Consider the following 71,518-nt stretch of genomic DNA (forward strand, 5'->3'; position numbering starts at 1 on the left):
AATCATAAAAGATAATAGAACCAAGCTATGAACAGCTTCTGGTACTCTCAGGCTTTAAGTTCGAATGCTCATTTTGATCAAAATAAAGCTTAACACGATCCTTGTTCCATTCATGTTGCTGTCAGTTGCTTTGCGCACCCAATAAAGATGAGATATGAAAGTACAGAGGAACCTATTCCATTTTCAGGAGGAACGGAGGGGAGACCATCACACGTGAGGTGAAAGCTAAATAATTGAAATGCCAAACATATAATAGTGAATTATATATTTAGTGCTCTTGTAAATGCAAATGCTTCTCTATATATACCTTAGATGAATCAAAAGAGAAGCTGCATTCAAGTTTCCTTCTAAACTTCCCTTCATCTGTTCTTTCTCTGTTTAAGAGAAGGCCTCTGTTTTCATTAAAGAAGGGAGAACAGAAATAATGAAGGTGAGGTCTTAATGACATTAGAAGCAATAAGTAGAACTGTCGTTTTGTGTTTTATTACTTTATAGACTTGTCATTTTCTGCTATAGAACTCACCATTTCATGTTTGGTATTCAAAAAGGGTGGGGAGATGGGTTTCTTATTTAGACACTATGGGAGGCGAGATGGGTTTATTATCAAGACACTGTGGGAGCTAGAGAGAGAGAGATCTTTTTGCTTGATTGGTGAATGAAAAAGGTTAAAGGGAGTAGGTCATTGACAACTCTGTTTTGGGTCTTTGGAACACGAGCCTCTGAATTTCTCTGGAGTCTCGTGTGCTATATAAACCCCAGTAGCTCTCCATAAGACACCATTCAATTCAGTTGCTTGCCTCTAAGTCTGAAAAGCTCTGTCTCTCTTACTCTCCCAGCAGCTTTTTCTTTTTCTTCATTTTCTCTTCTGTTGGAACCTTCCTTTGCTATTGTTAGCACTTTCTGAGACAGTTGCCCAAGTCCGAGAATTGTCTTGGGTTTTTATGATCCTTGGGTGTTGTATCAGTGAGATAGAGAAACAAATAGTTAACTGCAGAATTCATCCATTTAATGCTCTTAACTTATCAGTTAAGAAAATAAGAACAGTAATTGCAAACCCGTTTTTCGATAAACTTTAAATTGAAGAAACCAAGCTCATTTTTCCTTTATTGCTATATCTCACGAAAGGTTACTCTGTGTTGGTCTATTTGAAAGATGGGGGAAAACGCTGCCACCAAGAACCATCACCAACAACACCACGAAGTTCTTGATCTCTCCATGGATGTTCTTCCCAAATCTGGCTCCAAGTGTTTTGACGACGATGGGCGTCTGAAGCGAACAGGTAGTTTCGAAGAACTTCAAATTCTTTACTAAAATTTGATGTTTGCATCTACTTAACTAGTTACTGAGATATTGTTTTCCTCTGAAACAGGAAATGTGTGGACTGCTAGTGCCCATATCATAACGGCTGTTATAGGCTCCGGAGTGCTTTCCTTGGCATGGGCCATAGCTCAACTTGGATGGATTGCTGGTCCTACTGTGATGTTCCTCTTTTCCTTTGTGATTTACTATACTTCATCTCTTCTAGCCGACTGTTACAGGTCAGGCGATCCAGATTCTGGAAAGAGAAACTACACTTATATGGAAGCTGTTCAAGCCAATCTTGGTATATAAGCTTGCATCTTTCATGTTCTCAGTATATGGATTTTTTTTTATCTTCTAAAGTCCATCCTTTAATGTTCTTTTTAATTCTTCCTCAGGTGGGTTTAAGGTCAAGATTTGTGGACTAATTCAGTACCTGAACCTTTTCGGTGTCGCTATCGGATATACTATTGCAGCATCTATAAGCATGAAGTGAGTTGAACTGAGACCAAGATTATGTAAATTCTTATTTCTAAAGGCTGTAAAAGAATCTCTGGTTTAATGGTTTTCTGCTTTGTTGGGTTGCTTGTAACAGTGCTATTATGCGGTCAAATTGTTTCCATGAAACCAAAAGAAAGAGCCCATGTCATATGTCAAGCAATCCATACATGATCATGTTCGGAGTTGTAGAGGTTCTCTTCTCCCAAATCCCAGATTTTGATCAGATATGGTGGCTCTCCATTGTCGCAGCTGTTATGTCCTTCACTTACTCCACGATTGGTCTTGGGCTAGGAATCGCCACAGTTGCAGGTTTGAATTTTAAAATCCTTTTTGTTTCTCTCTCTCTTTAAATAATTAAGATTAAAATCGGTCAATCCAAACTGAACCTCTTAGCCAACGCAGAGCTGTTCTAGTGGTTGAAACCAACCCCTCTTAGTGAAGAGGTCGTGGGTTCGACTAGCTGAGGCATATTAATATTCCAATCTCCGGGGTTAATAAAACTCCTTTGTAAAAAAGAAAAAACTAAACTGAAGCTCTTATCTTCCTCTGCAACCAGAGAACGGGAAATTCAAGGGAAGTCTCACCGGAATAAGCGTTGGCACCGTCACAGAGACCCAGAAGATATGGAGAAGCTTCCAAGCACTGGGAGACATCGCCTTCGCTTACTCGTACTCAATCATTCTCATCGAAATACAAGACACAATCAAATCCCCACCTTCCGAAGCCAAGACGATGAAGAAAGCAACCCTTTTAAGCGTTGCAGTAACGACTCTGTTCTACATGCTCTGTGGTTGCATGGGCTATGCAGCATTTGGCGATGCGGCACCTGGAAACCTTCTTACTGGTTTCGGATTCTACAACCCATACTGGCTTCTTGACATTGCTAATGCCGCCATTGTAATCCACCTAATTGGAGCTTACCAGGTTTATTGCCAACCCTTATTCGCATTCATCGAGAAATGGGCAACAGAGAAGTGGCCCAAGAGTAAATTCATCACAAAAGATATCAAAGTACCAATCCCAGGTTTCAAGCCTTACAATTTGAACCTCTTCAGATTGATTTGGAGGACCCTGTTTGTTTTTGCTACCACAATCATTTCAATGCTTCTGCCCTTCTTCAACGACGTAGTTGGAATCCTCGGAGCTTTTGGATTTTGGCCACTCACTGTTTACTTCCCAGTTGAGATGTATATAGCACAAAAACAAATACCAAAATGGAGTCCTAGGTGGGTTTGCCTTCAAGTCCTCAGCTTTGCTTGTCTCGTCATCTCTGTCGCCGCTGCTGCTGGTTCCATTGCAGGTGTTGCTCTTGATCTCAAATTGTATCGACCATTCAAGAATACAGAATAATCTCAAATGGTAACAGTTGTCGCCAGTTCCTCACGTTGAAGAAGCCATCAGAAGTTTGGGAAAACTAAATCCTGTTCGAATCCATCACTACTGTTAATGTTCATAACAGCCTAAACGCGGTGTTGGTGGGGTTGCTTGTAATTTTTAGCTTTTAGTTGCTTTACTTTGTAAGATTCAAACAATGAGAAGAGCAAGAAATCTGTGTTTCATCTGTCCTGCTTTGTTAATTGGGAAATTTTCCGCTCCACACGTGCCATTAAGAAAACATAATTAAGTGCTGATGTAAGTAAGTTAAACCTTTTAAAAGGACAAGAACAAACTTGGGAATAATTAACATTAGGAAGGGTCAAATAATGATTACAAAGTTTATATAACTAATCAAATCATATCATACTCTTATATAAAGAAAATTAAAACTTCAATTCAATTATGGTATGTTTTTTCAATGGACTAAAATATCTCTATGCTACCATCGCCACAACTGCACGAGTTTTGTGTCCGCCTTTGAGGTATGTTGTATGTCTCCTATGAGGCGTGTTGTATGCCCGCCCTATGAGGCGTATTGTATGTCCGCCTATGAGGCGTGTTGTATGTCCGCCCTATGAGGCGTGTTGTATGTATGCCCTTGGGGCGTGTTGTATTTCTTTGCTGTTGTAGTTCTTACCGTCTTTGTTCTAAGGGTTCTTTTGGGCTTGGCCCAACCCTTAGCCTGAATGACCTTATCTATTATATGTACGCCAGTTTGATCACTTTCCGCTCCTTCATTCGGTTCGAACCTTGTGTGTTCATACAGTTGTGTCTGTATCTAAATAAAGTACTGTTTACCAATATATATATATATATATGCTTTTTCAGTGGACTAAAATATCTCTCCTCAAAATAACATACTTTTGCTCATTGAATGTACCTTTTCAAACCATCCCCTTGAAATATCCATTGAATCATAACATAAACGACCCACACCCTAGTCTCCTCCCTTGCTTGAAAACCAATTGTCGCCGCCGTAAAACTCCAAATCCTTTCATAATATGTATAAATAAATCTCTAATGCCGAGTTCAAAATGAATGAAACCCGAAACACAAACAATGAAATGGGAAACAACTAAAGAATGACATTGAAGTTTGTCTATTTCTATGCAACCTACAATTCAGTTTGCATTATTTATTATTATTATTATTTTGAGAAATTGGGGATGGAGATATTTTTGACAAAGGGCTTTTATATAGGGGAGGGGTGGGATATACGCCGCGGTGGACGACAATCCCCCCCGAGAGGTGAGTCTCCCCTCCTCCATTGGCTGGATGGAGATATTATATATGCCTCTAGTAATGATCGAACCCACAACATCTCTACTAAGAAGTGAGATTCTCAACTACTCCACTAATTCTTAATTGTCACTTTACATTACTTGATTACAGGCCAGATATCCTATTATGTGGTTCAATTGTTTATCCGCTTTTTAATTTGTTTACGGTTGTTAACGTCTTTACAATACAATGTTTTTTTCAGAAACGACCAAGGTTGTCTTGTATCTTTAGGTTTCCTTTGTCTTAAATTCAAATATTCAGATTTTTTTTTTGGGTAGCACAAATATTCAGAATTAAATTCATAAACTCATTTTAATAAAAGTATCTGAAAAACAAAAACACGAAATGGATAAGATTAGGAGGAGAGGAAGAGTATTTCCTCCGTTTCAGGTGTACTCTGTTTCTTCTTCCTTTAAACTGAAAAAAATTTCTCCCCTTTTTTAGCTCTTTATTCCCAAGCCCCTTCTCTAACTAGCCCGCCACTCTCTTTCTCTGAGAGTTTGATTCCTAAGCCGGAAGCAATGGAAAATCAGAAAACTGTTGTAACATGAATTTAGATGACTAGCAGTCCGCCGGAATTTGCCAGTTTTATGGAATTTTGGTTAATCTTTGGAATTGTAATCTGCAAATTTGAATTTACTGCCTCTCAGGCAGGGCCGTTAAGTGAACGCTGGTCCAGATTTGATTTGGACGAGAGAGATCCCGTCGGCGGTGAAGCTGGTGGTGAAGATTCTCAAGCAATTGTTGTTTTCAGGGCTGGTGATCGAGAAGGTTTCGTTTGTTGGAACAGGTGATTATGTAGTAGGAAGGGTGTCGAGGTGACGAAACCCAGAAGAGATAGGTTAGTGTTGAGATGGTTGCATGTTGAGGACGCACAGAGATTGTAATAGAAAGATTATCAATTTCTTTTGTTTCTTATTTCTTAAGCTAGAATTTTTTAAGATTGCTGAGCACAATCCTGAGACCAAAATCAAAGGTATGAAAACCACCGAACAAATTCCCTTTTCTGGGATAGAAACCACCACCAATCAGATTTGCAACACAGCAGTACGTTAGACAGAGCATCACATTTTAAGAGCCTAAGACTTCAGTTCTTCAATTTTGACCCAATTCTAGTTCCCAGTTCCAGTTATAGTATGCTGTTACACTTTGAGTTTGAGCATGGTCTTCACCAGTTAATTAAATTTTCAGCTTTAGAGAGAAGTATTTCACCTCCCATGTTCCATCTTTGGTTGGTTGTTGGGAAGGGACCAATTCAACAGTGTGATCAGTGACAGATAAGAGAGCCAATCAATTTCTTTGCTCCATCTTATTTTCCTATTCCAGCCGTTGTTCACCAAAGACAGAAGCTGTATAGATTAGGAACCTCAAGAAATTTCACAAGCCATTAAATTTGCTGATAAAAGTTACCATATACCCAATTCATTTTCAGAAAACATGTACCTTGAAATTAGGAACCTTATTTGTGAACCTTGATTTCAGTTTAATTTAGCATGACCCATGTAAACCTTCGTTATAACAAGTCTGGATTTCTTATGTATTCTTGAGTTCAACTATTGAAGATTTCATCACGTAACAGCAGGTGGAGCCGTGGAGGCCATTCTTTGTTGCTGAAGTAGTTAACCGAGCACAAATACTTGTGCAAGTACATCTATTGCTGCATCACTGACGACGCCAATGGCCTTTCTTGGTCAGAATGACCAACAGTGAAATTACACAGACGAAATGTGTGGCTGTCATTGTTGGTGCATACAAGTGAAGAAATGTCATTACAATTTATGAAGATGATACTTATGAAAGCAATTCAGGAATGGTAATGCTTGTCTTTAAAGGTCTTCAAGATGTTAGCTCTTGGATTGAGCTGAGCACGAATGATTTTCCCACCGTATGATGGTTTCTCATCATTATACGGCATTTTTCATATTACAAAGGAATGGGTTCTTTCGTATCGAAATTATACTGTGTTTAAACAGTTTTCTTGCACCAATTTTCTTAGTAAAACAATATTGTACCATATGAATTAAATACGGTTTCGATTTTTGGTATTCAAATTTGGTACGATATCAAATTATCGATACCGTACCAATTGACACCCTTACTTGCATCAAGGGCAAGTAGGCAAAGTGGGGGATAATCAATTCGGATTCCGACAAGAGTACTAATGTTTTTTTCACCACACATTTTGTTTGGGCCTACCTGGGATGCATTATGAGTTTTACTTTTAACTTATTTTACCATACTAAAAGGTGGAAGTCTATATTAAAATATAGGCAAATTAATAAGAAGACAAAAATATAGATAACACAATTATAGGTAAATTATTCAAAATATACTAAAATAAAACATGGGAAAATTGTAAGATTACATTTGTTGCTATTTAAAACTTCAAAAAATCTTGAAAAAAAGAATGCAGGGAATAAATTATAAATGTGAAGTCTATTAGTCAAATATAGAGAAAACATTCAATTTTCATAAATTAAGTAGAAAAAAAAATTCGATAGTTATAATTAGATTGATGAAGTCAGTGGTTGAAATTCTAAATGCCCAACTAAATGATCCTCTTGAGATTCCACTAAACATAATGTCTATGACTTTTTCCAAGCACATTTGAGCCTTGGAAAAGCCATATATTCTACCAGAAGTTGAAAAACTTGCTAAATCAGAGGGAAAAGAACCCGAGCAAGAGCCATACTAAATAGTAAATGAGAAGGACAAGTCAAGCACACTCTGATTCCAAGATGATCACCCTGACGACTGAATGCCACCAGTCATCGGCCATGATCGACAATGGCGAATTTGTGGGAAGAACGGATTGAGCACTGCAGAATATTTAAACCAGGGACCGGCAACATAAGCATGAATGGTTTAAGCATGAATGGTTGAGATACATTGTCAAACACATGTTGCTCCGTGGTAGCGGCTATTGGATGGCTGCCACATTAGGCGCTGCAGAAGGTTAAAACCAAATGAGGCCAAATAGTGTATTTCACAAAAAAAATATATATTTATAATAAATAAATAAATAAAATTCAAGGGAAAAATAAAAAAATATATTAAAAAAATCTTCTATAAAAATCGAGGGACTCCTTCATTCAAAGGGGTCCAAAGAGACTATATTTCCATCCACAAGATTCCAAATTACCAGATCAATCAATAAGTACCCATGTAGTTCACTGAATTTTTTTTTTTCTTCAAAATTATGTCTTGAAATTTAATTTATAATAATTTTCACATTAAGCTGAATCCTGTGGTGGTAACATGAGTTTGCAAAAGACAAGCTATGGTTAGAGAAAAGCAAGCAAATTACGTTAAAGCAGAAATTTAAAGTGCCCATGTTCTTATGAGCATGGAATAAAGAACGCTTGAGAAAGTAATGGAGGGCACAAGAGCAAGGAATCAAAAAAGAAATGACAGCAGATATCGTGAAAAGCAATATTTGTTTTCTGGGTAGAACGGGAAAAGCAATATAGCATCTATGAATATGATCGAGGAATGAGGAACAGAAATGGGGAGCTCAATAAGAAAGGTACGAAGGGCACAAGGACAGGGAACCAAAAAGAAAAAAAGATCGACCAGATTTGGGGAAAGTAACAGAGCTCCTTTGATTTAGACCAGGTAATGAAGAAAAGAAAAGAAACAGAGAACTCAAAGAGAAAGCAATGGAGGGTTCCAATGTTCGATGGGAAGGAATATAGGAAAAGAATTAATGGTAAACTCCCTAAGAAAGCAATGGAGGGTGCAATGTAATGAAAAAAGTAAAAGGAATTAATGGTGAACTCGATGAGAAAGCAATGGAGGATTCCATGGCAAGGAACAGAGCAAAGAAATTAATGGTGGGTCCATCATGTCTCATGAATCATGATGCATGATGAAAGTTTGTAAGACCGAAAGAAAAACAGAGCCTTGGAGAAGATCGAGAAGGAATTTCCTATCCAAATGCTGTTGCTTGATATCAAAATGAAAGAGAACCTATAACTATATGGATTCTCAAGACATACTATCCCAAAGTACCATTTGCATTTGAGTGAGCGAAACAATGGCTGTGAACATCCTTTCTATTGCGGCAAAATTAGCCTTGGATGAGGCTGATTTCCTCTGGGGAGTGCAGGATCAGGTCAAATTGGTAAGCAACAAGATCAATTTGATGAGATCCGCACTTCTAGATGCCAGTGAGAAGCGCCGAAATACAAGAGAGGTGGAAGAATGGTTGAATCAGGTTAGAGATGTTGTTATGGATGTTGAGGACGTGATCGACTTATTCATCTACGGAGAAAAGCGACGACGGCAGAGAAACATCAGAACCAGGTACATCTGCTACCCCATTTCATTATTTAATCTTCACAGACTGGGGAAAAAGATTGAAAATTTCAACAAAGAGATTGAGCAGCTTTCAGCTGCAAGATCAACATTGGGCCTTGCAACTTTAGAGGTAGGGCAAAGTTCAAATGAAGCAGCCGGACTGCTGTCGCCTTTTCGTCGGAGAGATGAACAAGACCTCCCATTTCGCGAGAGGGATTCTGTCGAAGAGTTCTCTGTCATCGGGTTGGAAAAGGAAGAGAAAGAAGTGGTAAACAAATTGCTGACACCCAAAGAGTCTGCACGGCCATCTCCTACTGTCGTTTCGATAGTGGGAATGGGTGGTAGCGGTAAAACCACCCTCGCTAGAAAAGTCTACAAAAATAAGGATGTTTCCCAACATTTTCAGACTCGTGCCTGGGTTTCTGTCTCTCAGCAGTGCATTGTGAAAGATATTCTCCACATCATTCTAGAGCAGATCAAGCCCCTTACAGCAGAGGAGAAGCAGCAGAAGCTAAATGAAGGTTTGTTGATCGAGAGGCTTTCTGGTGTTTTGAGAGAAACAACTTACCTTATTGTATTCGATGACTTGTGGAGTACCCGACACTGGAACAAGTTGAAACAAGCACTTCCAGTTCAAGAAGGCGGCTACCAAAGCAGCAGCAGGGTGTTGGTTACCACTCGAAATGAAGACGTAGCTATGCATGCAGACCCCTCCACAGATATCCATCGACAGCACCTATTGACAGAGGAGGAGAGTTGGAAGCTTTTCCTATCAAAGGTGATGATGGAACCTCATGATTATCTAGCAGGGCTGGAGGATCTGGGACGGAAAATTGTGAAAAAGTGTGGTGGGTTACCACTGGCAATCGTAGTATTAGGTGGTCTTTTATCCACAAAACCAAAATCACACGCGGCCTGGTCCAAGGTTCTTGCCAGTGTAAATTGGGAGCTAGATCACAATGAAACAGCTGGGATGAGTTGCAAACAAGTGTTGGGTCTTAGTTACTCCGATTTACCCTATCAGTTGAAGCCTTGTTTCCTCTATGTAGGTCTTTTCCCAGAAGACCATGAGATGGAGTGTTCTAGGTTATTACGGTTATGGGTTGCAGAAGGTTTCATACAACCCAGAGATCAATTGACGATGGAAGATGTAGCCGAGGACTACATGGAGGAGCTCATTAGAAGAAGCATGATTCAAGCGACGGTTCCAAGTTACGATGGGCGTGCTACATTCTGCCATGTCCATGATCTTGTCCGAGATCTAGCAATTTCGGAAGGTAAACAAGACAGATTTCTTGATCTTTTTATTGGCAGAGAGCATTACGAGGGTTTCATCCCCAAATAAATCTCGTCGGCTTTCCATCATCAATGAAGCTAACCGTCATGAAGCAGCAGGTACGCATGGTCATGGTGGCTCAATTACTAGTAATAACAGTAATAGTGATGCGCAAGACCAAGTTGCTACACAAATTAATCATCTCCGTTCCTTATTGTGGTTCTCCAATCCCGACGCAAATCTCGAGAGAAATATATGGACGAAATTGAGACTTCTTAGAGTCTTAGATCTAGAGGGTATAGACAAAGCACCTGCCGGTATGTTGCTGATGCACATAGTTGGAAAACTCGTCCTCCTCAAGTACTTGAGCCTACGCAAAACTCTGATAGGACGACTTCCATCTTCCATGGTAGACCTACAAAATCTTCAAACGCTTGATTTACGTGGCACTAATCTTAGACATTTGCCTAGGAAGATAATGGAACTGCAACAGCTAAGAAATCTTTGCATCGTTACTTCATTAGTTTTGGTCATGCCTTTGGGAGCTTGGATATTTATCCTATCATAACCTTATGGACATTATGGACCTGCAGATACTAATGCTACATCAGGGCAATTGGATTGGTAAGCTCCATAGATTGACTAATCTGAGAGAACTATCCATTGTGTTGGCTCCTTTTGAAGGTTTATTATCTATGTACACCGAGTCATTGTTAAATACCATCCCCAAATTGAACCGCCTTCGTAGCCTCAGATTTGTGCGTTTGTGGTCCACTGAAACGGACAATGAAGTTTTCATCCCACAATCCTCCCTGTTTCATTTACAAGCCACACGGAGCTCTATCATATGGCTTTAACGAGTGTAATTGGAATCCGAGATTTCCCCCCAAATCTCACCTCCTTGCTACTGAGATTCCAAAGCGGACAAGAGATGATAACCGAACTGATGGCAAAGCTAGCGAAGCTACGCAGTCTGAGGTGCCTCATCTTGCATCAAGCAGCTTTGGGATCCAAAATTATTTTCTCCCCAACAAATGATGGGTTTCATCAACTTGAGGAATTGATGTTGATTGGATTACATGACTTAGAGGAATTCACAGTGCAGGAAGGAGCACTCCCCAACCTCAGGGTCTTAAAGATCGTACAATGTTACCAACTAAAGAGGCTCCCACCAGGGTTGAAACAATTGATTACTCTCCAGGAATTAATCTTGTCAGGTATCTCAGAAGAGCTTGAATGCCGACTCCAAAGAGACATAGGAGAAGATTGGGATATCATCAAAACATATTCCCTTCCTTGACACAAAATCAGGCATCGGTGTCCCTCATCTACTGGGGCTTTGGTCTGGATCTGTACGATTAGCAAATGGAATTAATGTGAAAGGGTTGGCCATGCTGCTTTTGCTTTTTGTCAATTGGATTTTTGGTGTGTTCTTAAAGGTATATTTAAGCTGACTGCTCTTTGTGATTGTGAACCATACAGCTCCATTGGCCACCCTTCTTTGGTTGAATCCTGTATTCGCTTATAGGACACAGAGAACATGAGTAGCTAGCCAACCCTTGTAGCTATCTTTTGTCTTCTTATTCTTTTTCTTTCTCCTCAGATCCCTCGGACTTTGCCTGTGCAGAATTTCAAGTGTTTGATACCAACCGGCAATGAAATAAGAAAAAAATATACTTTTTTTTTTTTGGTAAAGATTTTTAAGGCCCGACATAGACAAAAATCCCACTCCGTTCTTTAAAAAGCCATTAGCAAATCCACATACGAAGATATGCAACGGGAACTATAAAATGGATTCCAAAATCCCAAAGGAATTTTTTATATTTAATTATACCATGATAATTCATCAAAAATGGTGGAACTTGGAAGGTTATACAGATCTAAATTCATCTTTGTCGAGTTGATTTTGATGTTACATGTATAACACTAAACTTGTTGATATTCATTCAATTAATCAGGTACTCACCCAAACAGGGAGGGGAAACAAAAAAGAAAGAAGAAAGAAATAAAGAAAGAATTAACACTGGGACTCTTAGGGCGTTTGATAACGTTCTTAAAAAACGTTTCTGGCGTTCTTCTGTTTTTTGGGAACGGAAGAACGGGTTAGAGGCGTTTGATAAAACAGTTCGTTCTTTTGTTCTTTAAGAACGGACCAGTCAGAAAAGTGTTCTAAAGAACGCTTTTTGCAGAACATAAAAAATATGTTTTTACCAAAGAACATAAACGGAAGTGATAAAATTGGTTTAAATTGAAGCCTTAGAACAAGTTTATCAAACACCAACTTATTTTTCAACCCAAAAAAAAAACACTAACATATTATATTTAGTGTTTTAAAAATATTTTCAGAACGGATTTATCAAACGCCCATTTTCAAGTAAAGAACAGTCTTTTAGCATAGAAACATTAAAAAACGGTTTTGCATAAGAACTGGTTTCTCAGAACGGAAACGTTACCAAACGCATACTTACTCAATGACAGCCGATGCAATATTCCAAGGACATCAAAACGTTCCACTTACCAGCCAATACAACTAGGAGATTCAAGCCCGTAAATTTTGCATGAGAACATCGTCTATTTACAGTAAAAAAAAACAATTGACTATTTTCGGGCGACTAGGTTGTTTAAGGAAGGAAACCTGTTACCCAATGATATAAAGAAATACCAAGAAAATGCATGATCGTCGTCGAAAGAAGCAGCAACTCCACTATATCTCTCATGCATTATTACTCCAAAGGAAAAAAGAACAAGCAGAGAAGTTAGGATGGAGTAGGATTGACCCTATCATGTTTCATTCTTCTAGTGCTTGACATGACCTCACACATAAAGGAAAATGCCCTTTAAAGTTCAAGTCTGAATGGCTGACAAATATAGCCAATTTTTGAATTTAGACATGGTCATTATCAATCACATTATATGCTTTTCCTTACACCTAATTAAGTTACACCAAATTATGAATGGTCAACTTAACAAATCAACAATGGCACTACAAAAATATATTCAGCGGTGAAATACTGATTTAATTAATTATATAAACTACAGAGGTTTCAAATAAAAAGAACCTTAAGAAGGTCAAATACTTTCTCTATCTGCAATATTGTATTTCAAATTTGAATTTCCTGCCTCTCAGGAAATAGCAATTACTAAGGGAGGTACTGATAATTGACACATGAGAAGAGGGCTAGAGAGATCTCTTTTGAAAATTTCAAAAAAATAGGAGAAGGGAGGGGGAACCCCTATTGAGCTCTGTCATTGACTTCTTCCTCACTTAATTGTATATCCTCATAAAGTTTTGGAGATGATAGGACTTAGGAATACAAGTTTGGCCCCTTTTTTTTTTTGTAGGAAGGGACTTTATTAAGCCAGGGGATTGGTATATTAATATGCTCTCAGCGAGAGTTGAAATCACGACCTCTTCACTAAGAGGTGTTGGTTTCAACCACTAAAACAACTTTGCCTTGGTAGTTATTTTTAGTTCCCTAAAAAATTTGATATCTTCCATTTGCTTTTAATGTGGTATTTCAAAAAACTTAATGAGTGACAAATAGTTATGTTTGTAATTAAAATATCATTTTATTTTTTCTTTAATTATTACCATTGATTTAGTTGTTAACAAGGTTTTGAATAAGAATTTTTTTTGTTGAATAAGGATATTAATTTATCGAACAATTGTGAATGAAAACAGACATTGTCATTCATAGAACCAAGGATAGGACCAATCAGAGCTAGAGACATGGCCGATGAAAGCCAATTAAGGCCCATTAGGGACAATCAGGGACAATGCCAGAGACGAGACCAATCAAGGCTAGGGACAAGTTGTCAACTTGTCCCGACTTGGCCCAATTAAGGATAATTAGGGCGGGAATGGGTTTGGCTTGACTTTATAAGGCTGAGGATCAAAAACAATAATCATTGGCTCTGAATTAGAGCCAAGCCAGAAATTGACTTAGATTAAATATATAAGGTTGGGCTTGTAATTGCAAAAATCCCGCCCAACCCAGCCCAATTGCAACCTTATGCGGTGGGGGTTTAGCTGATAAATTGAATAACTCAGGGTAACATTAACGTTAAAGGATAATTGAGCAGGATTGAAAACTGAGTGGGAAGACCGAATAGTAAAAGTCGGAACGGAGACTGCGCTGCAGCTGAAAAGATTGTTGTATTGGACCAAAGAAAAAATAAAATTTGTTGTAGCCAACGAAGAAGGAGAGAGAGATCCTCTCGGCGGTGAGTTGGTGGTGAAGATTGTTTAGGAGTTGTTGTTTTCAAGGCTAGTGATCCAGAAGGTTTCATTTGCTGGAACAGGTGAGTATGTAGTAGGAAGGGTGTCAAGGTTGACAAAACCCAGAAGAGATAGGTTGAATATTGGGGGTGGGGCCCAATAATGAATTAGGATAATAACTACATATATTATATGGGACTCACTATAGTCTCATCTTTTACTTACATACAACTTACATTAAAAATATAAGTATATTAATAAGAAGACTAAAATATAGATAAATTATTATGATAAATTATTAAAAATCTATAAAAATAAAGCATATGAGCTAAAATTGTACGATTTGTTACTATTTAAAACTTTAAATAGTCATGAAAGAAAGAAGGCACGGAAAAAATTGTAAGAGCAAAATAGATGTGTAGCCTATTAATTAAATATGAGGAAACAATCGATTTCCATAAATTAAGTAGGTAAAAAAAAATTCAATGATTATAATTAGATCTGATAAAATCAATTATTATAAGTAGATCTGATAAAAGTAAACCTAGTAGATGGCCTCATATTATGCTGAATCTAACCATGGATTGGCCAATCTAGTGACTGGGCTTGGCCCTTTAAGGCCATCACGACTTTGACACAATCTAAAAACAAGGTTACATGAGTTATACAGAGTTCCAAAGTGGTGAAATAGCATCCCTAATAATTTCAAGTTCAAATGTTAGAGCTGAAAAACCAAAAGCATAGGTGGCCTTTGCAAGTACAAAACCACTAGTAGAACTCCAAAAAATTCAGTTTCTCCCTCCTTGTTTAGATGTTGCATCCCACACTGCATCGGTGTATACTTTGAAGCTAAGAATAAAAAGAAGTCTCATCCTCCATCGGTGCATAATTCAGACCGAAAACAGATGTAGAAACCCTGGCTTTGGTGCAAAAGATTATATCATTAAGAAACTGTCCAAAAAAAAAATAAAAATAGAGGAAGTAGAGAGGGAATCGTGCCATTAAAAATAAGACGAATACATGCACACCAAATGACCCAACATAATACACTATTCATAGTATATACAAGTTCATTTTCGTGCGAATATGCAAACCTGCTATCAAGAAAATCCAACCAATCATGTTAGGAGCAAAAATTCACAAGAGTCAATCTTCAGTGGGGATGCCCTCCGACGACTTTTTGCATGGTTACAATGAAGAAGAGCATGGAGTACATCCTCCTCCTGTGAAGAATAATGCTTTCTGAGTTAGGATATTGTCCAGTGCAGCTCTCCACATGATTTTTTTTAATCTTTAGGAGAGTACTCATGTTCCAAATTCTATTCCAATTAGGTCTTGTGGATGAGGAAACTCTATTGAGAACAGATTTTTGAGAATTAAAATAAGTGTGATAAGCTGATTTTACTGAAACTTCACATTACTAGTTTCCTTCCACATCTAAGGATAGAATTGGAATGGTCATGATTGATTCTTTTCTTCTTGAGTATTGAGAGAGTCGAACAAATTTAACTTCCAACACCTACTATTCCAATCAATTAGGTCATGCACAACAATGGGACCTAAGTCAGGTGAGGGTCTAAAGAGTAACATGGAGATAGGTCCTGGAATCTAAGGATCATAAAAAATTCTAGTAGAAAGACCATTCCCGATATTCCTAATTATGGTTTTTTTAAGAACTTCTCTACTAGCCAGGACACTTTTGCAACCCCAGATTGCTCTTCTTGCGACACTAGCATCAAGGAAATTCACATTTTTAAGGCATTTTAATTTTATGGTTCGAGTCCAAAGAGACGTCAGATGTGACAGAAATCTCCATACTTGTTTGGCCAGCAAGGCTTTGTTGAAAGCATGAAGATCCCTGAAGCCCATACCTCCTTGATTCTTGAGCCTACATACTATATCATTATGACTAATGTATTTTAATGCAATTCAATAGAAAGAAATATCGAGATGTATCGTATCGGTTGTGTCAAATATAGAAACGTATCGGCTAGTATTGTTTGATACTTTAAACCTTGCTGGCAGCTTCTTGGCTGACTTGGAGAGAAGGGGAACAGAATTCTGCCCAATGTTTGAAGCACAAGTTAGTAATATGTATAGCCAAGGCTCCCTTTAGGTCGACTGCCCAGTTCTATTCATTTTCCTTCATATTTATATCAGAATTGCAAGAATCATGGGGTTTAGAAGAGGAGCCCAGCAGCATTTTCCTTTTAGCTTGGGCTTCAAAAACAGATTTTAAAACATCTTCGTTGCAACTTGCAAGGAGTAAGATCATTCCTATCCACCATGGTAGTTGGGCCATCATCCAATTTAGAGGTTGGCCCAGTAGGAGAATGGGCTGGGCTCATCTGAGGGCGCATAGCATCCAAATCCTCAGCATTAGAAGAAAAAAAAACAAATTGTGGCACCCTAAAATGAAGGCTTTAAAGCACTAACACCCTACTGTCTAAATGCTGCAGATGCCGGCACTAACATTTTAGACTCAATTAAAATGGCTTTTGCCAGCAAAATTCGAAGTTGCCCTCTTATAGGCTTGCTTATATTACTTCTATACCACATCCAATCACCAAAATCAGCATTGCATATTTGTGTTGCAACTCTTTCAAGAAGCTGTGAAAAATTTGGAAATCCTTTTTTCTTGATGAGATCATTCACTAAATATTGACGAGCTTCGTGTTCAATAATCCCACAATAATAACAGAAAAAGAGAAATCTTTACAAACAGAAAAGAACTTTTATTTTCACCGCTTAACGACACGTATCATTCAGATCTATCTTCTTTAAAGGAAAAGATATCAAACATCTTTAAATTCAAAAGGCAAAAGATGAATTCTACTTTAAAGTGGAATCATATGAAAATAATCAGCTTTCAAAATTTTCTTTTTCCTTTTCTATTTGTTAATCTCTCTCCGTCGGCTGCAGTCGACACAACAAAGCAAAACAGGAAAACTAAAACCTTTAAGCACCGTCGCAGTCACATACTATTTTTTTATATTATGATTTCTTTTTTCCTTTTTTTTTTTTTTTTTTTTTTTTTCCTGGTGAATGTGAAACTGGAGAAGTGAATTGGGCCCCACTAATATTTTATGTTAAGAAAGAAAATCAAAAGGAATTAACGGTGAACTCGATGGAAAAGGAATGGAGGATTCAAAGGGAGGAACAGAGCAAAGGAATTAATGGTGGGTCTGATCTCATGATGTGTGACGAAAGTCTATAAAACCGAAAAGCAGAGCCTCGGAGAAGATAGACAAGGAATCTACTTTCTAAAAAGCTAGCGCACGATGTCAAGATGAACGAGAACTTGTAACTATACTATATGGATTCTCAAGACATACCATCCAAGAGTACCATTGGCATTTGAGTCAGCGAAACAATGGCTCAGAGCATCCTTTCAATTGCGGCAAAATTAGCTTTGGATGAGGCTGATTTCCTCTGGGGAGTGCAGGATCAGGTCAAATTGCTAGGCAACAAGATCAATTTGATGAGATCTGCACTTCTAGATGCCAGTGAGAAGCGCGAAAAGATAAACGAGGTGGAAGAATGGTTGAATCAGGTTAGAGATGCTGTTATGGATGTTGAGGATGTGATCGACTTATTCATCTATGGGAGAAAGCGACGGCAGAGAAACATCAGAACCAGGTACATCTGCTACCCCATTTCATTGTTCAATCTTCACAAACTGGGGAAAAAGATTGAAAATTTCAACAAAAAGATCGAGCGGCTTTCAGCTGAGAGATCAACACTGGGCCTTGCAACTTCAGACGCAGGGCAAAGCTCAACTGAAGCAGCTGGCCTGGTATTGCCTTTTCGTCGGAGAGATGAACAAGACCTCCCTTTTCGGGGGAGAGATTCTGTCGAAGAGTTCTGTGTCATCGGGTTGGAGAAGGAAGAGAATGAAGTGGTAAACAAGTTGCTGACACACAAAGAGTCTGCACGGCCATTTCCGACTGTTGTTTCGATACTGGGAATGGGTGGTAGCGGTAAAACCACCCTCGCTAGAAAAGTCTACAAAAATAAGGATGTCACCCAACATTTTCAGACTCGTGCCTGGGTTTCTGTCTCTCAACAATGCATTTTGAAAAATATTCTTCACATCATTCTGGAGCAGATCCAGCCCCTGACGGCAACGGCAGAGGAAAAGAAGGAGCCAGACGAAGGAAGGTTGATCCATAGGCTTTCTAACGTCTTGAAAGAAACAACTTACCTAATTGTATTCGATGACTTGTGGAGTCCTCGACACTGGGACAAGTTGAGACAAGCACTTCCAGTTCAACAAGGCCGCTACCGAAGCAGCAGAGTGTTGGTTACCACTCGAAATGAAGACGTAGCTAGACATGCAGACCCCTCCACAGATATCTATCGACAGCACCTCTTGACAGAGGAGGAGAGTTGGAAGCTTTTCCTATCAAAGGTGATCATGATGGGGGGGAGTAGGGACGTCGACGCAGGGTCTTCTCAATCTCAAGATGATCTGGTAGGGCTGGAGGATCTGGGACGGAAAATTGTGAGCAAGTGTCGTGGGTTACCACTGGCCATCGTAGTGCTGGGTGGCCTCTTATCCACAAAAACAAAGTCACACAAGGCCTGGTCCAAGGTTCTCGATAGTGTAAATTGGGTGCTAGATCACAATGAAACAGATGGGATGAGTTGCAAACAAGTGTTGGGTCTTAGTTATTCCGATTTACCCTATCAGTTGAAGCCTTGTTTCCTCTACGTAGGTCTTTTCCCAGAAGACCATGAGATGGAGTGTTCTAGGTTATTACGGTTATGGGTTGCAGAAGGTCTCATACAACCCAGAGATAAATTGACGATGGAAGATGTAGCCGAGGACTACATGGAGGAGCTCATTAGAAGAAGCATGATTCAAGCGACGTTTCGAAGTTACGATGGGCGTGCGACATACTGCCGTGTCCATGATCTTGTCCGAGATCTAGCAATTTCAGAAGGTAAGCAAGACAGATTTCTCGAACTTTTTCTCGGCGGGAGTAGTATGAGGGTTTCATCCCTAAATAAATCTCATCGTCTTTCCATCATTAATGAAGCTAACAGTGATCAAGGAGGTATTCATGGTGACTTAACTACTAGCAATGACAACGACGATGACGATGACGAGAGAAATATATGGATGAAATTGAGACTTCTTAGAGTCTTAGATCTAGAGGGTTTAGACAAAGCACCTGTCAGTAGCTTGCTGATGCACACAGTTGGAAAACTCTTCCTCCTCAAGTACTTGAGCCTACGCAATACCCTGATAGAGAGACTTCCATCTTCCGTGGGAGACCTACATAATCTTCAAACGCTCGATTTACGTGGCACTCTGCTTGACCATCTGCCTAGGAAGATAATGGAACTCCAGCAGCTAAGAAATCTTTGCGTCTTTAGTGGATTTGGTCATCTCTTTAGGAGCTTGGATATTTATCCTCGTCACAGTATGAACCTGCAAACATTAATGCTACATCCAGGCAAATGGATTGGTAAGCTCCATAGGTTGACTAATCTAAGAGACCTATCCATAATGTTGGATCCAGACAAAGATTTATCTTTGTACAGCAAGTCATTGTTAAATGCCATTCCCAAATTGAATCGCCTTCGTTGTCTCAGAATCATAGGAATGTCCCAGGGGGAAGCTGGTGCCACAATCCTCCCTATTTCACTTACCAGCCACAAGGAGCTCTATCATATGGTTTTAATGAGAGTAATTGGAATCCGAGATTTCCCCCTAAATCTCACCTCCTTGCTATTGAGTTTCCAAAGTGTACAAGAGATTAGCGAACTAATGGCAAAGCTAGAGAAGCTACAAAACTTGAAGTCCCTCGTCTTGTATAGAGCAGCTTTGGGATCCAAAATTATTTTCTCCCTGACAAGTGATGGGTTTCCAAGACTTGAGGAATTGATGTTGATTGAATTAGATGACTTAGAGGAGTTCACAGTGCAGGAAGGAGCATTGCCCAACCTCAGGGTCTTACAAATTGAAAGATGTGAAGGATTAAAGAGGCTTCCACCAGGATTGAAAAAATTGAGTAGTCTTCGGGAATTTATCTTGTCAGGTATCTCAAGAAAGCTTAAACGCCGACTCGAAAGAGACGTAGGAGAAGATTGGGATATCATCAAACATATTCCCTCCTTTGGCACAAAATCAGATTTCAATACCCCTCATTTACTGAAGCTTTGGTGTGATCCGTGATTTTAGCAAATGGATTGTGAAAAGGTTAGCCATGCAGCTTTTGCTCTTTGTCAATTGGACACTTTTGGTATTGTTCTCAAAGTTAATATTTAAGTTGACTGCTCTTTGTGATTGTGAACTATGCTGCTCCGTTGGTCACCCTTCTCTGGTTGACTACATGTTCTTGCTGCTAGGTTAGGTGCCCTATTGTCTGTCAGAAGATAATCTCGTTTATTATCTTTTTCTTGTTATTTTTTTCTTCTTCTGCCAATCTCCGTCTGTGCAAAATCTCAAGTGTTTGATACCAACTAGCAGTGAAATAAGAAAAAACCTTTCTTTTAGTTGTAAAGATTTTCAAGACCCAACATAGAAACAAATCCCACTATGTTCTTTAAAAAGCCATTAGCAAATCCACATAAGCGGATATGCAACCGTAACTATAAAATGGATTCTAAAATCCCAAAGGATTTTTTTACAATTTAATTAATACCATGATAATTCTTGTATGTTTGGACAAGGACTCGTCTCTTTCAACATGTAGCACTATCAACTGCAGAGACTGAAGATATTGTTGCCTTCAAAGCTTTGCTAAAGAGATGTTATGGTTGAAACTTCATTATAGAGGTGCAGTTTGGATAGACGGTACATGTTTAGGTTTGGCAACTAAATTTTCCTTAGATCTTGCTCACCACCTCCCAGTTCAAGGAGAAAACTATTAAAGCAGAAGCAAAAGCAGCAACAGCAGCCGCAAGAGGAGTAGGGGTTATTGGTTAATTACTACTTGCAAGCTACATTACACTAAGATAGATGAACTTCCATTTTCAATAAGAGAGAATTGCAAAATCTACAAACGCTGGATTTATGTGCTACCTAGCTCAAAATCTACCTGTAAAGATAATGAAATTGCAAAAGCTAAGAAATCTTGTTTCCTCAAAAGCGTAGGAGGTCTTGTGTCAAAGAGTTTCGATATTTAACCTCATCATCTCCATCATCACCTTAGGCTATATTAATGCTACATCCAGGCAAACAAAGAGGTAAGCTCCACAAATTGACTAATTTGAGAGAGCTATCTACACTATCAGATCGGGATATAAGTTTGTCACCATGTAGAGTCATTCTTAGATGCCATCCCCAAATTGAACTACCTTTGAAGCCAGAGACTTGTAGATCAAGAAGTGTGTGTTAACAGTGATCCAAAAGTCCTTATTCCTACAACATTTCATTGCCACTCAGAGCTCTATCATATGGTTTTAATGAGTAATCAAAACTCGAGATTTTTACCCCCAAATCTCATCACCTTTTTCCAATGAGGCCAGCAAATAAGCAAAATCATTTTCTCTCCAGTGAGTGACGGGTTTCATCAACTTGATCGTTGATTGAAGTAGGTGATCTGGGGGAGTTCCCAGTGCAAGGAGTGTTACTCTATCTTAAGATTTTAAAGGTTGTAGAATGTAAAGGGTTGAAACGGCTTCCACAAAGGTTTAAACAACTTTTATTAGTGTAAGAACTTATACTGTGATTCATCTCAAAGAACTCGGATGCCGAGTGGTGGGAGAAGATTGAAAGATCATCCAACACACCCTTTATTGGCACAGAATCTTTTGTTTTTTTTCACTACCCATCATCTATTCGACTTCTAGCGCAACAATTTGCAAATTGCACATTGACATGCTTCAGGAGTCTAGATTATCTCTTTGTACGAGAACATCCAAGACTCTCTAGGAAGCAATGATATGAGCAATGGGCTTACAGATATATGGTCTAGACTAGGGGTGTCAATTCCATTCCCGAGTTGACAAGTGGGTCCAAAACTGTGGAGAAGTTTCAAGAGTTTCAAATGAGGAGTAGGAATTAGCTCAATCCACCTTGCAATGTAGAAGAAGAATCGAATCATGGCAACCCTAGATCCAAGCAGCTGAGCTGAAATAATCCAAACGCATGCAACTGATTCGTTCGAGTAGCAGTTTGAATTAAACACTGCGAGTTCCTCCGTAATGCAACATGTTTTCCTAGAACGCACCATGATCTGGAAACACCAGAATGTATACTAAAACCAGCCATGGATCTGAATTGCACATTCTATTTCTCATCTCAAAAAACATCTTTGTCGAGTTGATTTTGATGTTACATATATATAACACTAAACTTGTTGATATAATCAAGTACTGATATCAATCACTTAATCAAGTACTCACCCAAACAGGGAGGAAAAAAGAAGAAGAAAGAAATAAAGAAAGAATTAACACTGGACTCTTAATGACAGCCCATGCAATATTCCAAGGACTTCAATACTTTCCACTAACCAGCCAATACAACTAGCATTCAAGCCCGTAAATTTGCATGAGTACATCGTCTATTTACAGCAAAAAAAACAATTGACTATTTTCGGGCGACTAGGTTGTTTAGGAAGGAAACCTGTTACCCAATGATATAAAGAAATGCCAAGAAAATGCATGATCGTCGAAAGAAGCAGCAACTCCACTATAGCTCTCATGCATTATTACTCCAAAGGAAAAAAAGAACAAGCAGAGAAGTTAGGATGGAGTAGGATTGACATTCTTTTTGGGATCCTTATTGAATATGGTCCATGCTTCCTGTTCCAATGGACAAGGCATTCTCAATAGGACAAAAATATTAAACCAATAACAGTAGTATTTAACAGGATATCATAATACTTAATCCAGCTATTATGATATCATAATACTTAATCCAGCTATTATGATATCATAATACTTAATCCAGCTATTACCAAAAAAAAAAAAAACAATAGCAACAATGATCTAACACAGAAGCAAATGTACATTAAAATTAGAAGGAAGTACAAACTATAAGTACAAGGATTAAATCAGTAATCCAGTGTAATAGCCGCTATCTCAAAAGTGATTACTGGCACACAAATTAAAATTAAATAAAAAAAATAAAGAGAGCATCAACACAAAAAGGCTCCTGCTACTGTGGGGTATGGGATGAGCAAATGTATGCAGCCTTACCATGGTTTGCTCTTTCAAGTTTTGAACCCATAATCTACGTATTCCTCTTAGACTTTCCATGACCAAATATCTGACATCCTATACCGAATCTATCAAACCAACACTAGGATAACAAATGTAAGCATTAATCATTTGAAAGATCATGTTTCATTCTTCTAGTGCTTGACATGACCTCACACATAAAGGAAAATGCCCTTTAAAGTTCAAGTCTGAATGGCTGACAAATACAGCCAATTTGTGAATTTAGACATGGTCATTATCAATCACATGATATGCTTTTCCTTACACCTAGGTTACACCAAATTTCGAATGGTCAACTTAACAAATCAACAATAGTACTACAAAAATATATTCAGCGGTGAAATACTGATTTAATTATATAAACTACAGAGGTTTCAAATAAAAAGTACCTGAAGAAGGTCAAATACTTTCTCTGCAATGTATTTCTGTTGAAGATTAGCACCTTTCTGTTGCACCTTGTCAGGATGAATACACAAATTTGCTTTTCGGTAAACCTTTTTAACCGAGGCGGGAGTCATCAAATCCGCCAAAGAAACAGGTTGCCAGCCGCATTCAGGCCAAAGCACCTGCTCATGATTAGATGTATATTAGAAATAACTTGGCATGCAGAATGGTAAGCCGTACATTATTATTAAGTGACGGCAGAAAAAAAATTTCAGACATGTTGAGAACAGCATGCCTTCCCCATATCATTCGACCCCCTCTGACAACTAAAGAAGTGTGTTCCTGAGGAAACAGTTTGGTGCAGACAACTCACCTAAAGGGTTATTTTATTGAATACAAGATTTTTGTACGGTTATGAGTTTGACCTTTTATTACATGTGTTTTCACTGGTTTTAGGCCACCTTAACAAGTCTAAACCATGGGTGAAAAAAGACCAAAAAATAAAAAAAACAGATTTTCTTTGTTAGTTTGGTTAGAGTCGTGTTTTGGAATAGTTTCTTTCATTATTTCAGTTTCGATTTATATTACCTTATTAGTCGAGGACTGGGTTACACTCTTCCTTTTTAAAGTTTTTAATTGGTTTGAGTCTTCTATTTAAACTTGTATAATGCTTAAGCCTTTCCATTAATTGCATGTGACTCAGATGGCTGTGAGATGGGGAGTTGTGTGGTAGGATACCACTGCTGGCTGGTCGGATTCAGTTGAGGCAAGGTGGGGTGCTTAGTCATATCCTCCTCTCCATCAATACTCAAGTATGTAATCCTTGTTTTCTGAAAATCATCTTTCTAATAACTTGCAATCTCTAGAATTCAACAAACTGAACAAAGCAAATGTGGAAGCCACTCAAGCCCCCCCCCCCAAAAAAAAAAAAACAGATTATGTGACTGCTGTTTCTACCTAACACACTAACTGGCTGCATGGAATCCCAAACAAGGATGGATCATACAGACTACTAGACAACAAGAAGTTTTCAGTGGAAAAAACCAAAAAGGGAAGAATATACCCACAAAGGGTAAACTGTAGAAAACGATGAAGATCTTGCACCTCATGCCAGAGACACCGCCTTGCTCCAATGACCCTGAACCTGTTCCCAAAGACCCGAAGCCCCCACAACCACCCCTCCACGCCTCCCTCAAATTAACCCCCCCACCCCACAGCAACCCCCCCACACCGAGCCCAGAACCCCCCCCCCCTACCACCAACTCCCCCCCCCCCAACGACTGCAACCCTCCATCCCCTCATCTGATGAAACCTCCCCTGGTCCACGCCCACTCCCCACGATTTCTTCCCTGCTGCTGCAAAACCGAGCCATTGAAGGCCCCCTGGTTTGTTGGGAAGTCTCCATCTCATCAAAGCGGGAACCCCATGCCTCTCCATAGGGTCGACTTCAAGACTATTACCCTATGGATCAATCTCCCTGGGCTCCCTTTGGAATTCTGGAATCATGAGTGTTTAAGCCAAATTGGTTCTATTGTTGGAAGACCTCTGCGAACTGATTTGAAGACCCACAATCTAGAATGTCTGTCTTATGCTCATCTTTGCATTGAAGTTTCTGCTGCTAAGCCCCTTCCACCTTGTATAACAATCAAAGAAGATCTTGGATTGATTTAAAATCAATATTGTGTATGACCGGATCCCGGCAAGATGCTCTCTGTGTTCTTCATTTGGTCATGAATCAAAGGGCTGTCCCAAGGATGACTCCTTTATAGTGATGGAAAAATCAATTGTGCCTTGCTCTTTGATCGATCGTCTCGAACAAGTTACCACTGCCATTGCTGATGACCTTCCTGCTCCCTCACTGGCAAGTAAAATTACCGGAAAAACCTATCAGAGAAAACGAATTAAGAAAAGTGATCATTCCCCTGCTCCCGCTGACTGCCTGACTCTGAAGAAGCCCACGCCTGCAAGCTGCCGCTGTCCAGCCTCGCCGAGCGGGCCGCAGGATGTGACAACCCCCACCGCCACCGCGTAAAATATGTTGATCCACGAAGCCGCAATCCTGGATTACAAAGTAACCCCAAGTACCCCCTCCTAGCATGTTTAGATTGAAGAAGTATCGAAAACCCCCCGTTATCCACCGCAACCCACCGCTCCCGCCACCCCCCCCAGCGAGGCACCCCAACAGTGAAACAACCCACAAAAACCACCACCCCCAACCCACGCAAACCAAACCAAACAAAATACCAAACCCCACCCCACCCAAAGCCCATCCAACCCAAACAAGCCCCTCAAAATTACGAAACCCTCCACCCCCACCAGCCCACAACCCAGAGCTCCTGATGCTCTCCCCAGAAGTTTAAATGTCACATATTTATGGAATGTTAGGGGCTAAGTCCCGCAAGCAAGCGAGTAAACCACCCGGGATCAAACGCTCTTGTGCCCCCGACACCCATGTCCAAGTGACAAGCCGCGGATTGCCGGCAAGCCCCCCGGCCCTCCCAATAGTCACATTGGATCGAACCCCCATCTGCACCCCCCTCCCCGGCTAATGCACTCCACCCCCCCCCAACCCCTCCCCACTACGATGGCCAACGCTCGGACGGCTCCCAGGAGGACCCCACCAACCCCCCCAGATGGGAAGCCCTAGGTATTAGAGGGATTAACAGGACCAGAGCGGGGGGGCAGCGCAACCCCAAGATGCGAGAAGGATGAGGATGCGAGGACGGGCAGCCACGACGGCAAAAGAGAAGGGTGAGGCCACAAGCCAAAACGACACCGGCAAAGAGGCCCACCGCCAGCACCACCCGACCCCCCGCCCCCCACGGACTCCCACCTGGTCCCAAGCTTCAAATCTTGAACGAGACAACACCCCCCACTACAAGCGCCGGTCTCAAGTTGCCATCTCCTTTAGTGGTTCATAAGCCTGGAATACCAAGAATGCCCTCTGTTCTTGGAATTCCTCCACTTTTGGCAACATCTCCCAAGTCTCCTCTTGCCATGCGGACCTCTCTAGGATCCAAACTCTCCTCCAAGATGATCCCCTGAGCCCATCTATGATGGAGGAAGAGAAATATCTCTCTCAACCTTGCTTCCCTTGCCTCCCAGGAAGAAAGTTTCCTTTGCCAGAAATCGAAAATCAAGTGGCTTGAGCTTAGGGATAGTAATACTGCCTACTTTCATCAATCCCTTAAGCTCGCCTCAAAGGTCGCCTCAACTACAACTCCTTTCCTTGTCTTCTTACTAGTAGTGGTACCTGTATCTATGATCCTCCTAGTATTAAGACTGAAGTTATCTCCTTTTCTTCCTAGGCTCCTCTCTCACTCCTCCCTTCCCTCTATGCCCCCTCTTCCTCCGCTCACCTTAAATAAATTCATTGATCCCTCCTTCCTTGATTCTCTTTGCTCCATTCCTTCCTCGGAGGAAATCTAATTGAGCCCCTAGCCCTGATGGATTTAGTACGGGTTTCTTCCTGCTGCCTGGGATTTCATTGAGAATGACCTTGTTCATGCCATCCGTAATTCTTTCTTAATCCATCCCAGCTTACCTCCATTAACCAAACATTCCTTTGCCTCATCCCCCAAAAAGCCTGGAGCTTCCTCCCACTTTGATTTACGCCACATCTCCCTCTATAATCTTCTTTACAATTCATCTCCAAAATCATTGCCAACTGAATGAAGCTCGTCTTGCCCTCCCGCGTGAGCCCTAATCAATCAGCTTTTATTTCAAGCCGTAGTATCTCTAACAACATTCTCCTCTTTGCAGAAATTGTTAGAGGTTTCGATAATTCTTCCCACTCCCCGGCTGCCCTCCTAAAGGTTGACCTTCATAAAGCTTTTGATTCTATCTACTGGGATTTTATCAGTGAGGTCCTCTCCACCATGGGATTCCCTCCTTCTTTTGTCTGCTGGATTGAGATTTGCATCTCTTCTCCCCCATTATTCCATTAACACCAATGGCTCTCCCGCTAGCTATTTCCCTTCTCGAATAGGGATCCGTCAAGGATGCCCGCTCTCTCCATATCTTTTCACGCAGGCTCTGGAAGTCTTATCCCATCTCCTCTAATCCAAAACTGATCAACTTCTCATTTCTCCCATCCCAAGTGTAAAGCCCTCAAGCTTACCCACCTTGCTTTCGCTGATGATCTCATGATCTTCTCTAAAGCTAACCACATCTCTATCTCCAATATTCTCTCCACTCTCTCCTTCTTTGAATCCTTGTCTGGTCTGAAGGTCAACCTTGAGATTTCTCTCAGGCATCTCTGATTCTTCCTGATCCTCCCTCTTGCAAATTTTTGGTTTCAAACTTGGCTCCTTCCCCGTTACCTAACTAGGCCTCCCCCTTATCCCTAGTAGGCTCACTCATCACCATTGCTCATCTATGCTTGACCACATTCGGAAAAAACTTCAACTTTGGAAAGGCAAGCTCCTCTCCTTTGCTAGTCGCGTGGTTCTCATTCGTTCGATCCTCCAATCTTCCTATCTCTATTGGTGTGGTATCTTCCCTCTCTCCATATCTAGCATCCATACCACGGAATCCCTCTTCTCTGCTTTTCTTTGGAAGGGCCAAAACCTCTCGTTTTCTTTGCCCTATCAGTTGGGTTGCCACCTGTCGGCCTAAAACTAAAGGTGGTCTTGGTATCCGTAGGATTTATGACATGATTTTGGCCTGTCTCCTCAAGCTCATTTGGAAAATTGCCTCCAAGCATGACTCCATTTGGGTCTCTTGGGTCTACTCATATCTCCTCAAAACGGGAATCTGGAAAAAGCTATTAACTCTGCAGCCTCGTGCTCTTACCGCTATCTCTATCCAAATCTCCTCTGGATCCTCCACTTCCTTCTAGCTTGATCCCTGGCATCCGATGGGTATTTTGTTCTCTCTCCTTGGTCCCCAAACTGTTTATGAGTCCCACATTCCCATAGTTATCCCTCTCTCCTCTTTTATCTCTAATGGCTCCTGGTCCCCTTCCCATCCTAGTCTCACACAAGTTTAGAACTCCCTCCCTCCCTTTTCTTCCACTGCTTTAAGATACCAGTATCTGGTCCCCATCCCATACTAATACCTTCATCGCCACCTCTGCTTGGAACCTCCTTAAATCCACCTCCCCCAGTCCCTTGGGCCCATCTAGTTTGGTTCAAAGGCCACATCCTCTGCCACTCCCTCACCCTTTGGAGATCCCTCAACCTAGCCCTGCTTACACAGTCTTTCCTCATCAGTCGCCACATCTGCCAATCCAAGTTGTATCCTCTATTGGAACAGTGTTGAAGACCTTGACCACATCTTTTTCTCCTGCCCTTTCTCCAGATCTATCTGGAGTTTAGCCCTTGCTGTTATTTGGCCTAGATCGAGACGTGTTTATGGTTTTGCTCAAGATTGGAATTGGATCCTAAGAACTTTCTCTGGCTCCTCGATTTGTGATCAAGTGGGGAAGCTAGTCTTTGTTGCTACTGTTCATCACTTATAATGGGAATGCCATGAGAAGATGGACTCCCAAATCTAGATCCCAAATCATGATTTGGAATGCCATCTATTTTGATGTTTTTTCTAGGCTATCTTCTATTCCCCGCCCACTCTTTCTGACTCTCCAAGGAATAGGTTGATTGTTAATTCCTGGAGTCTTAGATCCTCGCTTCGATCGCTTCCTTGACGGCTTGCTTTGCCCCCCCCCCCTTCTTTTTCTTCCCTCTCTGTATTTCTCTTTGGTTCTGGATCTTTAATATAATTTCTTATTCATCCAAAAGTATATATATTCATTCTTATGTTCCCAATTTCTACCTAAGTATAAAATAACTAGAGCAAAGACTTCACATGTGGCTATTTCATCAAGACATACTACATCAAAACTTGCTCCAGAACTTGCTCCAAAGAACAAGATACTTTGTAGATGTCAGATCAATAAGAATTGTGACAACTGTCCTCATTATTAATTTTTATTTTTTATTTTTTTTGGGGTAGAACAAGATTTGTCCTTAAGAAGCATAAAACAACACTTTCCAAATACATAATTGGATCCAAACCAAAACAACTACAGGACAGGGAAGTGCAAAACATAAAATAGAACATGGAGTACAATGTACATGAACTCACATATTGCAATGTTGATAGAAGAGAAAGCAGATTGCGTTCCTTACCCGCAGCCCAACGCTTAATCTCAATGTCCAGTTTTTCAGCAATCCTCTGAAATTCATGAAGATACGAATACATAAACTTAAGTCACTTGAAGAAAATGTAGACAGACATAAAAATCACATAATTCAGAGGAAAAAAGATTACTGTTTTGATTTTTTTTTAAAAAACCTCACAGATGTACAACTCCATATAACATGTTTTGAAATAAAAGACTTACACTTCTTTCTGCTTGGTCCCGCTGAGTTTGAAGGTCGCGCTGATTCTTCTCAGCTAGTGCTTTTCCCTAAACAAGAAGAATTGGTAACAAAAAAAAAGACTATAGAAGAAACTGTTGTAAAGTTGACTTCAAATGGATCAATGTAAATGAACAACACATACGTATTCTATAGTTAACATGTGGGAAAAAGTGAAGCGGTTTGGGTTTTTTTTTTTTTTGGTTTTTTTGTTGTTGTTGAGGGGGGGGAAGGGGGGAGGCATACCGCACGTTCCGTTCGTTCTGCTCTACGCCGTACTTCTGCTTCAGCCCTTGCTACAGCAGCTTGTTCTCGTGCTTCCCCCTCCCGTGCTTCTGCAGCTGCTCTTTCTGCTCGTTCCTTTGCCTCCATTGCTGCCCTTTCACGAGCTTCAGCTTGTACCCTCTGAACAGCAGCACGTTCACGTGCATCAGATTGAGCCCTTTCAGCTTTCAGGTGAGCTTCAGCAGCTGCTCTGTTACGGGCTTCTCTGGTAGCCCTCTCCACAGCTTGTCTCCCCTTCTTCTCCATTTCAATCTCCCGAGCTCTTTCACTCTCCCTCTCAATTCTCCTTTGTTCTCTTTCTTTCTCCTCTCTCTCTCCTTCATGATCTGATCTCTGTTGTTTCTCTCTAAGTTCTCTTTCTTGAGCATCTTGCTGGACTGCTTCCCTACTTCTTGCAGCCCTTGCAACTTCTCTCTCCCTAACTTCCCTAGCATGCTTGAACTTTACCTCAGCCCTATCCATGGCCTCCTTCATAGCAGCAGCAGCAGCAGAGTTTGTCTCTATGCCTTCTTCACTAGATAGACTATCAGCATGTTCATCACCATTACTTCGGGATCTACCCATGGCAAAGTCTTCCAGTTCATCAATTGAAGAGACACCAGAACTCTTCGCTGAATCGGTAACTGTCCCAGGACTATGGAAGTTTTTAGTGGAATGTGGGAAGGTGAGGCCATCATTAACTTTCTTCGTACTTACAGGTGCAAAAGATCCTTTATCTCCTTTCAAAACTTGTGTCGGTTTAGGAGGAGATTGTGAAGGAGGTGGAGAGCTTGTAGGTTGTGTAAGAAGAGAGATCTCAGAGACCATTAACCATACATCATCAACATCTCGCCAATTTTTTTCAGATGTTGGGGTCATGTCTACCCAAGAACTTGTTTCATTGGAATCAGCATTTACAAAATTAGTGCGAGAACCAGCATGACCAGCAGCTTTATTAGAATGTGATGAAACACTGGGGATGTCAAAGAAGGTTTGATGGGATTCCAGATAATTGTCAACAGGCACCTTCATCTGTGAAGTGTCTTTGGACATCTTTACAGTAGATTCATCCATGCTAGGGATTTTTTCCCTCCCTTTGTTATTCATCTCAGATGAAAACATGGGTACCGACTTCCCCAGGCTATCAAGAGGATCCATATCATCTGATACCATCCCATTACGAGTTGAACATCCAAATATTTTGTTTCCAGAATTGCTGGGCTTACTCATTTGCTCCAAAGCATCATTAAATATGTCTGAGGGAGGATAGGTTGATGAAGGAGTTGATTCCAAGACTACAAAGGGAACATCCATCATGCTGGCAGTTGAATTAGTTGGAGGAACAGTAGACTGCCAAGGGTGATTCATCTCTGAAGTTGCTCTGTGGAATGAAATATCAGCCTAAATACCATCTAAATGGAATAACATACACACAGATCCTGAAGAATAAACTAACTATAATCTTCAAAAACGGATAAGAAAAAACCTGCATCAATTTGCCTAATTAAAAAATAAAAAATAGAGAGCACTGGAAGTACCACAGACACATATGTACTACAGTAGACCTTTTTTTGGTCAACCATAGCAAATCCATGTGAATGATCAAACACTGAACAACTAGTTAGGAAGGAAGCAATTGCAAGCATGAGAACCGATGAAAATTTTAACAGCATTAAAACAAAATTTCACAACATCCTGTCCGACTTTCCCTTTCCACAAATTAATAAATAAAAAATAGACAGACAAATAAACAAGTTCTTTAGCAAGTTCAGATTATGCCTGTTTCAGCATATATTTTTTCATTAATTTTACTAAACTCTGACCCAAAACTACCTAACATAAAAGCATACATTTTTGTGGCCTGCATGACGCTTGATGGATGGAATATGAATGTCAAGTTCAACACTATGGTACCTGTAAAAATGGATGCTCATAGTGTACTCAAACCATAGGGAGTGTGATTTCCTATTGTTTAGCAATTTGACACTGTGACAGCATCCTCCAAAATCTGAGGCCACCTTCTTATTCAATATGGTCACAGACTCACAGGATGAAAAGCTGACAACTGACTTATCTATTTTTGTGTGCCTTAGAGGGTGCAATAAATGCATTCATATTTACCGTGCAGTTAGTAATTCAAAATTATAATTGGAAACAGTTACTTTATATACTACTACACTAGCACCCAGAATACACAGGGACCTATAATATCCTTGCACATAAATAAAACGGCAAACACTACCTTTCCTATAGTATAAAAACATATACTACATTTTCAAAATCTCTGATGCATATAACCGTATCCTATAGAAAGGTCAATCATTTCAAAAACTTCTTAATAGTATATTTTGCAGAAATAATACTCCCCAAAAACAAAGACTCGAATTCAAAAGCTATGCCACAATATGCATGCACGTTCCACAGAATAAATAATGAATCCAGAAAAATAGCCTTGTCTAGGCGAAAGTAAATGTTGGAATAGTTGGAATGAGCTAATTCTTGTGGTTCTATCTCTGCCTATAAGTCTAGCAGATCAGGTCCTAGCACATCTCATTTATTTTTGCTGTGATTCCTTTTTTCCCTCTAAGGTTTACATAGATGAGTCTAGGGCTATGTCTAGAATTCTATATGAGTATAGCCTTGTCTCAGGACAAGAAATTAATCAATAGAAACCAAGTATATACTTCAGCTCTAGTACTCCACATATCCTTAGAAGTGATGTTTGCAATCTCTTTGGGTGTTCCTGAGGTCAGCAACCTTGGCAAGTATGAAGGAATGCCCTCTGAGTTTGGTGCATCTAAGAAAGCTCTATCCCTATATTCAAAACAGCTCACAATAAGCCTGCCGGTTGGAAGAATAGCCTTCTTTCACCTGTTGCCTCTTAGTCTTCCAAGTAATGCTATGTCTATGTTTTGTCTGTCTTCATGCTTTAAGTGGAGCTGTCAGCACTTTCAAGGGAGTGCATCGGGTCAAATGGGAAAATCTTTTCAGAAGTAAAAAGGATAAGGGCCTTGGCTTAGGGATTTCCATCATGGTCATAATGGCGCCAAGGCAATTCAAGGTGTTTTAGGGTAGTCAAAGCCCTTAAGCAGTAAATTGCCCCCCAAGGCAGTTTTGTGGTGAGTATGGTGATTTGAGCACGTCTCCTTCTCCCTTCTTTTTCGGCATAAACACACCATATCTGGGGTATTGAACTTTTACCTTTTTGGAAATTTATCTTTTACTATTTTAATGAATTCAAATAGGAGATATTTTCTCATTTATGACTAATATTTTAAGATAAAAAAAAATATCAATTATAAAAACAGTTTTTTATAGGGATAATTACTGCTGCCCCCCTGTAGTTTGATTTTATTACTAATAAAACCATGTTCTTTACGAAATTACTGTTGCCCCCCTTCCTTATAGCGGTGTTAAGTAGCCGTTAGTTTGAATATGTAATGTCTAATTTGCCCTTCATTAAAATTAAGAAATCAAAAGACGATGCTACCCCATTTATAAAAACCAGATTAAACGTCAATTTTACCCTAAACTTCATTTATTTTGAATTAATGAAATGGGCAAAATCCAAATTCGATTTGGTTCCAACCTTCACTAAACTTCATTTATTTTGAATTAAAGAAATGGGCAAAATCCAAATCCGACTTGGTTTCCCACCTTCACTAAACTTCATTTATTTTGAATTCATTTATTTTGAATTAAAGAAATGAGCAAAATCTAAATCCAATTTGGTTTCCCACCTTCACTAAACCTCATTTATTTTGAAAATATTTTAGGTGATATTCAATTTCCAATTTGAGTTGAATTCGATTTTCCTTCCTCTTCGGTTTCTATTTGAGTTTTACTCAATCATTCTTTCTTTATTTTGTGCTTTTTTTTTTAGAAGAAAACGGATTAGTTACTTTTTTCTTCACAGTTAATTAAGGGTACTACTGTAACTTGACAAAAGGGTAAATAAGTAAAGAGATAAGTATAAGGGTATTTTGGGGTTTTGAGAAAATATAAAGATGCCACATCATCAGTAAATTAACGGAACTTAACGGTAAGGGGGCAATAGTAATTGTAGACAAAGTTAAAGGTTGGATTAGTAATTTTGAAAAGTACAGGGGATACAGTAGTAATAAAATCAAAGTACAGGGGGCCAATAGTAATTATCCCTTTTTTTATGATACTTTGCATAAGTAAAAACCAGATTTTGAACTGATATTAATCAAACTAGTGTAAGGCACACTGCGATAAGGAGACAGCTGCATAAGCTCCTATAAACCAGCCTGGACGCCAAGCCAAAGCCAAGCGTTGGCAACATCTTGACTACTATGATTTTCATAGTTTTCATATAGCTCTTCCTAAATAAACTATTTTGGAGAACTATAAAGTAATGCCCGAGTAAGGTGTTTAAAGAAAAATATTTCCCTCCTTTCCTTGATGCCACTATTGGTAGCTCTTGTTCGTGGACTTGGCATAGTCTTCTCAAAGTAGAAATTTTTTGGTTGAGAGTCTTAGCCATAAGGTTGGCAGTAGCAACTCCATTTATATCTTTAAAGATGTAGGCACTCCTAACTATTCCCTTGTGTTTTCTTCTTTTCCAGATTCCTGGCAGTGGGAACCTTCTAAGAATGGTACTTATTCAGTTAAGTTAGCATATCATGATATTTTATTTATGAGGACATTAGTCGACAGTTTCAAGTCTACCAATGACACCATCCTAGAGATCATCCCATGACAACATCCACATAGATGGACAAGTTCAGAAGCTATTGGATTGCCAAACTCCTATGGTTCAACGAGGAGCATTGCCCATAGGCAGCTTGACTTTTTCTTTTCTTTTTTTTTGAGTCCTAGAGGGTTGGGTATGGTTTGCTATTGATTCTGATTTAATTCGATATGTTTTGAGTCCTTATGGATTAGGCATGCATTATTGTTGGTTAAATTTTTGGTTATTTTGGTTTTGGGTTGATCCAGGGGTATATCTAAGCCATGGGTTAATTTTTTTGTTTTATTCTTGGGTCTTCAATTTTGCCCCTAAATATTAGATCTGGATAGAGTTATTTAGGGTTTTCTTGGGATTCTAGTTACAAGGTTAGGATGGATTATCTCTTTTTTTTTATTTGTTTTAAATTTAAAGACTTGCAATGGGAGGATTGATAGATTGATTGAATAAAAAATTATTGGAATTCTTGGAAGCAGAATTTTTTAACGTCTCTCTCTTGTTTCTTGCTTTTGGCGTGGATTCTCTCTCAACAAGTTTTATCATCTCTTTCTATCTCTTCCTTGCATGAAACAAGTTCCCCATCCCTTTCTTTTATGTTTGGCAGCCTTCTTGTTGCCTTTCTTTCCTTTTCTTTGTCCCTTTCCTCCCCCCCCCCCCCAAAAAAAAAAAAAAAAAAAAACTTCCGATTTACTTCCCATCGATAAGTTTAATAGTTTATTGGTTTCCCAACAAATAGCTCTTTTCTGTTTTCAGTTCTTTTTTCCCCTTGCTACCCATAGTTCTTTTTTGTTTTCCAGTCGTTCCCCTCCCCCCCGCTACCCATAGTTCTTTTCTATTTTCCAGTTCATTTGTTTCCCTTGTTACCTATAAATTTCTTTTTGTGCCCCTTTGTCTTTCCTAACCACTGTTTTGCAGCCCCATAAGAAACAGCAGGTAAATTTTGTGTTGTTACTTTCCGAGTTTCTTGTTAGAAATCAGATCCTGACTAGGACAACAATTTTCTTTTGGGATTCTCGATAATCTTGCACTTGTATTGGATTACAATGCCATGATCCTTATCCCCACATGTTCCTAATTGGTTCTTGCTTAGTTATGTTTGTTAGTTTAGTGTTGAAGTTGTTCTTTGCTTTGATTGTCTAATTTGCATGTTTAATCAAAGTTAGGACTGCTGCAATTTCCCTTTTATTTATTACCTACCATGAATAGCATTTTTTTTTTTTTTTGGGATGAATAAATAATTATATAAAAGAAAAGAGGAATACAAGGTCTTTAAGAAGAAGACCGGAGAGTAGAACTAATCCCCCAGGAGACAACAATGATCCTGTTCCTTGGGGTATCATCGACCGGGGGATGGGGGATAGCTACCAATCTAGAAGAAACATCAAAGTAGATGGCATTCCAAATCTAGTCAAACGAGCGAGATTTGGAACTCCATCTCCGGAGATTGCGCTCCCACCAAAGGTGGTGGACTAGGGCACAAAACACTAGCTTACCAATCCAATCGCAAATGGAAGAGCCTAAAAAGTTTCTCAAAATCCAAGACCAATCTCAACCAAATCCGAAGGAACGTCTCGAATGGGGCCATTTGAAGGAGAGGGTTTTTCCCTAGATAGATCTGGAGAACTGACAACAAAAGAAGAGGTGCTCAAGGTTTTCCACAGCGGACCAGCAAATGATGCAGTTTGGGTTAACAGGGATGTGGTGGTCAGAGAGGAATGCTTGGGTGGGAAGAGCTAGGTTGAGGGCTCTCCAAAGGGTGAGAGAGTGGCGGGGGATGAAGCCTTTGAACCAAACCAAGGGGGCCCAGGGAGGTTTGGGGGTATGGGGCCTAAGGAGGTTCCAACCCGAAGAGATGGAAAAGGATTTGGTGGGGGACGGAAGCCAAATGGTGAGGTCACGAGGGGAGTTGGAGAGAGGGGGAAGGGAACCCCAAACCTGTGTGAGAATGGGAAGGGGGGAGGGGATCCAGGAACCATTAGAGATGAAAGCCAACAAGGGGATGGATTTGGGGATACGGGAGTCATAGACGGTGCGGGGACCAAAGTGATTGTAGAGAATGCCCATCGAATGCCACGGGTCAAGCCAAAAGGATGTGGAAGATCCATTAGAGATGGAGATAGAGATGGCAAAGATAGCCCGGGGGCGGAGGAGGAGGATTTTCCTCCAAACCCAAGAAGGATTTGAGGGCAAAGGAACAATCCAGATGGAATCCAACCGGAGAAGATAACAATAGACCCACCTAACCCAAATAGAATCATGCTTCAAGGCAATTTTCCAAATGAGTTTGAGGAGGCAAGCCAAATTTACATCAGAAATCCGACGGATACCAAGGCCCCCTTCAGAGGTAGGGCGACAAATGGAAGCCCAACTAACAGGGCGAATGAATCTAAAGACTTTCTGCCCTTTCCAAAGGAAGGCACAGAATAAGGATTCCATTGCATGGATGGTGGCTTTGGCGAAGGAGAATATACCGCACCAATAGAGATAGGTGGACTAGAGCACAGAACGAATGAGGATCACTCGGCCAGCAAAGGATAAGAGTTTCCCCTTCCAAAGTTGCAATTTCTTGCGAATGTTGTCAAGCATAGGAAGGCAGTGGTGGCGAGTGAGCCTACTCGAGATGAGAGGGAGACCAAGATGACCACATGGAAAGAACCAGGCGAGAAGCCTAAGAGCTGGAGGAGAGAGGCACGAAGCTGATCAGAGATACCGAAAAGAAATATGGTGGATTTGCTGAGATTGACCCTAAGGCCAGGAAAGGGAATCGAAGTGCGAGAGGGCTGAGAGGATGGAGGAGATAGAAAGGTGGTTCGCTTTAGAGAAAATTATGAGATCATTCACAAAAGCAAGATGAGTGAGGTTTAGAGACCTACACTTTGGGATGGGGGAAATGAGAAGTTGGTTGGTTTTGGATTGGAGGATGCGGGAGAGGACCTCTAAAGCGAGAGAGAGAAGAGGAAGGGAGAAAGGGGGCAGCCTTGGCGGATGCCAACACGGGAGGGAAAGAATCCAGCCGGGGATCCGTTGGCCAAGATAGAGAATCGAGGGGTGGAAATGCAAGCTTCAATCCAGCGGACGAAAGTGGGAGGGAAGCCCATAGAATAAAGAACATCACTAATGAAGTCCCATCGAATGGAGTCAAAAGCTTTGTGGATATCAACTTTAAGAAGGGCGGCCGGGGAATGGAAGATCTCTCAAAGCCCTTAATAATCTCCGCACAAAGGAGAATGTTGTCCGCAATGCTGCAGCCAGAGATGAAGGAGATTGATTAGGACTCACAAGGGAAGGAAGGACCCTTTTGAGCCTATTCGCAAGGATTTTAGAGATTAATTTAAAGATGAGATTGCAGAGGGAGATGGGACAAAAATCGGAGAGGGAAGAAGCTCCTGGCTTTTTGGGGATGAGACAAAGGAAAGTTTGGTTGATGGAAAAGATTTGGGAGGGGTCAAAGAAGAAGCTACAGACGGCATTGTCGAGATCATTCTCAATGAAATCCCAAGCGGCAAGGAAGAAACCCATACTCCATGAATAGTTGTCTAAACTAAAAGTCTAGTAACCAGCCTTGTAGGACCCCTACTTTCTAGGGTCCCCCCGCATCATTTTTACTGCATTTTCTCCTTGCTCTTCACAATGCTGTTCGTGATTCTTTTTGGTGCAACATTTGGAAGTTGAAGCTCCTTGTGTTATCAAAACTAACGTTTGATCTACAAGAGACTCCTTCGTTGTGGATTATTTATGCCCAGTTTGTTCTAATTGTGAGGAAACAATTGAATATACTCTCTATTTTGTCCCATTGCCTCAGATTATTGGAGGGCATTCCCTTTTAGATTAGACACTAATATTATCAAGGGGTGAAATTTCAAAGCATACTTACTCATTTCCCCGGTTTGTAAAAGCTCTTCCTAGAAAGATGGTGGCCTTGGCTTAGGGCCTGTTTGGTTAAATGAGTCTGGAGATTTCAAATATCTAGGGATTTCAAATCTATGGAGTCATAATTCATAAAATTTATTGTTTGGTTACCTGAATCTGGAGAATGAAATCTGTGGATTCATCTATGATATTTGTGAATGCGCAAATGTTTAGCGCTTTTATAGTAGGGATGAAATCTCTAGATTTCACCCCATACCCATAAATCTACAGATTCATGTTTTTAGTGTAAAAAGATGAATCTCTAAATTTCATGAATCCAGGATTTTCACAACCAAACAGTTATAAATCTTGCATTCATGAATCCAGATATTTGAAATCTCAGGATTAATGTAACCAACAAACCCTTAGAGATCTGTTATGTCTATCTTTTAGATTTGAGGATAAGCAACCAAGATGAGGGCATGGATATCACAAAAAAGGAGTAAAATGTTAAATACTGGTTACCTTAAAAAAGTCTCTACCCTTCCTCACCCTGGCAAAAACCTCGGAAAAAAAAAAAAGGGAAGAGACAAATAAATGAAAGCATTGAATCAACTAAACAAATGAACATGCAGATGAGACTGAAAATGTATGCCATTGTCCTTACTCCTTATGAACATTTGCATACTACTGAATATGACAATACATTGAGGATTCAGTATTTAGTTCTAAATCCAGAGAAAGTGGTGATACTATTTCCATTTGATGCAATTTAGGAATAGCTTCTGACAGAAGACAAGTAGAGATGCAGAGGGGAGATGTTTCCTGTCATAGGGCATTCAGCAGTAGAGGCTTTAGAGTACACTAACAAAATATGATGAAAATTACAGGATCAGAAAACCAACAGGAAGACTGAATTACTGGGGAAGAGATGGTGAGAAAGCAAATGAATAATTTTCATTTAATGAAAAGCATGGCTTCACCAGGGTCAAATAGCGAAACTGGATCCATATCTGCAATTATAATGCTGGCCGTTAACGCAGCGTTCACACATCAGTTACTTGTGCAAAAGCCAAAAGTAAAGGCATCCATTGACAAGTGAAATGCAATACCAACAAAGACTTATCTCACCTTATTCCTTTGTGATATGAAGAAGATTATAATTACATCAAAATATGGCATATATAAAAGAACCCAACAAAAGACCCAGCATCCTGCTCAGTTTAGGATAAATGAAAATTCCCATTTGTCAGTTGAAAGTCCCACATGAATAAAGGAAAACCACTGGGTATCAAGTATCATTCCGTCTAAAACTCTTACCCCAGAACAAAATCCCATCTAAAACTTATATTCCTGTGCCTTAAGTGCATAATAGGAATGCGAATTTACTCACCCTCAATGCCAACCTAAAAAGGTGATAATTTAAACCAATCAGCTAAAGATAAGTGAACGAATTGGTCAAGGAAGAAACGAAATTCACTCAAGTAATGCATTAAAAATTGGAAACAAAAGCAAATTGAACTATCAACCTATACAACTTGATAGCAGGCCAAAATGTACCTATTCTTAGGAGGCCTGGTCCCACCAAAACCAGGTATTAAATCATCAAAATCAGACGAACCCTTCACGACTTCTTCCGATCTCCTTCCACTAGAACTCTTGGAATCCGAGTCCTTCCGTCTAAAATTCCCCAGCAAATCATCAAGTGCAGCATTTTGTTTCGAAGGCGAACCAACCCCAGAGAACACATCATCATTATTTACAGTAGCAGAAGAAGAGCCCTTCATACCCGGCAACCTATGAAATATATCACTGTCATCATCATTTTTAGGTTTATCAAAAACAGCACTCGAATCCTTCGATTGAAATATTGAATCGCAATCAAAAGCAGCAGCACCACGAGTCTCCGTTCGATGATTATCATGGTTTGGAGTGCCACCAAATACATCACCGTGACCACCATCCCCATTACCTTGGGTTTTCCGAGTCGCAGTTGAACCAAGAAGCCCGTCGCGACCGTCAAGAAAAGACCCATCAACAGAATTGGAATTCCAGCCTGATTTCGAACGGCTAGACGAAAAAGAAGAGGATCTTGAGTCTCCCCCTCGTCCGATCCCAATATTGAGATTGCTAGTGCCATGAAAGCTACCGGCACCCTTTGCTGCCGCCATGGGAGCAGCTTTGCCTTGAGGCCTGATACCAAAATCCCTCGCCAACAGTCCAGGAAACTCATCCATGTTGTGTCAACTTAGTTTCCCGTATCTGGGCGTAATTGAGCAAGAACTTCTGACGTTCGGAGCCAATTTAAGGTTTAAGAGATTCGTTTCACGCCAACCGATCTCAGTTGACTAGAACAACTAAAGAGAAGTAAGAAACGTAAGATCTAAAGGAACACAATGATTGATTCCAAGACTATGATAAAATTAGGTGTTGGTGCCCGGAACTGAATCGCAATATGATTCCCTGTACGAGGGTTTTACAGCAAGAGAGAGGACGAAGGTGGTGAAATTCTGATTCAAAACCCTCCCTCCCTGCTCCGGTTTTCTTGAGCTTTTCTCTAATTTTCTGGTTTAGCGATTTTTTATCTTTCCTTTGATCCACTGACTCCTTCTACAGAGAAACAGAGTTTGATTTTAGTGAAGATGTCTCACTGGGATTCGGAGTTTACCTTAACAAACAAAGGGAAATTTTCAACGCCACCCCTGAGTTAGTTACCTTTTAAAATTAATATGCTTCGTCGTTAAGTTATCTAATTTATCAATTAAACCTCTTATTATTAATTTTCCTTTAATTTTTATTTATCCTTTGTAATTCCTTTCCCAATAATTTTCTACAATTTCCTTCTAGGATTATGCTATGTGGCATTTAAGTAATTCAACAGTTACCCAACAAATTAGAATTTAAATAAAATTCAAATTTATTGGTGAATTTAAATAAAATTAAAATTTAGTTTAAATTGGGTAACGGCTGATTACTTATAAATTTCAGGGGAAGAATTCTCTAGGAACGGGTAGAGGCTAATAGTCTATAGATTTCATCTTCAATATTTCAGCAACTCCTTGCACCTTCAATTACTCTTTAAGAATTGCCTTGAAGGTGTTGGAGCATCTACTAGGAGGATGGAGAGACCAAATAGAATCATGCTTAAGCCATTTGTGATGAACAAAAAAGACCCAGCAAGAAGAATTGTTTGAAACAAGACTCCAAATATGTCGAGATAAAGCTGCTTTGTTCCATTCGGCCAAACTTCTCAAACCCAAACCGCCTTCTATCATAGGCCTACAAATGAGCTTCCAAGAAACCTTATAAGAACCAGTGTTATTTCCGCCGTTTCAAAGAAATCTGGCCATAGAACTTTCAAGGTGATTAATGATCAACCTAGGGAAGGGTATGACATTTAACCAATAACTCACTGTGCCCATCAAGACAGATTTGATAAGAGTCAGGCGCCCTGCATAAGAAAGAGTCTTATTCCTCCATGAATTTAATCTCTGATCCACCTTAGTAACAAGAGGGGAGAAGTCTTGCACTTGAAGCCTTTTACATGATAAAGGGATGCCCAAATACTTCACTGGGAAGGAACCGTGAGTGAAACCCAAATGCTCATCAAAGTCTGTAATCACCAGAGGATCACAATTACCAAAGAATATATTGGATTTTGATCTATTTATTGTGAGGCCAGTGATAGCTGAAAAGTTTGAAAATAATTGTTTTAGGGTCTCAACATTTTTTCTATGCGCTTCTCCAAATAAGAATAAGTTATCTGCAAAACAAATTGAGGTAATCTTCCGGCTCCTTGCGAAAGGATGGTAATCAAAAGAGCCATCATCGGCCGCCAACGAAAAAGAGTCAGTAAAAACTTGCAAGACAATATTAAAAAGTGTCGGCGATATGGGACATCCTTGTCTTAGCCCCCTATTACCAAAAAATCTGGAAGATTGAACTCCATTGAGGAAAATAATAAAACTTGGGTTTGTTACACATGCCACGACCCATTGGATGAATTGAGCTGGAAAATTAAGCTTGTTCAAAAGGGTGAACAAGAAACTCCATTGTACAGAGTCATAAGCTTTACGAAGGTCTACCATGGTTGCAAATCTTGGGGTGCCATGCTTCGACTGATAATCATGCGCAGAATTCCTGGCTAAGAAGAATGTTATCAGCAATTTGTTTACCTTAAATAAAAGCCGTTTGATTGTGAATCACCAATTTATGCAACACTAGTTTCAACCGATTGGCAATGAGTTTTGCAATAAATCTGTATAGACAACTTGAAACGGCAATCGGTCTAAAATCCCCAAATGTATTTTGCACCTGCCCCTTGGGAATCAGCGTCAATCGAGAAAGCTTAAGAACATCTGACATATGGCGGGTAGTGAAAAAATCCTGAATAGCTCTGCAGATATTTGTACCAATAATACACCATGCCTTCTTAAAGAAAATAGCTCCAAAGCCGTTTGTACCAAGAGAGCTGTCGTCATCAGCGGCAAAGACCACACCCTTAATCTCTTCCATCGAGAATGGTTGAATAAGTAAGTTGCGTTCTTCCCAATTAAGGGACCTAGCAGCTAAGATATTAAAATTTGAGCAGATGATAGGATCCGATCCACCAAAAGCATGACTAAGGGCCTGTTTGGTTACATGAATCTAAGAATTATACCCGTTTGGTTGTAAAAATCTCTAGATTCACATTTTTACACTAAAAACATGAATTTGTAGATTTATGGGTAAGGGGTGAAATCCAAAGATTTCAAAAAAGCTATACATTTGTACATTCACGAAAATCACGTCGATCAAATAGTTTTATAGGATGAATCCACATATTTCATTCCACAACCAAACATCTAATTTTATAAATTATAACTCCATAGATTTGAAATCTCTAGATATTTGAAATCTATAGATTTAAAATCTCCAAACTCATGTAACCAAACAGACCCTAAATAATTAACTGCTTCTGCCCTATACCATCCTCATCAGTTCCCTCGAGTATCATGAGGTTCGCTTCTATCCACACAACCTTGCAAACCCAGAATCCGGATCATCACCCCCGACGGGGAGCACAGAGAGTGCTCCCCGACAGGTTTTCCACCACAAAAAAGGTGGGCCCCACCACTGAAAATGTAAAAAAAAATTAAAAAAAAAAAAAAAAAACCCTCCCATCACCACCTTGGGCCCCCTGTTTTTTGTGGTGGTGTGCTCCTCCGACGGGTCGCAGATCCGGACTCGCAAACCCACACACCAACAACACGTCAAGTTGTCAACTGTATCGTGGATGAGACTTTGACCGCCCACCAAAAAGAAGTCCTTGTGATGTTGACAGTGTTAACTTCTTAGTTAAGATGAGTGGTTTCCTGTGACTTTGTTTCTAACATCCTTAAGCACAAGCTTCTATATTTGACGTTTACTTACATGGATCCGTTGGTTTACCGTTTACTTTAGTGGTTGGATTTGGGCTATCGTATGGGCTCATCTGGTGGGCTTCACGGTTGCCCAACTTAGCTCACATCAAGTGTGTGGTGGAACACTGGAACAGCAGCACCTATCATATCCCGTCATCCTCCACGTGGCAGTATGAACCGTGCAAGCATTTGCTTGCCCTTGAGAGCGAGGAAAGAAGACAGAAGCATCGATGAAACAATGAAGAAAAGGTAACTGCTTCGCTTTTTCTTGCCGAGAGTCCTTATCAGTAGTCGTTTCTTCCCTGAAGATTCGTCTTTTCTCCCATGTTCCTTCCTTGCATCATCTGGATTGCTTGGCAAGAAGGCTTCTTGATATATAATGTTTTGCTAATCTTAAGTAGTGATACTCAGAGGGACTAACAGAGATGAGGTTTCAGTATGTTTTCTTGTTCTTGGAAATCATGTTGTTTCTCTCAGCAAATTCAGTCTCAGTTGCAGCCACCAACATCAGTTCATGTCCAATGGATTTGAACTATGTGCAGACGATGCAATGGGACGACTCGGCCTGCAAGAGCAATGACATAACAAGCAGCCATTGCTGCCAAACCCTTCTCAGTGTTTATGGAATTGCTTTTGCCCAGAGACTCAAAGACACCTCTCTCTTCCAATTGCCAGACCTCGACACCTCTGTAGCTTGCCTTCGTGAATTTCAATCCAAATTGGATTCCCTCTTTCTCCCTTCAGGCCTTGCTTCTTCCTGCTTCAGCAACCCTGAGCGATTCGTCATCGCTCCTCATCTCTGCGCAGGAATCGAAACCAAGCAAGACTGGATCAACAAGCTTGGAACCACTACACCTCTGGATCTTGGATGTCATTCTGATCTGTCTGGTACTAAGTGTGATGCATGCGTCAATGCGGGATTTAAAGTTCAAGCCAATTTGATTGCTATCGACGGTAATACATCTCACGCTACTGATTGCTGGTACTTCACAGTTCTCTACGCCGGTGGAGTTGTCAATAAATTCGGGCCTGAGCACAGCGACACTGCGTCCTGCATTTTTGGGCTTCCAATTGCATCTGCTGTGGATGGAGGTAGCGAGAACCAATCCGCTCTTGTGTATGCCTTAACTGGTGCTGGCGTGGCTGTTCTACTTATGTCGTTTTTGTTGGGTTTCTATATCTGGTGGCGTCGGTTTGGGAAAGGCGATTCAAGTGACGAGCTCGATGTAGAGGAGCAGAAGGGGTCGAAGCTTCGGTTGAGACGTAGCAATGTCTCGATTTGGTTCAAGATTGACGAGCTTGAGAAGGCAACAGCTGATTTTTCTGAGAAGAACTTGATTGGGAAAGGTGGGTCTGGAGTAGTGTATAAAGGGACTTTATCAGATGGCACTACAGTTGCTGTGAAAAAGATCACAGAATCAGATTTTCAAGGAGATGCAGAATTCTGCTATGAACTTGAGCTCATCAGCAATCTGAAGCACAGGAATCTAGTACCCCTCAGAGGCTGCTGCGTTACAGAAGAGGACGAAGTAGAGAGAGGCAGACAGAGGTACTTGCTGTATGAGTTCATGCCAAATGGGAGCCTTGAAGATCACCTGTTTGGTAGAATGATGAAGACGCAGCCACTAAGTTGGCCTCAAAGGAAGAGTATAATCTTGGATGTGGCCAAAGGGCTTGCCTACCTTCACTATGGAATTAAGCCTGCAATATATCACAGAGACATTAAGGCCACCAATATACTGCTGGATGCAGATATGAGGGCTAGAGTGGCAGACTTCGGACTTGCCAAACAAAATAGAGAAGGGCTTTCTCACCTTACCACCAGAGTTGCCGGCACATATGGCTACTTGGCACCAGAGTATGCGCTCTACGGCCATTTGACCGAGAAAAGCGATGTTTATAGCTTTAGTGTGGTTCTATTAGAGATGATGTGTGGGAGGAAAGCACTGGACTTGTCATCCTCTGACTCACCAAGGAAATTCCTGATTACAGAGTGGGCATGGACACTCGTGAAGTCAGGAAGAATAGAAGAAGCTTTGGATCGTTCAATGCTGGAAGATGGAGATGCTGCAAATCCCAACGCAAAGGCAGTCATGGAGAGATTTGTCCTGGTTGGGATTCTCTGTGCTCATGCTCTGGTGGTTCTAAGGCCTACCATCTTGGATGCACTGAGGATGCTGGAAGGAGATATTGAGGTTCCAACAATTCCAGACAGGCCACTGCCTTTCAGTTATTCCTATAATGTGTTACAGTAATGGAAACACCTTTTGCTAATCATTCTCATTGAACAGCACACGGACACTCTCTTAGCCTAATCAGAAAGCAGCAGTGAGGATTATTCATTTTATTTTATTTTTGGAGGAAATGCTCTGAGGTCGGTAGAATTTTCCAGAGCAAGACCTTCCTCTCATGTAAATTGTACATTCTTATTCATGAAAAAATGTATATACGACTGTAAAGCAAGTCTTCCATTAATTATCAAATCGTTCATTTTAACTTAAAAACCATTCCAGTTCATACTGAACTATTGAATCCTGAAGCTCGCAAGTTTCCGAAGGCACATGGAATAGAAACTCTAAAGAAATTGGAATTCTCCTACCGTGCACTCACAGCATTTGCAGAATATCCACGAAGCAAAAGAGAAAAACCACACAAGTGAAGTGCTTGAAGACAAATAGCACCACATGCAACAATATCAGAGATTTAGCGTTCAACCGCTAGGATAGAAAACTGTCTTATAGTTCTTTCAAGTTCATGGATTTACAGGGGAGAGACGGAGCTGAGAGCTCTGAGCGTTCTGGGCAAGTCAAGGATTCAAATTCGCATCCGTTTGCCATCACTCCCTGGCACACTTATGTCAGTGACATTGCCCCCGATTGGAGCCACTTTTTGCCCCTGCATCCGCAAAATAGAGTTAAGTTTGCTTAACCATTCTAATTCTCACCTGCTAGAAAAATGCACTTGTCAAAGGTCACAATGTATGGCAACCTTGTCAGTACACTGCTACCATCACAAGTTCATCTATCCCTGCCACACAAGAACTTGAAGGGGAATGGGTTGGTCCATGTGACAAAAGAATCCAACATCTCACTGTTAAAATTCCGGCCTAAAACAAGCACCAGAAGTGGCAGAAAGATTAGTTAAAAGTTTCCTAAATTAAAAAATGCCACATATTTGAACCTATCAGCATTTCTTTAATCATATCACTTCGGACTCACTTTTCAGGGCATTTCCCATGCTTGTTTTAAGCTGAAACTTGAGGAAGTGCTAGGGATATCACATGGACCCGACCCCCCCCCCCCCCCAAGGTTTTTGATGTGGCAATTCATGACAGATAAAAAAAAATCATGTTTTGCTGTTCCTCATGGAAGGACCTGTAGCTATTTATATGATATAAATAACAACTTCTTCAACTGCTCCGAAACCAAAAGAATGAATGCAAGGACAAACTTACTGTTTCATCCGGAACAATTGCATATCTCTCTGATGGTGAAACCCAAGCCTTCCCTGCTCAAATAGAACCACTGAAGGTGAGTAATCCCAGCGAGAGATCATATACCAAGGAAAGTACTTCAAATGCTCAGGCCAGAATGTGCATAGCCAATGAACCTTCAGAGAATTACCTGATAATGATTCAACCCTCGATGATTCTATATATTGACAACTAGATCCATCAACACTCAAAGCCTCTATAATCTTGGGAATATTTCTGCAGTTTCCATAATAAGATGCTGTGACTTGAAACTTATATGCAGTTCAACTAATATCCAAATTAACAGTTAGTGATGGAACTCAGGTTTTTCACTGAACTCTTCTTTTTTCTCTTTCATTTTTTTTTTTTGGGGGGGGGGGTGTAGGGGGACAAATAACTTGGTTACATTCAGCATAAAACAGTGAATTAAAACACAAAGAACTGCCTATGAAAGTGAAGTAACTAAGTACTAACAATTTTCAATTACCCACTAATTCCTGGTCCTAACCCAGCTAATTACATAATAGAGATTCCCAAATATTCATGCTTAAAGGAAAGTGAAGGAACAAACAATGTTCAAATTCTCCATTAATTCCTGGTCCTAACCCATATATGCATGCCAAGCAAACAAGTTAACTGCACGGTTCAAGGTCTGAACAAAGATATTGGGTTAATGGGATATATATTTACATTCAACAGATTCAACTTGCTATAATCCACTGAAAGTAAAGAAAATCCATCAAACCAACAAATGATCTGTACTAACAGTGACCCCCCCCCCCCCCACCCACCCACCCACCAAAAAAAAATGTTTTATGTAATAAATCAGTAAAATAAGACTCACCCATCAAATACTGAAATCTAATCTTTAAGGATGCTTGAATCTTGGCCAAAATAATGATCAGAGAAAGAAAAACACTCATCAGGCTGATTATTCATCCATCCCAATTGCACTAAACATTATTCTAATACTCGAAGTGCACTTGACACTTCAGGCATCAAGTGATTCTCTAAAAGAACATTCCGATGTAATAACTGGTAAGAAGCCCTTCCACAATGCCCAGCAGAAGAAGGAAAAAGGAGAAACCAAACCAGCTGCCTTTGTGAGCCTACAAGTGGTCCAAAATATAAGAGGATACCAATTACCGAAGCAATCTCTTCACAATCATCATCCTGGATAGAATAAAATAAAATTCACTTTCCTGATTCATATTATACGTCTCAGTTCATTCTCCAACTAAAACCTCACAAAAAATTGCTGTTTCCCTAAAGTTTTCTAATATCAGTTCCAACAAAATTCTGTCACCAATTCAACACACCCCATGACCCCCAAAAAAAATTGTCACCACTACTAGATGGCTGAAGCTTTCTTTCATACATTTTCAATTCATCTTAAAGTTTTTCATAAGTTTCAAGCTGGCAAAACCAGTCTGCTTTTGTTCTGTTCACCAACTAAACTTTTCAAAGAAAGGTGAAAGTACTTACTATTTTTTCACATGAGACCTGCCCCTATTCTTCTTCAATAAAATTACCATACCAAGAAAAAAAATCACAGGGAGAATAATTGTCATCATCACTATTATTATTATTGGTATCTCAGTTTAAACTGGCTCTATATCAACAAAGCAGTGAATCTAAAGGGTCAGTATTCAATGCAGTCTGGCAGTTGCTAAAGAGCTTGTACAAGGAAAGCTCTTTGCCCTGACCTAAACATCAAGAGACCAACATCCATTATAAAACAACTTAAACAGGCAAACACTATGTGCATGGTGATGAACAATCAAAAGGTCACTCCAATTTTGAACATAGAAAGTACATTTACCGATCGATAGAGTCACCATGCCCAAGTTGTCCATTTGTACCCCTACCCCAAGAATACAAATTGTGTTTTTCTGTCATAGCAAGTGTGTGCCTCCATCCACAAGATATTTGCACTACTTTCTGCAATCAAATCCAACAAAATTTCAGAAATTTACAGTGAGACACACATGTTCTCAGCAAAGCACGCAATCCTAAAACAAAGAGCTAAAAGCAGTGAAGTCTTCATACAACCAGAGAGAGTAGCAAATTGAGCTATTCCAGTCAGTCTAAAGAGCTAAGGAAACAAGAATATGCCTGTTCCAGTGGAAACTTCACTTGCACCGGAGAGCAATGGTCATCATTATCACCAACACCAACCTGTCCAAACTGTAAGCAAAATTGCGATGAAATCTTAGCAGCAACCAACAACTGAAGCTTTCAGTAAGATATGACATCTGAAGCAGTTTACACAGAGAAATCATATCAGGCAAAGAACCAAGAGGCTTGGCATGTGACCTGGGATAGTCAAAATACTTGAAGGTTCCCAGACACTTGACAGCAAAAACATTAACAAAGGATCCAGTAAGATCTAGGAAAAGAGTTCCACACCATGTAAGCTCCAATAAATCAAAATAAAAAACAATTACAGGAAATCAAGATATACTTCTGGAATTTAATGAAACAGACAGTAGTGCTCTTAACGTATCTTTCTAAACAAAGCATCAACTTTCAACATCTTTTGTATTATTAACAGACTATAAAATTGTTGTTGAGCTACAGTTGTATGATGTATTCTATAACCATGTGCTCCAACAAATATAGGATCATGCTTGCATTAAAACAAGAAAAATTGACCTCCCACATGTTCTATTGGTTTTTTTTCTTTTTCTTTCAGGAATGGTAGGGCTGCGGGGGTGGTATGTGTAAGAATACATCTGCAAATTCCAAACAATGAACGTTGAATGAGCACTTGACGTGTGTTTGCATAGTACCTTTTGTACATCTAGAAAAAAATCAAAGTATTGTTTTTGGAAGTAAAAGACAGGACTTCAATCTCAAATTCCCAATTCTGCAAAATTTATCAAATGTGAAAATTCAGCCCCCCCCCCCCCAAAAAAAAAAAATCTGTGGCTCTACATCCACTCAGGTTATTTCAAAATCTACAGCAGTTGTGTAATTCCAAGAGGCCAGTTCTGATTCCTTTCAGTATCCATTCATCCTGTTCCATTTGTCCCCTCCTTACCCGAGGAGACTAGGAGAGCTGCCATTCAAGATCAAATGCAAATCAAATAGTTAAAATGATGCATGCCCGGTGTCATTACAATGCAAAGCATGTGCCAGAGGTGAGAACACCGCTACAACTTGACTGCTTTGCGATTTGCATTACACACTATTTCATCCCTCTGCCTCTTATAAACCTTCGGATCCATTTGTGTACTCGTGTGCATTCATGTCTCTCTTGTCTGGATTGCTCTAGTGACCCCAATAAGCACGGGTCCTTTTTATTAGAAAATACAGCCACAGCGGTCTATAGTTTATTAAATAAAACACTACATAATTGTTATTACTTACTGTTTAAAGAGTAATGATTGTACTTTTGTGTGTGTCTGTGAGAGAGAGAGAGAGAGCCCAGAAAAGGTGTAGCAAACTGCAGCAAAACAGTGTTGATGGAAATTTGACACAGGAGAATCCATACAACTAGCTCATCCTACACAGATAAAATAACGAAATGGAAGTCGTTCCAATCTAGGTCACCACAGAATGGTTGACTGTCCTAAATAAACCTTCAAAATGAATTATCTGTATCCAAGCATTATATTGGATATGAATGAATCATGCAACACTTTGTCAGTATAGAATGTGAATTGGATACAAATAACCAAGAAATGAGAAGTGCAAACCTTATTCCAACCCCAGCCATAAAGTCTTCCATCGGATGTTACTGCCATCGTGTGGCGCCAACCACCAGATATCTGCACATATTTTGAGCCTAGCAATATAAATAACCATTTCCAGAAAATCAATGAACAATATTAGTACAAAAAGGGAAAATATTCCACATATTTAACAGTATATACTAAAACATCAGAGTAGCCCATGAAATATTTCTTACTGCCATCAAAGTGGAGATATCAAATAGCTTATTGTCGGTAAAACAATGTTAATTACGATTCATTGGATATGTAACAACAGACTATTTAAACTATTTAAGATTTTGAAGCATTTTATATTTCAACGGGGAAAAAAGGAGTAAATTACTTGGAAATCTCCTCTGTTTTCGGACAATTAAGTGAATATACTCTGTGTTTTGGCAATTAACTATGTATTCCCTGAAGTTATTGGTGTTGGTACTTGGTAGAAAACGTATCATAACTAAAATACCTGTGTATAGAAAGTTGGATTCTCCAAATCAGTGGTCAACTAAAAGCCCTTACACATAAGTTAAACGACAGGGTTGTTGTACCCATCTTCTTGCTCAGGTCTCTGAGTTCTGCTTACGCTGCATCAGTAGCATCTTCCATGTCTGGATTTTCTAGCCAGAATTGGGAGATGACTGTGCTGCTAAAAAGCCTTGGTTAATCAGAGATAATTTGTTTCTCACTGCTTTAAACCATAAAGGATTTAAACTAATCAAGATTCAAGTTCTGAAGTTCTGACAAACAGTAAGAGAAACAAATCACAAAGCCAAGTTAAAAGGAAAAGCAAAGCATATCCCTAGAGAGATGCTTGTCTAGTTGGTGAAATGAGAACAAGTACAAGTAATGCAGCACTGCTTTTCAAGGAGGGTGCTACTATGTGGTCTGAGATGCCACTCAGTCGGATCTTGGAGGTGGCAGCAAGTGCTCCATTGTCTGAGTTTCAACCGCTGCTGAAAAGCCACTGCCTGCCCACCATAATAGTCAACAAATGACAAAACAACCACAAACCACCACCTTCACCAATGCATCTAAAGATTCAGTTATTCAGCTTTTGCTGGTTCTTAGACTTTGTTTCATGATTTATTTCTTTGAATGGGGGACTGTTCCTTCGGAACCCTGCTGGGACACAGTAACTGTTCAGTTATTTGATTTTACAGGTTCAATCCAGCATTCACTTCCTCAATCTTCCCACTGTCAGACTAGCTAGATTTGCAAATTAGATTTAGATTGGCAAATTAAGATTTTTTTTTTCTTTCAAGGCATGGAAAATAGGAATTGATCATGGGACTGGAAATAAGGGGAAAAAGTAACTTAATCAAGGAAATATAAATCACATTGGCATAGTAAATTATCAAGGGTATTTGGTCACTAAGATTGTAAATTTTAAATTTCACAATTCACTAATCATGAAATGCTAATTGACTGGGAATAAGTGAAATACGAATAATTGTCAAAAACAGTGTATTCATTGGAATGTCAGATAACTAAGTGGATGTATGGGGAATTTACTCATAAAGAGAGAGAGAGAGAGGGGGGGGGGGAGGGGGACTCATATGGATAGGCACTTTCTACCCTTCCCCCATGATATATGACAATAGGAATTTCACTGCAAATAGAAGTCCTGGATGCAGGAAATAGCATGTAATAACAACAACAGCAACTCCTCAAGTCTAAGAAAAAGCAAATGGAACCAAGCAGTTGAATTCTGACTCAAACCAGGAGAGAAAGAGACACTGCAAAAATCAACCACTGCCCAGCACAGTTGGTGAGATGTGATGCTCCTAAAGCCCATACTCCCAAGAGATCAACCTCCTTGCCATTACCTTCTCCCCCACCCTTTACTATGGGCAGGAAAAAGAAAGAAAAGAAAAGAAACAACAATGATAACAGATGCAACTTAAGGACCACAGAGGAAATAATTAATGGATTAATTACCAAGTCAACAAAATGGATACTGACCCCAATCTTTACAACTTCATCAGCTACTTAAAAGGAAAGTATTTCTTTTATCAACCCAAGAAATCTAAATCCCTTCTGGGTGTCAATTAAGATGAAATGGGCTGAAAATTATGCAGGATGAGAACAAGAGGTGACCTGAGAAATGAAATCACCATGCAAAGCTTCCACCTGTTGAGGAACAAGGTGATCCTTAAAGTCACCATGTCCCAGTTGACCATATTTGCTCCATCCATAGGTATATAAAACCCCAGAAGAAGAAACAGATATTGTATGCCGCCATCCGCATGCAACCAGAACCATTTTCTGTCCCAAAAAACACAAAAAATAACAACCTTAACAGAAGGACTTCAAGATTTAAATTCTGTAATGAACTAAAATATACAAGGCATGGTGGAATTGTGGAAGTAGAGCATCAAATGCCACATTAGTTTAACTAAATCATGGAAAATACTTTACTGCGGGATCTTCGTGAGTAATTGTGGTAACCGCAATCACCTTCCCCGGAGATATGCCTCTTCGCCTTGCGCTTCTTCATAGGGACCGTCATAGTACTCGCACTGGCAGGATAGTCTAACAACATTGTACAATAAAGGAATGAGTTTCAAAGAAACTCAAAGAAGGCGCTTAAAAATCCATAATAACATAAATGGCAGGATTCCGTAACAAACATAAATGCAATATGATATGAGACAAGCAATGAATGAATGAATCTAACTCTATGTATGCTGGTCTCTATTGCGGACATGCTTTAAGTCATAGCACCGTACTTCTTTAGGAAAGTCCACTCACATCCTCAACCATTTAAGATATCTTGGATTCTCTCACGGATCATTTCACCGGTCTTGAGCAGCCGATTGGTAATGGGTCCTTCATCCCTCGAGACAAACCATGGCAGGGGGTTAAGTCAACACACTCTCTCACAACCATTTGGTATAAGTACCGGCGCATGTCGTGGTAAAACCTAGCCAAATGCAAGTCTTCTACTTAGTTACATCAAGTCGATCCAGATACGTCCATTCCTCGTCCCCGACGATCCTTTCCGGTATCCTTCACACTAGAGTCCTCATAGTCCCCGACCACGGACTCACCAACCCTATTGATCATCCACATATGGTAAACGGGAAGCTCTCACGTCCTCTCACGGGTTGGTTACCGGTCTTAAGCGCCCGTGAGCCCAAGTCTAACCATATGCAACCCTACCAATAAATGGCCCCCACAATGTGATTCCCTGTCCTCTCACGGGTTGGTTACCGGTCTTGAGCGCCCATGAATCCCCATTGCTACCACGGGTCGTTCGGTCTCAATACCCCTCCGATTAGGGTCCGACATAACAGGACATCCTAGCCAAACACTACTAGACAATCCTAGATATGTCATCCAACAGCTTTAGGAAGGTGTCCAGAGGGCATCTCCGGAAACATCCCATAATATTCCCGTAGTAGTCCAAGAATGAAGTGTCAAAAGGACACCTCTCCTTTCCAAACCATACTTAAGCATACACATGCATCAATTCATATCATCACATATATGGTAACTTCATATATGGAAAGAAATCAATAATTACAATCACTTTTATAACATTGGTAAGTAAATCATACATGAATCAATTTAATATGAATAAGTAATGCTACCGTAATCAAAGTTATGCAACAAGTAGTATATCATTGTAAGAATCTAATTTAGGAATCATATCTATGATATTCAAATATAGAAACTAGATTCATGCTATCTATGTAATTAAGGAAATAACCATCCTTACCTTTTATAACTCGCAAAGGAATCCTAAGAAATCAAGTAAGATCTCGGCAAACTTGAGAAGAAGGTCCTAAACAAGTATATACAACATATTAGGAAAGATCCCTAACGGAAAAGATACCAAAACATCCAACATAGACCAATTCTGGAGTTGCTGTACTCATTGGTCGAGTGGATTGGTCGACTGGTCCAACGACCAATCAGACGACCAATGCAGAGCATAAAGAGCCTAAAAAAACAGAGTTTTAAGATATGAAATCCGAATTTGGTGGTTCAAAAGGGTACTAATCAAGGGGTAGACTACATCAGTAGTATTCTAACATATAGGGGACCTCAAAACACTAATCCAATCAAGATATCAAGATCCAAATTAGGAAACAAAAAGTTACCATAATTAAATCAACCATGGATCTTGATGAATTTGAAATAGAAAACAAAGACAAGAACAATAGGAGGATGGATCATTGCTTCAGGTAAAGGTATCATGAAAACATACTTAGATCTTCATGGAATAAGGCTTAGAAGCATAAATCTAAATAAGGAAATAAAACCTACCATATATGTAACTACCATGCATCATGAAGAACACATAGTAAGGTAGAAGAGAACAACTAGAGATTTATAGATTATGGATCATGGAAGGAAAAACACAGGAATTAACTACTAACATGATCAACATAGAAGATCCAAAGAGATCAGAATTCAGATTAGAAGTTTAACAAAGATTAGATCATGGTTTGATCATGATTCCTTCAAAAGCTTGCAATGATCATGGTTAAGATCATTGTTCTAGCCTCAAATCCTTAGGATGATCATGAGAACATGTTCGGAGATGTTTGCAACAGAGAATGCAGCATCTCTTCTACTGTCTCAACTCAAAAAGGAAAGAAAAACAAAGATGGAGGAGAAGAAGAGAGAGTAGACATACCTTTTGATGCAAAAAGAAGAGTTTCGACGAAGATCCGTCAAGAAAACACCAAGGATGCAAGAGAGATGACTTGCAGAGGTCTTTGGTCTGCTCCAAGAGTTTGGAGGCAGCAAATACGAAGTGGACTCGAGATTGGACTTAAATAGAGCAAGAACAACCTAATTGCCAAAGACAAGACTCATTGGTCGAGTGGATTGGTCGACTGGCCCGCCGACCAATCAACGACCAATGCCGACAAAGAAGACCAAAACAGGGAATTGAAGGTCCAGATCAAATCCAATCCTAAAGGGGTTTTGCACACAAGTCAAGTGACTTACCTAATAGGTAGAAATGCCTTCAAACCAAGATAGAGAGCACTCCAAGTCCATCAACTAATCAGATCTTCATCAGGATTCAGCTTCCATAAATAGAACCTCATCATCAACTTTCATGGATTCAAAGCCGACACCAAGTCCTCCTACGGGATGGCCCAAAGCTGACTTCTTACTTTACTTCGGGTCATCGGACCTACAAATAACAAGGTTTCCGGGTCAAGGTTAGGGCTGGGTTTTACATTCTCCCCCCTTAAAGAAATTTCGTCCCCGAAATTGAAAGCGTACCGTGCTTCCAAAGAGGTAAGGAAACTTCTCCTTCATATCTTCTTCCTTCTCCCAAGAAGCTTCTTCAGGGGTATGGTTCTTCCACCGAATCTTCACCAAAGGAATGGTGCGATTCCGCAGCCGCTTGTCCTTCCTATCCAAGATTTCGGCCGGTTCTTCATCATAGGTCAAATCAGCACTAAGTCCTTCAGTGCTTGCTGCAAAATGTGTTCCGGATTCTCTATGTATTTTCGGAGCATCGAAATATGAAACACATTGTGCACACCAGCAAGAGGCGGAGGTAATGCTAATCGATACGCAACAGGTCCAACCTTTTCCAAAATCTCGAAAGGTCCAATGTAACGAGGGCTAAGCTTTCCCTTAACATTGAATCTCATCACACCCTTCATTGGTGAGACCTTCGTAAAGACTTTCTCTCCAACTTGAAATTCCAAATCGGTCCTTCTCTTATCAAGCATAAGATTTCTGCCTCGATCGGGCGTACTTAATCCTTTCTCTTATCATATCTACCATAGCACTTGTAGCTTCAATCATCTCAGACCTAAGACTTTTCTTTCAATTGCCTCACCAAAGACAAAGGTGTCCTACAAGTACCGCCATACAAAGCCTTGAATGGAGCCATGCCTATTGTTGCTTGATAACCGTTGTTATAGGCAAACTCAACCAAAGCTAGGTGTTCATCCCAATTACCACCCATATCCACCACACAAGATCTCGAGCATGTCTTCCAATGTCCGAATTGTCCGCTCGCATTGTCCATCGACCGTGGATGATGAGCTGTACTCAAGTTCAATTGGGTTCCCAAGGCCTCTCGCAAACTATTCCAAAACCTTGAGGTGAACCTAGGATCACGATCCGAAACAATACTCAATGGCACACCATGCAGCATTTAACCACATTATCCACATAAAGCCTTGCTAGCTTATCCAGTAGTATGAGTGATCTTCATAGGAATGAAATGGGCTGATTTGGTCAACCTATCAACAATCACCCACACAAGTTGTCATTGCCTTTACTTGTCCGAGGCAAGCTAGTCACAAAGTCCATGGAGATATCCTCCCACTTCCAACTAGGAATAGGAAGAGGCTGAAGTAATCCAGATGGAGGTTGTCGAACGGCTTTCACACGTTGGCAAGTCTCACACTTGGCAACAAAATCATCAACATCCGCCTTTAGACCAATCCACCAAAAATGTTCCTTCAAGTCCTTGTACATCTTGGTGCTTCCCGGTGTACAAAGAAAGACCGACCGGTGTGCTTCCTTCAATATTTCTTTCTTAACTTCTTCGCTTATGTGCACACACGCCTTCCTCTAAACAACAAAGCACCATCCATGGATATACCAAAGTCGGGGTCCGACTCAGGATTCGAAGAAATCTTCTCAACTTTGATCAAAAACTCTTGATCGAACTCGCAGAGCAACAATCTTATCTCTAAGACCAGATCTTGCCGTCATGGCGTAAAGAATAAAATTCAGAATTCTCGAGAACGATTTCCAAATCAAAACTCTCAATAGAAGACCACAATGGTAAACTCAAAGCATTCAAATCCAAAGTCTTCTTCTCTGGTTCTTCCTACTAAGAGCATCAGCAACAACATTTGCTTTCCCAGGATGATACCGAATATCACAATCATAATCGAGACTAGTTCCAACCATCTCCTTTGTCTCATGTTCAACTCCTTTTGGGTAAAGAAGTATTTCAAACTCTTATGATCCGTGAAAATGGCAATCTTCTCACCGTAAAGATAATGTCTCCAAATCTTCAAAGCAAAGACAACGGCGGCAAGTTCTAGATCGTGAGTGGGGTAATTCCGCTCATAATCCTTCAATTGCCGAGAAGCATAGGCTACGACCTTGCCATGTTGCATCATCGACACAACCCAAACCAATCTTTGACGATCGGTATAAACCGTCATACCACCGGAACTATCGTATAGTCAAAACCGGGGCACTTGTCAATCTATCTTTCAACTCTTGGAAATTCTTCTCACAAGCGCCGCACCAAACAAACTTCTCTTCTTTCCCGGTCAACTTAGTCATAGGAGCAGCCAACCGAGAAAAGTTCTCAATAAACCTTCGGTAGTAACCCGCCAATCCAAGAAAACTTCTTATTTCCGTTATCGACTTCGGGTCTCTCCCAATCAGCCACAGCTTGGACCTTTTCAGATCGACACGAATACCTTCGGCTGAAACTACATGACCAAGGAATACCACTCTCTTAAGCCGTAAATCACACTTGCTAAACTTAGCGAACAACTTCTTTTCTCGCAACCTTTGCAAGGTGAAACTTAGATGACTCGCATGCTCTTCTTCGCTCTTCGAATAGATCAAGATGTCATCAATGAAAACAATCACAAACTTATCAAGCACATCATGAAATACTCGGTTCATGAGGTCCATGAACACCGCAGAGCATTGGTCAATCCGAAGGGCATGACTCTAAACTCGTAGTGACCATACCGCGTTCGGAAAGCCGTCTTGAAGATATCACTAGACTTCACTTTCAATTGGTGATATCCGGACCTTAAGTCAATCTTTGAGAACACAATCGCACCCTTCAACCGATCGAAGAGATCATCGATTCTCGGGCAGCGGATATCTATTCTTGATAGTCAACTTATTCAACTCACGGTAGTCGATGCACAAGCGCATACTACCGTCTTTCTTCTTGACGAACAAGACCGGAGCTCCCCAAGGTGACACACTAGGCTGCACGAAACCTCTATCCTATGAGCTCATTCAACTGATTTTGCAACTCTTTCAACTCAAGAGGAGCCATCCCGTACGGAGCTTTAGATACCGGAGCAGCACCAGGGACGAGATCAATAGAGAATTCGACATCTCTCGTCCGGAGGCACTCCCGATAGATCATCGTGGAAGACATCAACAAAGTCGCACAACAACTCGACTTCATCGACTCTTTTCTCCACTATACCCTTGCCTTCGCATGAAGCATCATCCACTAGGGCATAGACTTGCATCAAGCAGCATAAAGCACCTTCTTACAAACCCTTCTCTTTTCACCCCGAAATTCAAAGACCGGACTTCCACAAATATGGAACCGAATCTTCTTTGAGGAACAAAGGAACACAGCCTTTGTGGGCCGTCAACCAATCAATTCCCAAAATAACATCGAAGTCCTTCATGTCAAGAATCACAAAATTGGCTTCCAAGTTCTTCTCACCAATCAACACAGGACATTTAGATAACCCCTTATCTAGTTTCACAACAGACCAAGAGGTGTACTAATCAATAAACAACTAGACAACTTCTCGTGGCTTAGGTTAGTCTTCTTGATGAATGCAGATGACATGAACGAATGAGATGCACCCGTATCAAATAAGACAAATGCAGAAATAGAAGCGACTAACAATGTACCCGTAATCACATCATGGCTTGGATCCCGCTCAAAGACCGGAAATACCGAAAACTCTACCAGAGGGAGGAGCAGGAGCACTCTTCACCACCGGGGCAAAGGTCAGGGTGCCGCTTCGGACAGCACGAGCAAAATGACCAGCTTGCTTGCAAGAGAAGCAAACAGGATTGCCGGATCCAACAGGGGGTGGCTGCAACAGAGGGCTTCGAACAAAAGGCTGGCCTTGCACTTGCACTTGCACTTGCACTTGCCGGTGGTCGGTTTCCGCCATACCGTCTAAACCGGCCGGGCTGCTGAAAACCCGTGTTCCGACCTACACTCTTAGCCCGAAAGGTAGGAGTGGGGTAGGGTGTAGGTCTCACAAAACGACGGTCATTACGATCCACCAAACCAGAATTCCTTGATCGCCAAGGCTTTTGCACACGAGCACTTTCCTTCTCTCGTTTCTTCCAACTTCTTCGAGTTCTCGCACCACTTGAGCATAGCTCACTATAGGCCGGATCGTGAGGTAAGCTTTAATGGCAGGACGCAGTCCTTTGAAGAACTTCTTTGCTTTGGCGAGGTCTTCCTTCAAAGAATCTGGAGCAAAGAAATGAAGCTCCTCGAACTTCGTTGGTACTCCAACACGTACAGAGTTCCTTGAGTCGAATCATAAACTCAGCTTCCTTCGCATCCTTCACCGCCTCGGGAAAGTAGTTCATACAAAAAGCCTCTTTGAATAACTCCCAAGTTACAACTCCCGCATGCAAACCTTCCAAAACAGACGAGTGGAGATCCACCATGCATCGCCTTCTTGTTGCAACTTCTGCTCAAAGCAAACAAAATCTTCTCGAGCTTCCGAGCATTGCGGATGCTCGGAAAGCCTTCTCCAACTCACGAAGCCACTTGTTAGGAAACAAGGGGTCCTTGGTAACTCCAAGAAAGTGGGTACTTGCATCTTCGTAAAACTCTCCATCAAAGTAGTATGAGGAGTTCCACTTAAACCTCCCGCATTCAGATCGCGGCATGAGGATTCACATTAGCACCAGCCCGGGTCTCATTATGCAGAGTCATGAAACCCACCAACATCCGGTTGAACCGAGCCGCTTGTCGTCGCATCATATTGCCCATAATATTGGCAATATCTCCCGAAACTTCCAACATTCGGGGCACCAGTGGATCTCATGGGTACCCCGATCAACATTTGGTATCCCACCACCTCCATGAGGTACTTCACCACCTCCCCGAGGTACTTCACCACCTCCATGACCACCGGATTCACCACGCCCACTTCTCGTAGTAACCATTCTCGCAAAACCGAGAACATCAAAATACCGAATTTCGAAGATTCAACATAAACCACAAGTCCAAATGATTTGAAAACTTAAATCATGCTCAAATATATCCATATAGTCATCAAACAATATTCCATAAGGCAAAAATCACATTTTCCAAAAATTCAACAGCAAATGAGGTCTCGTGACCATTGGTCGAGTGATTGGTCGAGTGACCCGCCGACCAATGAGTCGACTCAATGCATGTAATGCAAAAATTCGCATTATAAGCCTCATTTTCACATTCCAACCTCATTCTAACTTCTTCCAAAGGTGAGAGAGCTCTAGGGAAAATCTCCAAGAGTTCCCACAAGTGTTCTTGAGGTGATTTAGTGCTTCAACAACAACACCACAACACACCATCTTCACAAACAAGGTAAACCTCTTAATCTTCCTTCCATTTTCATCTTCTCATGCTTGCATTTCAATAAAACCATGCTTTACTTGTATCCAATGCTAGAAATCATGCTTAGGAATGCTTAGAAACATATTCCTTAGGTTTTAAACACAATGCCATGCATAGACAACAAGTTTTAACACATTGGTGCTCATCTCGCAAAGTTTTATACCGAAATCGATATCTTTAGAAAAATTTCGTTTTCTCTCAAATCGCTTGAAATTTTCGCACGAGATCAAATGCTACATGCTCAAGATGACATTGTAGATAGGTCCATACAATTTGATTTAACCAATTTCAACTTTTCAAAAATCCAATTTTGACCTAAATTGCAAAATCCCCAAATTTCCTTCTTGCTGAATTTTTCGCTTTAATCCAAGTTTTCGATCGATTTTCATCAAACAAACTTCATAGACATGAAATTCCAAGTATTGCGCACATGCTAGTATGTTCAAATCAAATTTCCCCCAAATTTGAAATTTTCCGAAAAATTACGAAAATACCCTTTTGGCTCAAATCTTAAAATAGCACTAATTGGAATTGTCTCTTGTCTCTTTCACGGATACACTATGCAAAGGGGAGGGCGAGGACGAGGTAGAGGTCGTGGTCGCATCGTAGGTGCTCTTAGGGGCAGAGGTCGGTTCCTTCCGAGCCTAGACGAGAGGTTAGGAGACCAGACATGTTTGACACACCTCGAGCCGAGTTCCCCGTACGAGGCCTACTTCAGCCATCGCAATATTGAGATGGGACGTCTACTTCACTTACGCCAGCTCGTAGCCTTTAGGATTCGGCAGAGGTTCGACACATTGCAAAGTGGACTCATCTCTTCACCGAGGATCTACCGGTATACCCGGAACTAGTGAGGTTGTTCTTCAAGCAACCTTACTTACACAGAGGAGGCTCGAGGCCAAGGACATCCACTTAGACTTGTCCTCGTGGAGCAGTGGTCTTCCAGACTCGCATTCGCTTCTCTACCCGGACACCGGCCGAGATCTTGCAGTTCCTTACTATCCACAAGAAGTGTGTGGATACCGCAGGAGCAGATCCGGGACAGCCATCCGATGCCGTACGAGCTTCGCGAGATATGCTCTACGCTATGGGATAGCCGTCGATGCTTCACACCGTGGACTAGCGGACGGATGACGGGTTCTCGCACGGATTATCGGTCGCATAGTCGGCCGAAACATCATGCCGAAAGCCGGACATCACCATCGGGTCACGTTGATGGAGGCCTTAGTCATCTACCGCATCTACATGGGCTTCGAGATCGATCTCTCCTACATCATTCAGCAGGTCATGCCGGACTTAGTTCGCGGCCTAGCATGCGGAACCTTTGCTATGGGAGGCTACCGACTTTGATCTTCGTGCATTTCGGGGTGAGTTTCGAGGATACACCAAAGGACACTAGATCACAGGGATACCCTATTGGGACTCGGACCATTCGTCGATGAGACTACAGGAAGCCGAGAGATCTCCCGGTCCGGAGGGTGAGGATGATGATGAATCGAGGATGAGGATCAGGGATCGAGGATGGAGGAGAGGATATCGGTCCCGATAGTGATGATCAGGCCGGAGATGATGCAGATATGCGCGAGGCCGAGCCCGTGCATCACGAGTTTCCTTCATCACACTTCGAGGTAGGTGGCCCTTCACATGCAGCTCCGGAGACTTCGGATCTTGGAGCACAGATGAGATCGATGACTTCCATGCTAGAGAGAATGGAGGTCGACAGAGCAGATGTACGAGAGGATGGAGTCACGACAGGATAGGATAGAGCATCGGGTGACTCACCTAGCAGAGGAGTTCGAGAGCATACAGAGATCGAGAGCAGATCACCTAGATAGACCGTACCTTAGGATTTCCATTTATGCATTTCAGATGTAATCGTTGTAAAAACCTTTGAAATTAATGAAGTTCATTTTGTTTCTCTTTAATTATTGTATGTTATGCACCTTTCTTTTCCTTGCATTAGTGACATTTGTTCAAGTATAATTATGGTATGTTATTCGGAAATGTTCTCGTTACGCTTCAAAGGTCAAGTTTCTAATTCAAGTTGTTCTATTATTCACTTCTAAGAGTAGAAGAGTCATTTCGGATCAATGACTCAGAATGTTCAGTTGTTGTCTTTTGTGGTTAGGATCTCCTCGAACCTTGGGCTCGATACCAATCATTCACGCCCCCCCAGCCGGTACCCTATCCGGCATACCCGAGAGTGTGATCCACAGCCCAAGATCAGGTATCGAGTGATCAACCTCCCACATAAACAATAACATAATCATGAACAATCATAACAAGAGTGCGGAAGATAAATCATAGATCCAATAAAGAAAGAATGAATCATAAATGAATCGGAATAATAGATATAATCGTAGTATCAAATGTATAAGTAAAGTGAGGCAAAAATCCCACTTTACAACCAGCGGAAAAGTAGCTCTAAAGAATAAACTAGACAAAACCTAATCCCAAAGAGCAAGTACATTGGGTAACTAAATTGTTCTCCACTTTATAGACAACATCCTTGTAAGTGTAAATCTCATAAATGGCACAAGGACGCTTCCACTCAATGGTCGGACTAAGCATCGTACGGAGCATAACCACTCGCGGGATCTTCGTAGTAATTGTGGTAACCGCAATCACCTTCCCCGGAGATATGCCTCTTCGCCTTGCGCTTCTTCATAGGGACCGTCATAGTACTCAAGACTGCAGGATAGTCTAACAATATTGTACAATAAAGGAATGAGTTTCAAAGAAACTCAAGAAGGCGCTTAAAAATCCATAATAACATAAATGGCAGGATTCCGTAACAAACATAAATGCAATATGATATGAGACAAGCAATGAATGAATGAATCTAACTCTATGTATGCTGGTCTCTATTGGCGACATGCTTTAAGTCATAGCACCGTACTTCTTTAGGAAAGTCCACTCACATCCTCAACCATTTAAGATATCTTGGATTCTCTCACGGATCATTTCACCGGTCTTGAGCAGCCGATTGGTAATGGGTCCTTCATCCCTCGAGACAAACCTTGGCAGGGGGTTAAGTCAACACACTCTCTCACAACCATTTGGTATAAGTATCGGCGCATGTCGTGGTAAAACCTAGCCAAATGCAAGTCTTCTACTTAGTTACATCAAGTCAGATCCAGATACGTCCATTCCTCGTCCCCGACGATCCTTTCCGGTATCCTTCACACAGGTCCTCACACTAGAGTCCTCATAGTCCCCGACTCACGGACTCATCAACCCTATTGATCATCCACATATGGTAAACGGGAAGCTCTCACGTCCTCTCACGGGTTGGTTACCGGTCTTAAGCGCCCGTGAGCCCAAGTCTAACCATATGCAACCCTACCAATAAATGGCCCCCACAATGTGATTCCCTGTCCTCTCACGGGTTGGTTACCGGTCTTGAGCGCCCATGAATCCCCATTGCTACCACGGGTCGTTCGGTCTCAATACCCCTCCGATTAGGGTCTCGACATAACAGGACATCCTAGCCAAACACTACTAGACAATCCTAGATATGTCATCCAACAGCTTTAGGAAGGTGTCCAGAGGGCATCTCCGGAAACATCCCATAATATTCCCGTAGTAGTCCAAGAACAGTAGTGTCAAAAGGACACCTCTCCTTTCCAAACCATACTTAAGCATACACATGCATCAATTCATATCATCACATATATGGTAACTTCATATATGGAAAGAAATCAATAATTACAATCACTTTTATAACATTGGTAAGTAAATCATACATGAATCAATTTAATATGAATAAGTAATGCTACCGTAATCAAAGTTATGCAACAGTAGTATATCATTGTAAGAATCTAATTTAGGAATCATATCTATGATATTCAAATATAGAAACTAGATTCATGCTATCTATGTAATTAAGGAAATAACCATCCTTACCTTTTATAACTCGCAAAGGAATCCTAAGAAATCAAGTAAGATCTCGGCAAACTTGAGAAGAAGGTCCTAAACAAGTATATACAACATATTAGGAAAGATCCCTAACAGAAAAGATACCAAAACATCCAACATAGACCAATTCCGGAGTTGCTGTACTCATTGGTCGAGTGGATTGGTCGATGGGTCCATCGACCAATCAACGACCAATGCAATGATAAAGAGCCTAAAAAAACAGAGTTTTAAGATATGAAATCCGAATTTGGTGGTTCAAAAGGGTACTAATCAAGGGGTAGACTACATCAGTAGTATTCTAACATATAGGGGACCTCAAAACACTAATCCAATCAAGATATCAAGATCCAAATTAGGAAACAAAAAGTTACCATAATTAAATCAACCATGGATCTTGATGATTTTGAAATAGAAAACAAAGACAAGAACAATAGGAGGATGGATCATTGCTTCAGGTAAAGGTATCATGAAAACATACTTAGATCTTCATGGAATAAGGCTTAGAAGCATAAATCTAAATAAGGAAATAAAACCTACCATATATGTAACTACCATGCATCATGAAGAACACATAGTAAGGTAGAAGAGAACAACTAGAGATTTATAGATTATGGATCATGGAAGGAAAACACAAGAATTAACTACTAACATGATCAACATAGAAGATCCAAAGAGATCAGAATTCAGATTAGAAGTTTAACAAAGATTAGATCATGGTTTGATCATGATTCCTTCAAAAGCTTGGAAAAAACAGGTTTTTATAGATCATTGTTCTAGCCTCAAATCCTTAGGATGATCATGAGAACATGTTCAGAGATGTTTGCAACAGAGAATGCAGCATCTCTTCTACTGTCTCAACTCAAAAAGGAAAGAAAAACAAAGATGGAGGAGAAGAAGAGAGAGTAGACATACCTTTTGATGCAAAAAGAAGAGTTTCGACGAAGATCCGTCAAGAAAACACCAAGGATGCAAGAGAGATGACTTGCAGAGGTCTTTGGTCTGCTCCGAGAGTTTGGAGGCAGCAAATACGAAGTGGACTCGAGATTGGACTTAAATAGAGCAAGAACAACCTAATTGCCAAAGACAACACTCATTGGTCGAGTGGATTGGTCGACTGGTCCAGTCGACCAATCAGACGACCAATGCTGACAGAAGACCAAAACAGGGAATTGAAGGTCCAGATCAAATCCAATCCTAAAGGGGTTTTGCACACAAGTCAAGTGACTTACCTAATAGGTAGAAATGCCTTCAAACCAAGATAGAGAGCACTCCAAGTCCATCAACTAATTAGATCTTCATCAGATTCAGTTTCCATAAATAGAACCTCATCATCAACTTTCATGGATTCAAAGCCAGACACCAAGTCCTCTACTGGGATGGCCCAAAGCTGACGTCTTACCTTACTTCGGGTCATCGGACCTACAAATAACAAGGTTTCCTGGTCAAGGTTAGGGCTGGGTTTTACAGCATTTGGCTAGGTTTTACCCTGACATGCGCCGGTACTTAGACCAATGGTGATGTGAGAGAGTGGTGACTTAACCCCCAGCCATGGAATGTCCCGACGGATGCCGGACCCATTACCAACTGATGATGAGTGATTGAGACCTTCCTAAAGAAGTACGGTGCTATGACTTAAAGCATGTCTGCCAATAGAGACCAGCATACATAGAGTTAGATTCATTCATTCATTGCTTGTCTCATATCATATTGCATTTATGTTTGTTACGAAATCCCGCCATTTATGTTATTATGGATTTTTAATCGCTTTACCGAGTTTCTTTGAAACTCATTCCTTTATTGTACAATGTTTGTTAGACTATTCTGCAGGTACTGAATATTATGACGGTCCCTATGAAGATGCGCAAGGCGAAGAGGCATATCTCCGGGGAAGGTGATTGCGGTTACCACAATTACACTGAAGATCCCGCGAGTGGTTATGCTCCGTACGATGCTTAGTCCGACCATTGAGTGGAAGCGTCCTTGTGCCATTTATGAGATTTACACATATAAGGATGTTGTCTATAAAGTGGAGAACAATTTAGTTACCCATTGTACTTGCTACTGGGATTAGATTTTTGACTAGTTTATTCTCTTTTTGAGCTACTTTTCCGCTGGTTGTAGACTGGGATTTTACCTCACTTTACTTATCTGTTTTGACACTCTGATTATATCTGGTATTCTGATTTATTTATGATTCATTCTTTCCTTATTGGATCTATGGTTTATCTTCCGCACTTTTATTATGATTGTTCATGATTATGTTATTGTTTATGTGGGAGGTTGATTACTCGATACCTGATCTTCGGGCTGTGGATCACACTCTCGGGTATGCCAGATAGGGTACCGGCTGGGAGGATGTGACATAAATGCCTTCGAACCATGTCAGAGAGCACTCCAAGTCCATCAACTAATTCCATCTTCATCAGGGTGCAGTTTCCATAAATGGAACACTGACATCAACACTCATGGATTCCAAGCCAGCCACCTAGTCTTCCACTGGGATGGCCCATAAGTGACTTCTTGCTTTACTTCGGGTTGTCGGACCTACAAACAACAAGGTTTCTAGGTCAAGGTTAGGGCTGGGTTTCACCGATGGGGTCTAGAATCGAAGTCAAGGTTTCAGCTGGGCGTTTAGATACCATAGCATGGATTTGGGAATTGCTACATCGACAAACATATTCCATAGCAGCCCTACGGAACTTAGGACAATATAGTCCGAGCCTCAAAATTTTGTGTGCCAGGGCCCGACCGCCCATGTGAGCACCACAAATTCCTTCATGTACCTCGGCTAGAGCTGATTCCGATCCTTCGGGACCCAAACATCTCAAAAGGGGTCCGGAACAAGATCTTCTGTATAGCCTTCCATTCTGCATAATGAATCGTGTGGATCGCACCTTGATTAATTTTGCTTCTTTCGGATCCTTTAGTAGTTTATCATCTCTCAGATATTCTACGATCGGATCCATCCAGCAACGCTCTGCTTCAATATAGAAAATTTCCTTTTCCTGATAACTTGGAAATGTTATCTCTTCTATGTAGACCGAAGGGTCTAAGTTCTTTTCTTTGGCATTTTCTAATCTTGATAGCTCATTTGCCACTGTATTTAATTTTCTTGGGATTTGACATATTTTCAGGTTCCTGAATTCTTTTGCAATTCTTGCACAATTTCTTGATATTTTTGTAATCGGGGTTCTTTAACGCCATACTCCCCTTGTACTTGATTGACAATAAGTTGTGAGTCACCAAAGATAGTTACGCCTGCTATTGCCAATGTTTTTGACAATTGAAGTCCAGCTATTAGGGCTTCGTATTCTGCCTCATTGTTACTTGCTTCAAATGCGAATCTTAATGCATAACGAATAAGAAAACCTGCTCGACTCTTCAGAAGAATTCTAGCCCCTGCTCCTTTCTTATTACTCGAACCATCCACGTATACCTCCCAAATGGTTGGAATAGTGGGTTCGGCAACTTCCTCCACCGGAGTGGTAGTCTCTACTACGAAATTGGCCAATGCTTGGGCTTTGATCGCCGTTCGAGGCTTAAATTCCAGACAAATCAGGTTTACGAAGAACTTTACAAAGGGGAAAAGTGGTAAATACCTCAATTGGATGAGCCTGAAAGTATGGCCGTAGTTTTCTAGCTGCTATCATAAGAGCCAGAGCTTACTTCTCGATCTGAGAATACCGTGTCTTCGCGTCAAGTAGTACGTGGCTGACATAATAGATTGGCCACTGGTTCTTGTCTTTTTCCCGAACGAGTACTGCGCTTACTGCCGAAGGGGATGCTGCTAAATATAGCTGCAAAATTTCTCCCTTCTAGGGTCTGGACAATAGCTGTGGTCTTCCCAGTGTATCCTTCAGATCCTCAAAGGATTTCTGACACTCCTCAGTCCATTTTGCCTCCTCACTGCCCCCTCAAGTCTTTGAGTGCTTTGAAAAAAGGTAGGCACTTTTCTCCCGACTGTGAGATGAAACGATTCAATGGGGTAACTCTCTCCGTCAAGCATTGCACATCCCGAATAGTCTTGGGGGCTTCCATATCAATCAAAGCTTGTATTTTGGCTGGGTTAGCCTCAATACCTATTTGTGATACCATAAAGCCCAAAAACTTTCCCGACGAAACTCCGAAGGCGCACTTCTCCGGATTTAACTTCATTTGTTATTTTTGTCGTATTGAAAATACCTCTGTTAAATCTTCAATGTGCTTTGTGCTCGTAGTGCTTTTTACCAGCATATCGTCAACATACGCTTCTACGTTCTTCTCGATCAAGTCTTTAAAGATTTTGTTGACGGCCCTCTAATAAGTAGCCCCTGTATTTTTTAGGCCAAACGGCATGACTTTATAATAAAAGCTCTCACGATCAGTCATGAAAGCCGTAAACTTCTCGTCCTCCTTATTCATGAGGATCTAGTTATATCCTGAGTATGCATCCATGAAACTTAATGTTTCATATTCTGCTATTGCATCTATCAACAGATCAATCATGGGCAACGGGTAACAGTCTTTAGGGCAAGCTTTGTTGAGATCTGTGTAATCTGTACACATCCTCCATTTTCCATTTGCTTTTTTGACCATTACCACTTTGGCCAACCAGATTGGACATTCAATTGGTTTAATGAAACTAGAGTTCTTCAATTTTTCAACTTAGCCCCGAATGGCCTCGTACTTTTCTATGGAAAAATTTCTCCTCTTCTGAATAACTGGTTTCACCCTTGGATCTATCCAGAGTTTGTGTTCTGCAACTTGCCGATCAATTCCTGGCATGTCATCCGCAGACCACGCGAACACATCACTGTTTTGTTGAAGAAAAAACTTCAACTCCTTTTTGAATTCTTCCAACTACTCAGACTCAATAATAAGTAATTCTTTTTTCATCATTGGGGTACAACTGGATTTGCTCCAATTTTTCTACTGGCTTGGGCCTTTGCATTTCTGCCTCGTCCCGATCATCCCGTACTTCAATTGGTAGCACCGTTACCTTCCTTGCACCCTCCTTATCTTTTAAATATGCAACATAACATTGCCGAGAAATTCTCTAGTTAGATGAAACTTGACCGATCCCCATCTCTGTCGGGAATTTTATTTTCAGGTGCTTCGTTGAAACTATAGCACCTAACATTGATAAGGATGGTCTCCCGAGGATGATGTTGTAAGCTTGGAGCTCTCGAACCACCAAAGTTTACCCAAACAGTAGCCTCCTTTGGGAAGCTTCCAATTGTCAGATCCAACTGTACTGATCCTTCCGCTATTGCAGACGATCCGCAGACGATCCTGCAAAGCCATATAGATGCGAGGATGAGGGTTCCATCAAGTCTCCATCCACTTTGAGCTTTTGATAAGCTGCATAAGATAAAAGGTCTGCAGCAGACCCGGTGTCAACTAACACACTATGTACTTCACGGCGCGCAATCTCTACCTTTATGACTATGGCATCATTATGAGGTAAACATACGCCTCTCTCATCTTCCTCGCCGAAGGTAATCAAACCCTCACCGTTTGGCCTTTTACGCTTCTGGATTTCTCCGGTCCCAATGAACTTGGATTTTGCTTTCAACTTACGGAGTGACTCAGGTTCGGGACCTCCAAATATTGTTAATATGGGTGATCGAGTGGCATCGACCACTTCCTTACCCTACTTAGATTTAGGATCCTCCGTCAGTTATTCTAGGATAACCGAA

At 40.7% G+C, this 71,518-nt stretch overlaps 4 protein-coding genes and 2 pseudogenes across 6 annotated transcripts; 4 read left to right on the forward strand and 2 right to left on the reverse strand.

The window, feature by feature from the left end:
- The first annotated feature begins 339 nt into the window (after window positions 1–339).
- LOC149009376 (amino acid permease 3-like) lies at window positions 340–3,378 on the forward strand. The gene is made up of 6 exons (XM_089161058.1): window positions 340–430; window positions 1,153–1,279; window positions 1,370–1,603; window positions 1,698–1,791; window positions 1,895–2,109; window positions 2,357–3,378. Exons 1-6 carry the CDS (start codon window positions 425–427, stop codon window positions 3,148–3,150), a joined length of 1,470 nt encoding a protein of 489 aa, XP_089017184.1. The 5' UTR covers window positions 340–424; the 3' UTR covers window positions 3,151–3,378.
- A 4,935-nt stretch (window positions 3,379–8,313) lies between these two features.
- Window positions 8,314–11,487, forward strand: LOC149009377 (putative disease resistance protein At1g50180; annotated as a pseudogene).
- Window positions 11,488–17,415: 5,928 nt separating this feature from the next.
- LOC149009378 (putative disease resistance protein At1g50180) lies at window positions 17,416–21,065 on the forward strand. Its single transcript, XM_089161055.1, has 2 exons — window positions 17,416–19,198; window positions 19,295–21,065. The coding sequence occupies exons 1-2, from the start codon at window positions 17,626–17,628 to the stop codon at window positions 20,434–20,436; spliced, it is 2,715 nt and encodes a 904-aa protein (XP_089017181.1). The 5' UTR covers window positions 17,416–17,625; the 3' UTR covers window positions 20,437–21,065.
- A 648-nt stretch (window positions 21,066–21,713) lies between these two features.
- LOC149009379 (auxilin-related protein 1-like) lies at window positions 21,714–41,689 on the reverse strand. 2 transcript variants are annotated; one of them, XM_089161056.1, is made up of 6 exons: window positions 40,554–41,688; window positions 30,416–31,814; window positions 30,154–30,219; window positions 29,895–29,984; window positions 23,816–23,992; window positions 21,714–23,009 (listed from the first exon to the last, which is right to left on the reverse strand). In XM_089161056.1, the coding sequence occupies exons 1-6, from the start codon at window positions 41,228–41,230 to the stop codon at window positions 22,950–22,952; spliced, it is 2,469 nt and encodes an 822-aa protein (XP_089017182.1). In that variant the 5' UTR covers window positions 41,231–41,688; the 3' UTR covers window positions 21,714–22,949. The 2 variants fall into 2 exon arrangements, with proteins under 2 accessions (XP_089017182.1, XP_089017183.1); XM_089161057.1 differs by lacking the exon at window positions 21,714–23,009 and having other exon boundaries at window positions 23,890–23,992; window positions 29,939–29,984; window positions 40,554–41,689.
- A 2,937-nt stretch (window positions 41,690–44,626) lies between these two features.
- On the forward strand, window positions 44,627–46,682 carry LOC149009380 (putative receptor-like protein kinase At1g11050 pseudogene; annotated as a pseudogene).
- Window positions 45,994–53,932, reverse strand: LOC149009381 (ultraviolet-B receptor UVR8-like). Of its 2 annotated transcripts, XM_089161059.1 has the most exons (8): window positions 53,681–53,932; window positions 51,569–51,640; window positions 49,983–50,054; window positions 49,690–49,808; window positions 48,019–48,104; window positions 47,850–47,902; window positions 47,384–47,501; window positions 47,216–47,290 (listed from the first exon to the last, which is right to left on the reverse strand). In XM_089161059.1, the coding sequence occupies exons 1-7, from the start codon at window positions 53,843–53,845 to the stop codon at window positions 47,388–47,390; spliced, it is 681 nt and encodes a 226-aa protein (XP_089017185.1). In that variant the 5' UTR covers window positions 53,846–53,932; the 3' UTR covers window positions 47,216–47,290; window positions 47,384–47,387. The 2 variants fall into 2 exon arrangements, with proteins under 2 accessions (XP_089017186.1, XP_089017185.1); XM_089161060.1 differs by lacking the exon at window positions 47,384–47,501 and having other exon boundaries at window positions 45,994–47,290; window positions 53,681–53,929.
- Between the last annotated feature and the right edge of the window lie 17,586 nt (window positions 53,933–71,518).

The sequence above is a fragment of the Hakea prostrata genome, chromosome 7 (assembly GCF_041222555.1).
Source record: "Hakea prostrata isolate BN-2017 chromosome 7, UWA_Hpros_2, whole genome shotgun sequence".
In the NCBI taxonomy this organism is placed as follows: domain Eukaryota; kingdom Viridiplantae; phylum Streptophyta; class Magnoliopsida; order Proteales; family Proteaceae; genus Hakea; species Hakea prostrata.

Excerpts from the sequence above, each read along its gene's own strand:
- LOC149009381 (XM_089161059.1), bottom strand. The coding sequence starts at position 53,845 with ATGGTTCTGGTTGCATGCGGATGGCGGCATACAATATCTGTTTCTTCT. Across the intron at positions 49,809-49,982 it reads TGAAGTTTCCACTGGAACAG|AAAGTAGTGCAAATATCTTG; the intron begins GCATATTCTTGT and ends ATTTGATTGCAG. Across the intron at positions 48,105-49,689 it reads CATGGTGACTCTATCGATCG|AAATATTCCCAAGATTATAG; the intron begins GTAAATGTACTT and ends TGGAAACTGCAG.
- LOC149009378 (XM_089161055.1), top strand. The coding sequence starts at position 17,626 with ATGGCTCAGAGCATCCTTTCAATTGCGGCAAAATTAGCTTTGGATGAG. Across the intron at positions 19,199-19,294 it reads AGATCTAGCAATTTCAGAAG|CTAACAGTGATCAAGGAGGT; the intron begins GTAAGCAAGACA and ends TCATTAATGAAG.
- LOC149009379 (XM_089161056.1), bottom strand. The coding sequence starts at position 41,230 with ATGGATGAGTTTCCTGGACTGTTGGCGAGGGATTTTGGTATCAGGCCT. Across the intron at positions 30,220-30,415 it reads CAGAACGAACGGAACGTGCG|GGAAAAGCACTAGCTGAGAA; the intron begins GTATGCCTCCCC and ends CTTCTTGTTTAG. Across the intron at positions 23,010-23,815 it reads AAGTATTTGACCTTCTTCAG|GAAGCATGGACCATATTCAA; the intron begins GTACTTTTTATT and ends CCATTGGAACAG.
- LOC149009376 (XM_089161058.1), top strand. Across the intron at positions 1,280-1,369 it reads TGGGCGTCTGAAGCGAACAG|GAAATGTGTGGACTGCTAGT; the intron begins GTAGTTTCGAAG and ends CCTCTGAAACAG. Across the intron at positions 2,110-2,356 it reads AGGAATCGCCACAGTTGCAG|AGAACGGGAAATTCAAGGGA; the intron begins GTTTGAATTTTA and ends CTCTGCAACCAG.